Source organism: Alosa alosa, chromosome 13, assembly GCF_017589495.1.
Source record: "Alosa alosa isolate M-15738 ecotype Scorff River chromosome 13, AALO_Geno_1.1, whole genome shotgun sequence".
Lineage (NCBI taxonomy): Eukaryota > Metazoa > Chordata > Actinopteri > Clupeiformes > Clupeidae > Alosa > Alosa alosa.
Genome location: NC_063201.1, coordinates 5,748,476 through 5,819,490, shown reverse-complemented (window position 1 = coordinate 5,819,490; position 71,015 = coordinate 5,748,476). Strand labels below are relative to the sequence as shown.

Genomic DNA, 71,015 nt, shown 5'->3' with positions numbered 1-71,015 from the left:
GTTTAAAATGCTGCACTTTTTCCCTTCATAGCCTATTTCTGGCAATTCATTTTTGGATGACTGTACATTACATTACATTTGGCTGACGCTTTTTAGCCAAAGCGACTAACAACATAGTAAACAGTTTAAGTTTTAGAGCAGTTCTCAACAATTTTAGGACAATTTAAAAACATTAGAGTACAGTAAGAATAAGTGCATCAGTGAGTGCTGTTTTTAACAGTTAGTTGTCAGTTTGAGACGGCTGGTGAGTGCTAGGATCAGTAAGACTTGTTGTAAGTGTTGCTATGAGAGGAGATGTTCTCTAAAGAGCTGGGTCTTCAGGAGTTTTCTGAAAATGGAGAAGGATGTCTCTGCCCTTGTAGGAGCTGGCAGTGTGTTCCACCAGGTTCCAACCTGTAGAGTTGTACTTTAGCCTACGTCTTCGTAGACTGTAGCCTAGGCCAGTGGTTTTCAAAGTGGTGGCCGGGGCCACCAGGGGGTGCCAGGGGGGCCTCAGCAAGTTGGAATAAAAGCAACAAATAAATACATTTGAAAAATGTAAAATATACCTATTGGGTTGTTATACAATGCCATTATAATAATTTGCTGCATATCTGAACATTATATTCTCCATGATAATGACTGGGAATAATAGTAGAGTGATAGCTCTCATATAGCAGAAAGTCCCAAATGCAATTTTTACACACTGTATGCTCCATCGCGAAGTGCTTGTGGCTAAAATAATTATTAGGATTAACTTAACGTATTTTTACATTTGCCGTAGTATTGTTGAAGGGTTGAATAACACATCAAGGGGGTCCTTGGCCAGAACCTAGTGGTATTTGGGGGGCCTTGTCGTGGAAAAGTTTGAGAAACCCCTGGCCTAGGCTACACCAGAGCCCGTTTACGGATCACTCCCTATTAACTCCATTGTACCTGCAATATGTTGCAGTTCTGCTAGGGGCGATCACGAATAAGTGCAAAAACAATGGGGGTCTATGGAGCTAGACGGCTAAATTTGTCTCTTTCACCTGGTTGTCGTTGATAAATTGAAAATTTGATTGTGGTTTCTGCAAACTCAATATGGATTATAGGTCAAAAGTTGAATGAACGAGTAGTCACGTCCTTTCGATTTCTTACAGGTTGGGTTGTTGTTGCCCACAACACACTAGCTTTCTGCTAATGAATGACGCCACTGACACATTTGAAAGGCTTTTTAGAACAAATAAGTGACTCAAAAAATATAATACTCAGCGGTTTGTATTTTCTCTGCCCCCTCTTTTGACTGCAACATTCGAATTTCTGGGCAAAAAATTATATCCCGAGAAAAGTGGATTTGAGGGGTACAGCTCCATAGGCCTCCATTCATTCTGCACTTATTCGTGAGCGCCCTCATGTGGAACCAGAAAAGGAACTGCAACTAGTTCAGAAACCGGAAGTTTCCCGAGAGTGGCGGTTCTCCCCTTATTAGACATTCTCTGGCTACACCATTAGGCCATCTTGAGAATAAAAGACTTAACTGCTAACGATCATCCTCCACAACCATGAGGATAGGTAGGCTAAACGGTCGTTCGTCGCCTTTTTGCTTCTTATTGTAAAAACAAACTGTTAGGGCATAGCCTACACAAGTGGTCGGAATCCCAGTCAATATTTGATATTACAATTTCAATTTTGAAGCTATTTGTAACTATGTGGAGCCTATGCAACCCGACTGTTGTAGGCTTGCCTACCACTCTGCAGTGCCTTGCCTACCAATCTTGCCTACCACTTTAGTTGTAAACAAAAGGTGACATAACATTAGAATGGAGGTGCAAAACCTTAACCAGGCAACGTTTTCGTGTTAATTAATCATCTTCGTAAGTCGGTATATGGTTAAATGACTCATTACGGGGCGAATGAAGGCTCTCTTGCCCGCCCCTACTGCCTGTAGGAAGAATATCCCACTTGCAAGTTCGGTGTATCCTACCCGCCGACCGAAGCAGGATCAGTTTACAGCACAGAGGCAGGCTAACGAAACGCTAGACGCGATGCAAACGTGTGTATAATGGCAGAGCCGGCGAAGAAGCAGCAAAAACCCTTGACGGAAGACGCAAAGAAAAGGAAAAGAGCTTCAGCTTGCCTGGTGTCCCTTTAATACGTGTCTGTGATTCTCAAACTTTTTTGCCCCTAATATTCCATGTGTTTAAATGAATATTTCAGGGCCACTCAAAGGAGACATGATAACCTGTCTACCTGCCATCAATATGACTCCAAATATAGACACTTCACAGCCCCCCAACTCCCCCAACAGGCACAGGCCCCCAACTCCCAATAAAAAAGAAAAATGTGCGCGCAATATGAAATAAATGGCTAGCCTAGGGGTAGGCTACAAGCTTCAAAATCATTATTGTCACTGTCATACTGTAAAAGTTACTACTGTAATACTGTAGGACCAGCACTGTCTCCCTCAATTGTTGTAGCAGCCACTATCCAGCAACATTCAAACACATAGGCATGTGTTCTACTTACACAAGGGAAGCTTATTTTTAGTCAAAATTGAGATATACAGTACTTCCCTCCCAGGCAAGGGTCCTATAGTCATCCTGGCAATACTGCAGTTCTTTGTAGCTTAAATAGCCTACTAAAGCCTTCATACTGACTTTTGGTGATAATTTCCAAATGTAGCCTATAATAATCTACACTCTGATTCTGTGTAGATTATTATAGGCTACATTTGCAAATGCAGCAAACTTATTTAAGTTTGCCATTAAACCATAGATCAAATCACAGCACTGGCTACCAACATGAATGTTAATGTTACCATTAATGTGGGCAATTATCATTCCTCCCTCGTCCTCCTCATCTCTCCTCACTGTTCCTCTCCCTCTGTTCAGGAAGAATTTTCTGATGTCCATCTCTGAATAGTTTATCAGAAGGCTATGTTTAGTTTTACAGTAGGACAGCTTCACAAACAGTATAGGCTACTTTTACAGGACTCTCTCTAAAGTATACATAAATCATTATTAATTCTCTGCATGTGTGCATGCAGCCTACGCATGTGAGTGTGTGTGAGGGAGAGAGCACAAGCTGGTAAACTGTTGTTAAGTTTAGGCTACAATGACGCTAAGCATTGAAAAACAGATGCTAATTATGTGGGCAAAATTCTCTAACAGCGATCAACTTGTCATTTTTTCTGTCAAACAAGTTGTGAATTTGTTGTAACATTAAAGGCATACTATGCAGTTTTTTTAGCTTAATATGCAATTGTTTAGCTTAATGTACCTTCATTTAACAGCTTCAGAGTCATTGGAATGGTTATATGACTTCCCAACGATTTCTGAATATCAAAAGCAGAATCCACAATGTCCATTTACCCACTCCCTTACATCCACAGATACAGAAAGCTGCTGTTGTTTGATGTTAACTTCCTGTAGCAAAAAGTATGCATGCCAAAACTTCTTGACACATTCTGAAATAATTAAAAATAGAAATGCAAGTGCATATTCAAAATGCTCTCCTTACAATTGTATGTGTATTTCAATTGATAAATTAGCCTCAATATTTGAAATAAATATCCTGTCACCTCAAAGCCCCCCTTGCAGCTTCCAGATGGCCCCTTGGGGGTCCCACCCCCATCCCAACACACATACAGTCTTATCATCACCCAGATTATAGATAGTTATAATCATGGTGGGGTCGTGGGCAAAGTGCAAAGGTCACCCCTTATGTTTTATCACTGGGTAGTAAACGCATTTAATCAAAAGCACCCGACTCTGTCCCTCTCTTCCCACCCTGTCTCTTGGGCCTCGGGAGGGGTCCTCCAATCATGACCCATAGGATGATCAAATAGCAGCTGTGTAATCATGGTGGAGTCAAACGAGAGAAAGAAACCTGCAGAGAGACATACGACACAGCCAACAGTCTGTGTATGGGGGTGGACGGGAGTATGTGTGTGTGTGTGTGTTTATATGTGTGTGTGTGTGTGTGTATGTGTGTGTTACAAAATTACAAGTGACAAAGCATGTATGTCCATGTCTAATTGTGTGTGCAGAATTTACTAATCCATGATAGAGACACTGCAAGTTCATCTGGGCAGGTCAAAAAACAGCTGTGACACACACACACACGCACTGACTCGTATAACAAGCTTGATATTGCACACAGCTGTCAGGTGTGTGGTAAATGTAACTGGTTTTCTGACCTGTGGACCTTGTCCCTTCTGTTTCCCAAATCCCAATTCATGGGATGTGGTATCTAGGCCATTGGCTCCACCATTATTAAGGATTAGCATTCATGTCATTGGGTGCAATTTTCTTATCTTTACATAAGATGTTTTACTTCATTTGGACTTCAACTCTGATGTGAATGACCCAAATGTGCCACAGTGGACTTTATTTTCACTTTTGAACACTTGGAGTGGCATTGCCAGGTGTAACATGCAGGTTGATTTGTGGGCAAAAGAGCAGACATTTTTTTTAAAGCTACATTGTGTAATTTTTTATTTTGAGTTGATTCTTAGCAAAAACCCATTTTTCTTTCAAAAATATGTGCTCATTCATGTGTAATTACTTCCACCAACAAATCAAAGTATTCTCGTAAGCGTAGAATCTGCCATTCAGGATATATACGACCGAGTCGCCCATATGGCCGCGGCCATGTTTCGGCCTCCATCTTTAGAATACATTAGCCAAAGAGGGAGAGGGCAAATGATGATCTCTGACTCTTCGTATGGTGATAGAAGACCACCACGTTAGCGTTATCTTAAACTACATCTTTTACAATATCATCGAATATCGTTAGCACTGATAAGTTGCTCCCTGAATATAAGCCAAAATAATAAATCCATAACGACATTATTCCTCTTGCATGAAGTATATGAACTATAGTTTCACAGACTAAATTACTAAATGCAATATACAATTATTTTTCTAAAATAACCTCATTACGAGAAGGAATACTCAATAAAGTAGTGTATGACATCTTTATTTTACTCAGGACAAACACACACACACACAGACTCCTGATGATATCCTTCTCATCCATTCCTGGTTAACAAATCCACAGTTATATACATGCACACAGTTTGTAATACTATATTGGTTTGCAATGCTAGAAAGAAATCGCTTGCATTTAGCACATTTTGTTTACATCTGTAATTATTGCGCTGCAGAGTGAGAATGGCGGTGTATTTTTTTCTCTCTATGTAACTCATACATCAGGTGAAATCAGCATGTCTACAGGCTTGCAGAGAGTTGGGGTTCGAAGTAATGGGAGAGCAGCTTTACTCGTCGGCAGGCAGCACAGCGTCCAGCACGGGCTTGAGGCCGTTGATGGCGTGGTCCAGGTAGGTGCCGATGTATGGGCGCAGGTACTCTCCGTACACTCCCAGGGCACCAGAGCGGGCTCTGTCAACAGCTGGGCCGAGCTCACCTGCCATGCCACTGGAGGAGAGAGAGAAAGATCGAGCCAACATTAGGTGAGGTCACACACACACACCATGGTTCTATTGGAAACGTGTAGGTCTGCTGTGTGTATATGACTGTTGTTTTTTTCTATGGAAGTGACAAAAATAGACAATAGACAAAAAAATATTATAGAGATGAATAAACCTAAATGAAATTCAAACTGAGCTGAACAATTGTGAGTAAGGGTGTGGTCACAATAGGCAAGTCGGTGAAGGTATTTCTTAGTGGCTTGCAATAAAATAAACAAGTGACAAACAGTACATTTACCAGACACTGTTGTCCAAAGTGACTTACATATGTCAACTATATTACAAGGGATTAAATTGTCTCCGGAGCAACTTCGGGTTAAGTGTATTGCTGTAAGGTACAACGGTGAAATCCAGAAATTTAACCCATAACTACTGCACACTAGCCCATCTCCTAAACCACTACACTCCCCACCCATGGTGGTAGCTTATTTAGTGATGACTGGACACATATTCCATTAGGCTTATCTACAGTTTGAGTGGGAATCCCTTTATCTCAATTCTAGGCTCTATGAGTGCAGGAGAGTTATGTAAAAAAGCGGGACATTGTGTTGATGTCACAAGACTCACGTAATGACTTTGACGGCGTTCTGCATTTTGGGATCGGCCTGCAGGGACTCAATGTACTCCTTGATCATGGAGGCCTGGGGGTTGCCCTCGGCGATGGGGCCCGCGGCACCCTGGGCTTTCTTGTAGGCGTTCAGCAGGCGTTTGTAGAAGGTGGCCTTCAGCTCCTCATACTTGTCTACCAGCTCCTTGTCAGGCTCAGGGGCACACAGGCACATGGACACTGGGGGGGAGGAAGGAGTGAGAGAGAGAAAGATGGATGAAGAGGGGAAAGAGAAGAGAGAGAGAAGAGAAAAAATACTTTTAATAAGCAACTAGTTCACCAATAAAGAGTTAATTCACAAATCTTTCAACAAAGAATAAACTCTCATATGCACAAATGTAATTTGCTGCACTAGTATTGATAATAACTAGCAGGGAAGTGAGTAGAGGATTCACAAATGTGTTGGTAATGGTGTCGGAATGCGCTAATCTGAGTTTGTGATGCTGCCTAAATGTAGATGAAAGCTCATGGATGGGTGGTTGAGAGTTTGTTGAACTTTGAGGCCAGATAACCTTAGCTAAGTAGAGGTCAGACTCTGTGTGCTTCTGTATCTGAGTCTACCAGGACAAAGTTTTGTTAGTGATGCAAAGAAAGCTTTACCCAGGAGTATCAAATATAGTGCAACCACACTGATCAGACTTGGTTCACAGGACACAGCAAAAGGATCATAGAACTATAATTACAGAATGCCTAAGTATTACCATTTTGAAATATCCCTGCAAAAACTAGTCAATGCATGAGATGCATTCAAAAATTGCAGGTCAAATAGTGGGCATGATTTAAGCATTAATTTGCCATCTGCCATCTTTGTACTCATTTAGTAATGAGGGATAACTATGCATGTCATGCAGGCTTACCTTGGAGTGCCACAATAAGGGCCAACACCAGTTTCGCAGACATGTCTAAAAGAAGAAAAAACAGACACCAAACAAAACAAATTTCTGGTTCATGCATAAAATATAACACAGGATTTGGCATAACAAAATCATGAACAGAATGCGTCTACTGCAGACTACATATATACTGCAAGGAATCTAAGTAAATGTGCAAACAGCATTTCCCATTTTAAAATAATATGGGTAAGTCATGTTTTAAAGACCCCATGAAGCCTTAGAAAGTCGACAGGCACTGAAGACCATTTCGAATTAACAGAAAGTGATGCACGTAAAGCTAAAGATCTATGCAGAGTCTAAATGTATAACCGAGCAGTACAGCTGTGCAGTAAGTGTACAGTACCTCCTTCTCTTTGGCTCTGAAGGTCCTGGAAGTGAACGTTTGAGGGCAGGGAGTGAACTGACAGCTTCTGAGTCCTGCTGAAGCCACAGTTATACTGTCGGCTAACGGCCCTGTCTGCTTGTCCAATCCAATGTCATCTGAGGACCTCTCACACACACACACACACACACACACACACTCATACACACAAACACACACACACACACACACACACACACACTCTGAGAATTGATGACCTCTGTATTCCTATAAGTGAAACTCTCTGGCAGTCTCACCCCCCACCACCCCTCTCTCTCTCCCCTTTCCATTTTTTATCTCTTACACACACACACACACATTCACACAAAGGTGCACGTGTGCGTGCACACACACACACCCACACATACACACACACACACACCAGATGCACAAGCAGCTGATGAACCCACTGTTCCTATGGGACAAACACTAACAGGCCGGTTTACTTTCACAAAGTCCATTTCGCCCACGGCATGAACTTACACCAGTCAAGCTAACAGCCCTGTGCAAATATACAGCTGTTACAGCTATCATGAACATGGTAATCACAGGGTGACAGAATTTTATCAATCACTCATTAGCTCTGTAGCCAAGTACTAGTTAGCTAGTACTGCTAGTATTGCACAGCTGTACTATATATCCAATCACTCAATTCAGATTAATTTGAAAAAATGACTAATTTCTGTTGTGTGTTTATTTGAATTGCTTAAAGGACAATGCCACCGCAAAATGAACCTAGGGGTTAATAACACATGTGTACCGAGTTTGACTGTTCTCTGGGATATGTTTTCATGCTAATCGAATGTGACCAGTTTTATAGCAACCCGCTAATTAGCTTATAACGCTAGTCTTAGGGGCACAGAGTAAATTAAAAGCATCCAGTCATAGAACCTGCATATATTTGGTCACATGTCACATGACTCAATCCATTTCTTTATAACCAGTGTTGCTCAAATCTCATCTTTTACATACATTTGATCCTTGTTTTCATCCACATACTTCTCCAGTTTTGCCTCTTCCTCTCTATATCCATCTTCCTCTCTCATCCTCCTCTTCACCCTCCTCTTCCGCTCCCAATCCCTCTTCCTCTCTCATCCCTCACTTCATCCTCCTCTTCCTCTCTATATCCATCTTCCTCTCTCATCCTCCTCCTCCTCCTCTCCCTATCCCTCTTCCTCTCTCATCCTCCTCTTCATCCTCCTCTTTCTCTCTCCCTTCCCCTCTACAGGATTCCCCTCTTATCCTCCTCTTATCCTCCTCCAAGTGCTTCGTCTTATTTGGCTGTTTTTTGGAGTTTTGACATAATGAGCCAAATTCTGCAAAAAGTGTGTGAGCAATAGACATAAACGTTAAGTGTCTTCACACCTGACAGTGTGTTTAATCAGTTGGTTCATGGGTAGCCTGGGTTTTCCCATGCTGCCTTACGCGCGCGATTTAATTCACGCTGCTAGGCAGCCTGGATTCTATGGATGAGCTATGTACAGACGCATTTGATAGACATTCGTAGCGCCCAATAAACGGCTCTGGTCATTCGTAAACCACGTTTCAAATACGAGAAAATTAATGTCTAGTTCCCAGACCCCATCTCAATGAGATGACGTCTGACGTTAGCCAGGCTAATTCATGGGTGTGGTATTTTGGAAAATTGAAATTGCAAAGTTGTGACATTTTTGTGTCTAAAGTAGAGAAATGTGCTTAGTGGTTTGCTAACTGTGGAATACTTTTGATTTTAGTGTTAAAGCAATAAAAAACACCTGTGTATGGGAAGCATACAGTAAGCATAGTATTTATAATATTGTATAGGAGAATTGCATTTGCTGCATGTTGCATTTAAGCACCCAGTTGTCAGCTTGCTCTGAATTTTAGCCAGACAATGGCTGTTTCATTCATGCACAGAGACAGGCTATTGAATGGTATGATGTTTGTACAAAGGTTCATGGATCTAGGCCGATGAACAGACTGATAGACTCACTGAACCTTTGCCTCTGGAGCATGGAACATGCCTGTTCAGCAATCTTTGGAGTCAGGCCATTTTTATTTGAGTTCACCCTCTCTCTCCTCTCTCTTTTCTCCCCCTCTCTCTTTCACTCTCTTCCTTTTCTATGTCATGTTCATTACTTGCTGACTTATCATTCCCTCATTGGTTCCCTATCCCCCTCTATTGTGTATCATACACCATAGATTGCATTCATTCAGGGAAGAACCATAAAAATGTTGTCCAATTTTTACTTGCATGTGGTCAAACATTGGTCATTTACTGTAATACTTATGATTCATTTCTACTCAACTCTACTAAATGTTTGAATCCACATCAAAGGCAAACACATACATATAGTACGACAGAGTAAGAGCAGGCTGCACTGGGTGCACATCTGAAGCATTCCATTCACGCAGTAAATGCTGCACCAATAAGCTTCCACAACAATCAATGGAGCTGGCTACACTAGACCTGAGAGCGCCGCAGACATTCAAAACATTAGACTAATCTTCTTAAACTATTTTTTATGCCTCGTGAATGGAAGGCTTCAGTTGCGTCCGACCTATCGGGTGTCTCTTGTGTGTCTCCTTCTGGTTCAACTTAGTGTTGTAGCTTCTCACAAACTACAAGCTCTGAAATGAGTTGTGTTCCACTGATATCCCAATCCCAAAAATATTGTTATGTGTCCTGCATTGCAGTTGTGGGGAGTAACTGCTTTATGAAAAAGTGTGTTGTATTGATGAGGTAAAATGAATACAATGCATTGTCACACACTGAATACCATTTATTTAATGTTATTATGCTGTTGGACTAAGGGCAAAAAGATAAGTTGAATTGATAATCTGTCATTTGGCAACCTAGTCACGCATACAGTGAGGCCTATCCCCAGAATATCAGCAGCAAACTCAGTCTCTGTCTCGCAAAACAGTCTCCAAATAAAACGCACATCGGCCTGTTGCCTATTCTGCCAGCTTGTGACAATATATCGTCCAAAATGCTTGATTGCATTGCATTCTCCACATTTTTAGCTAATTTTTCATGTACCACATCAGCATTTTTGTTCAGTGAATCTTTTGTAAATTGCTTTGATATTTTGGGGATAGGCTACAACATAGCCAATGTACGACTTTAGCCTTTTAATATATTTGCTGCATTAGATCAGTCTTTCTAGAACAGGCAAGGGCTTTCTAGCCTCACGTCAGCAGCGCTGCATCACCCATATAGCCTACATTAAAACAACTAGCGGATGGTGGGCGGGTGCGGTTTTGAAAATTGGTCAAAAAACTTTGGTGCTGATGGATGGCTGATGGATGATAAGTTTTGCTATGCAGTTATGGTTGAAATAATAGCCCATCAGCGCCATAGCTGTCAACATTGAGCTTTGAAAATAAGGGAGATTTCCCGGTTTTCTCAAGAGGAATACGGGAAAATGTCAACATTCGTCCCCCAACATTGGAAGGGTTGCAGCATTAGTCCGTTCCGCAATTGCAAGCTCGTGCATTGACCAGCTAAACAATACAACAAAATAGCCAACTTTATTTACGCCTAACAACAGCCTATGTTAATTTGGTCAACTTTATACAGCCCTAACAAGGCTAAAGTTCTGTAATCGATGTCCCTGTGCAATGTCATTCTCTCTTCTGCGCAAACAAAATGTGTGCGTTCCAAGTAGCCATTGCGTAATTCTTCATAAAGTTGAACAAATGCATTTTGTTATTTTAGAGAAAAATATAAACAGCCTGTCATGCAGTTTATGGGCTACAGTGCACAGTTGGGAAGTTATGGTAGGCCAACTTGGAGTGAATATACAAACGGAGAATTCTTTTTCTACTCGTATACTGTAGCTGAGTAGTCTGGTAGGCCGATACACACAGTGCGTGCAGCCGTACACTATGCAGGTGCCACTGAATCGTGCTCTCACGACAACCACGCTGTCATCTCACTGTCGCCTTCAAGCAAGCAAAACGATGCTTTGAAAACATCTGATTCGCTGGAAGGGCAAGGGGGTAGCAACAGGACAACAGTACAGAGACTGACAAGTCCGATGGTAGAGCTAATGTTATGAGATTGTTAAAATACGGGATATTTACGGGAAAATATTAAAACGGGAAGACAGCGGGAAAAAAGTTAAAATACGTGAGAAACCCGGAAAAAACGGGAGGGTTGACAGCTAGGATCAGCGCATCTCTAGTGTGTGTGCCTCTCTCTCGCTCAGAGGGGAGGGAGAGGCTGAGGGTCGATCCAGCATGGATTCTAAACTCTGTGGTGGATAGGATCTACAATTAGGTGTTAACAATACTACTACGCTAGGGCGAAGTACTCCCAAGTGCTATTGCGCCACACATTGTAGTTCTCCGGTTTATTCGCTTGGAAAATCGCCACGTTTCATGTTGCGTGGCCGTAGCATTTCTATCAACTACTCGTGCAACTGTATTTAAGTCGGGAAAACGTGGATGTTTTTGATTACTTCTACGCTTAGTTACCGTCAAAGCCCGCTAGCATAGCAACATGCTAACACAGTCCAGCCGCGCACCAGAGCGTTTGAGTGCACATACCAACACGGGAGAGGTATGACTCAACTCGTGAAAGTTAAGGTAAGAACATATATTACTACTGACATTGGGTGGCGTGTTCCTTTAAGCTAAAAAACTTGCATAGTGTACCTTTAAGTACAGCCACAGATTTTCTATACATTCTTAAAACGAATATGTTGAAAACAACACAAGCTGCGTTGTTTCGAACACATCTCTGTGTCCAGATAGGGACAACACAGTTTGTGTTATTTCCAACACATTCGTTTTAACAGTGTAGGATTGAGGTCTGGGCTTTGACTTGGTCATTCCAAAACATTGACCTTGTTGTCTTTAAACCATTTCTGTGTTTTTACTGTAGCTTCTCTTGCAGACTGAATCAGATTGTCCTCCAGGATTTCCATATATTTTGCTGAATTCATTTTTACTTTTACCTTTACAAGCCTTCCAGGGCCTGCTGTCGAGAAGTATCCCCACAATATGATTCTACCACCACCACGCTTTAATCCCTAAGATGGTGCATTTTTAGTGATGATGGCCAAAAATGATGGCCAAAAAGCTCAATTTTGGTCTCATCAGACCAACGAACCTTCTTCCATTTGACTTTGGAGTCTCCCACATGTCTATGGGTGACTTTTAGATTTTAGCTTTCCCACTCACCCATAGCCGTGGCCTACTGGTTAGTGCTTTGGACTTGTGACCAGAAGGTTGCCGGTTCGAACCCCGACCTGTAGGCACGCTGAAGTGCCCTTGAGCAAGGCACCTAACCCCTCACTGCTCCCCGAGCGCCGCTGTTGTTGCAGGCAGCTCACTGCACCGGGATTAGTGTGTGCTTCACCTCACTGTGTGTTTACTGTGTGCTGAGTGTGTTTCACTAATTCAAGGATTCGGATAAATGCAGAGACCAAATTTCCCTCTCAGGATCAAAAGAGTATATATACTTATATACTAGAGCTTTGACTGGTGAAGTATTCGGGCAAAAACTGCTGTATGCATAGTTTCAACCATCTCAGCTGCTGAAGCTTTTAACTTATTTAAGGTTGTCACATGCAGGTGCCTCGGTGACCTCCCCCACCATTATTCTTCTGGAATAGTCGATCACTTTGTGACAGCCTGTTCTGTTCTAGGCAGATTTGCACATTAGCCATATTCCTTACATTCCTTAATGATGTATTTCACTGCACTCCAGGGGATGTTCAGTGACATGAGAATTTTTTGTGTCCATGCCCTCACTTATGCTTGTCAATAACCTTTTCTTTGAGTTGTTTGGAGTGTTCTTTTGTCTTCATGGTGGAATTATAGCCAGGAATACTGATTGACCAGTGACTGGACCTACTAGACGGTGGTGTCTTTATTTTTCTAGGCCTATACTATACACATTCCCTGAACTCAGGTGATCTCCATTTCACTAACTGTGAGACTATTAGCACCAATTGGCTGGACCGCTGTTAATTTAGGTCAGTCGCTTATTAAAGCAGTCACTTATATTGCATTATATATTTTTAATTAATTAACATTACTTTGTAGAAATGTGCTTTCACTTTCATTAAAGAGGGGATTTGTGTTCATTATTGTTCATTATTGTTATGGCCAAATTCATCTGACATCTTACGAACATGTCACAAAGTTAAAAACTTGATTTTCACCGGAGGTGGTCCTTAACCATGACTCTCTCTGGTAGGTGGATCAAGAGTGATGGCCATCTCGCTGCCCCTCTCATCCTGCCTTCCAACTCATCGTCCCCCTTTGGCCCCTTGCACCCACCCTAGATAGCAGATTCCACACAGACTGTGCGGGATGTCCCTGGAAGCTGTCCTCTCAGGGGAAAAATATAAACACTTCTGCCTTTACAGCAAGTGACCAGGTGCTTGACCAGGTCTTGAGTAAACACTCTGCTTGTTATATCTGCTTGTATGTTATATTGCATGCACGCACACACACACAAACACAGACACACACACACAAAAACAAATACAGATTTATGTGTGTTTGTGTGTGTATGTGTAGGTGTGTGTGTATGTTTGTGCAATGTTGTGATCTAAACAGCACTGGCAAATCATTCACACACACACACACACACACACAGTCTTGTTTTTAATCAACATATTTATTATTCCCATTGCAGTCCCACTTCGCCACATCAAATCACAAGCTTAATATTAAGTGAAGGCACAGAGTAATTTATATGCAAGATGATGGATAACAACAGATACAACAAAAATGTGTAGCAGAAGAGCTGATGACTTTGGGCCTGTGGGCATGAGACCTAGCTAGCCTGTCCATGGCACTCTGGCCTTGACTCTGCTCCAGACGGAGGTGTAGTTGAACGAGGGCCAGGTGAGGTAAGGGTCCACTCGCTCCTTCACATGGTCATCATAGTACATTGTAGCTATGCCCCACACCAGCTCGCCAACGTTCTTCACATTCTCTACGGCTGACCTGCAGGAAATGAAGAATGCACAGAAATATCACCATGTATGTGAATGAACAGACATAATCAACATGTATGATAGACACAAACTACATACTGTCTTCATCCGATATTCTATATATATATATATATATATATATATATAAATACATATATCAACATATTTATTATTATATTGCAGTCCCACTATATATATATACACATACAAGCAATATGGATTTTTTCAGTTCACATGCACACACACGATCACTCACTCACTCACTCACACACACATACAAACACACACACACACAGAGACAGCGTACCGGTATGCCTCTTTAGTGCGTTGTATAACTCCTGGAGTTGGGGGACCAGGAGGGGTCGATTCCATCAGTGTACATGCTGTGACCCGCAGGAGGAAGGACACATGCAAAAGTATAGATAACAAAGAAAAACAAAGAAAAGTGCACCGAACTGGACAACTTTGTGTCACAAACTCCAGGCTGCCTTCAATACATTTCTGTTAGAGATATAAGGTGAATTTATGAAAATGTGACCAACAGAATTCCACAGAACAAGCACTTACCTGGCAACATGCAGATGAGGGCAAGCAATGCCAAATTCTTTAACATGATTCCTAAAAAAAATCTACTTTTTTCTTTAAATATATTTGATCCTAATCGCCGATGTAGACAATTTGATTTATCAGCTGAGAAGAATTCAGAGCTTCATATCTCCATGTGCACTTTTTCACGCCAGTCTGCCAGGATGATTTTGCGATGACTGGTAGGACAGGATAAAGTTTGATTTGGCTCAACGATTGGGTCGTGAACCAAGTGGGTGAAAGGTTTTGATTCTGTTGATGGTCAATCAGAAACTCAGAGAAGGAAAATATCAGTCTGCAGAATTTCAAGAAAGAATTTAATTCAGAGAGAGATATGTGTTCATGAGTGTGTTGGGTCATTTCTTATTCAAAATATGTTGTGTACAAATATCCGAAACACAAAATGTCATTTTTTGTTCCTGACAAGAATTGAACAGGTTATGCTTATAATTTTAGCGCATCGTTTTTCTTTGATACAAGACAACCAGTCTGCGCATCTCTGATAAGAATCTTTGACAGCAAAATATAAAGCTATGTTAAAATGCCAAGACAGCGCAGCTGTCACCACATGTGTGGAGTAATGTCCTTGCTTCTTTTTGTTATTTTTGGCACACATCCTGCTATCATCCTCCATATTGTCTGGAAAGGGGGAGAAGTCTTTACCACAGGGCACAGACTCAGCTGATTCCAACTAAACAGATTTGCACAGAACATTCAAAGAGAATAAAATCTCATTATTCATTTATTTTTCTCTTTCTGTCATAAATTACCTATTTGTGCATGTTAACAGATTACAACTTCTATACTCTCCAAGGTCAGCCAAAAAAGCATATTTTTATGTCAATTGTTTTTCCTCAGTGGAGACCTCAAATATGGTAGGATAGCAAAACACATATTTTATGAGTTTCCATACAGTGGTAATGTTCTCTAATGTTCTCTCCCACTAATGGACTTGCAAGAACAACAAATAAAGTTTTGTGTGCCTTTATCACACCACACATCCAGGAGAGGGGTGGGAGAAAATCTACCCAATCACACCCCTGAATGAAACTATTCTGCATTTCAATCTATAGTTCCAAGTAGAACAGTGCAGTGATCATTAATAGAAGATAAACAATCACTGCAGCCAGCTGTTGTGAAAGACAAAAACTGTGTCACGTTGACAGTTTGTTATTGACGTTCACCATTCAATTAAATGATGCAACCATGAATAAATCACATAAAATCCTATCAAATCCATTTACCAACACAAATTTATAAAGGATTTAATCCCATAAAATATGTGCTTGACATCAGTCTTTTTTATTCTCAATATCTTAATCAGAGAACGTTTAATAAAAGGTTACTGCATTTGCCCTTATCTGCAGGTATTATACAACCTTACAGCATTTACTGCTAACTAAATTACTACTTCATCACAACAGTATATTTGTCCTTGTGTTTTACATGGCCCTATATGCCTCACCACATATTTAAGGATTGTTATTTTGGATATCACAGTATGACAATGTATTAATTCACAGTGTGACAATATATTGATTCAAACATTCATATTTTCAATATTTCAAATGGACAAGAAAGGGACAGACATCAATGTCACATTATATTCACATTTTATTGTTTTCAACAGCTTTAAAAAACATTTGCATAATTAGACATTGTACTTTAAAAGTGATTGTGTGCATTCAATCCATTGAGTAAAAAACACTATGGATTAGCACAGAAACGCTACATTTTGTAACAAGATTGTTTTATGTTTGGCATGGTGGCAAATGGTTAAAGATGTCCATCTTGCACAGGGGGTCAGATAATCTTGCGGTCCAAAGCAGAGCAGCTGAGAAACGTTTTTTTTTATGGGGTAGGCCCTTAGTTCTGATTGGGGAAGGTCTCTTCCATCTTCGCCTTGATCTTCTCAAACTGCTCAGTGAAGAAGTTCCTATTGGCAAACACACAAAAAGCAGTGTTGAGGCTTGTTCTTTTTTTGTGATTTACACGTTCTATGTTGACTATGAATTGTACACATTATGCAGTATGTTTCTTATATAAACAGGAAAGATATTAAAGTCCTGTAGGGAGGTCCCAGGCTATTTACTAAGACAACGAAAGCTACAGATAAAAACGTTCAAAATGCTACAGTACCTACAGAAGCCTGCACCACTGTATACAAGGCTGTCAGGCTACGCATACGGGTTGAGACCAGGTGGTTGGCTTACTTGGTCTTGGTGGCAAATTCGCTGGTGTGGAACTGCTCCAGGGCGGTCTTGGTCTTCTCAGTAATGTCGTCAGTCAGAGTCTGCATCTGCTGCTGGAACTGGGTAAAGCGCTGCTCGATCGTTGCTTCAGCCTCCTCGGCATCTGTGTGTGCGATAACATAATGTTGATCAGAGAGAAAGACTTGATGTGAAATCATGAGCTGTGTCTATAGAATTATAGACGTATGCGCAAATGTTTACTCAAATAATGATGCATAAGATTTATTTTTATTTCATTAAGTTATTATTCATTTATTTTTGGAATAGGCTAAGAAGGTGAAAACGAACACAGTTATGGGCAGAAACAGTTAGCTTACCAGAGTGTGCAGCCAGCACAAGGACCAGCACGGAAATGGCGACAAGCAGTCTCATTTTTAGATTTGGCTGCAAACAGAGAACAAATGAAACATGTCTTTTATTTACGATTCAGTTGACTCCATGCCTGATGTCTTTAGAGGAATGTCAAACCACATTTTGACTTGTTGCTTAATAATGTATTTTGTCAAGTCTTCACTGCAATTAAACACATAGCTACACTGCCTCCATCAGCACCTGCTCAGTTGGCAGCTCCCCCAATTGAGACACGGCATTTACAATATCCTAATTAGTTAAGACGGAGAGGAATTCAGAAAAAAAGTAATGACAGGCCAACGACTAGAGACCAGAATAAGCCTAAAATATTAATAATTATGTCGCAATATGTCAACAACAACAGACTAGAAACATTCAAAAGTGTTTTTATAATAACAGACTTCCATGAAAAACACGGCAGACTGATGCAACACTAATCGCAATTTATTTTTCTGGAGAATAATATACTGTAACAAGCAAAAGCCTACCCATTATTCTGATGACGCCTTAACTTGCCACACATTGTCATAATTGTTGACAATTGTTGAAATATGTAATATTTAAACTATGCCTTATTTCGTCACGATAGTCACTATAAATAAAAAATATAGCCCTATTTTGTAGCTAGATCTGCATCAAATATTTGTCATAACAGGCTGTAACCAATCGAAAATCGCAGCTAAGTAACGGGTAAATCCTTGTCTCACCTGTTGTTCCTCAGAGCGCTGACCGGAGAGACTGAATTCTGGGAGTGAAGACTGCCTGTTTGGCCTGTCCCTAAATACTTCTCTGACACGCTGACGCAACCATTGACAACACCTCTGACCTATAGATACATCGACTTGCTATCAAAACGATTCATGTACATGTTTAATTCACTTTGAAAAATGCGTGACTCGACCAGAGTCTGTCAGGTCTTGTTTTAACCTCAGGGAAATTACTCTCTGTTTTCATTTTCAACGGCAAGCGGCTCAAGAGTTTCCATTTCAGTATTTCCTTTTAATAAACCCGATTTCATTTTAAATACACACAAGCTAAGCTAAGTAGGTCATGATAACACGGTTCCTTCAGACAGCAATCACAGATAACCCCATGGGTCAGTTTTTCGATTTTGTAGCCTACTTGAGCATTGATGCAGTTTATATTCTAAAGTCCAACTTTGGTCACTGCTCAGATAAGACTCTAAACTTGCTTGTCAGACAAACTTCAGCAGACTACTTCTGCCAATAGCCTACACTTAATGTAGACAACGTGACAGTGCTGCTTTTTCCATTATGAGATTGCTATCTTTACAGCATAATAAGTGTCATACATAATGCTTTCTTTACTTTTGTTCCTATAAGGGACAGTGTGGGACAAGGCTTATAGAGCCGAGCAAAAAGTTGTAGGTTAGGTCACTAAGATGCTGTCAGTAACTGATGTTTTCTTTATCGGCCCATATGAAAAAATATTAGACTAACTTAGGCTAGATTTATTTGACCTCAAGAAATGTTCTGATGTGATGTGTTTACAAAAGACAGTGTGCAAATGTTGCTGCATTCTTCTACCATTCTTCTACTTTTTTTTATTATTTTAAACAAATGGGTACAAACAAGATCTGCCCCACCTATGTTAAAGGGGCATTGCCACCCTTATATCTGCAGTCTGAATTAGAATAGAATTGAATTGGGGCTTAGCCGCTTGGGTTGTAGGTCATTTGTGTGCATAGAGACAGATTCTCATCACACCTTAAAAGGGCTTCAATGAATTGATATTAACAGGGACAGTTTTCAGTTATTAACAGTTTTCACTCTCACAATATTGCTGATTATACTGCTAATTATAGCATCAGTCTGCGGGGACTGATATTGTAGTCCTTTAAGGCTATAGGCTATTTTCAGTGTGATTGTACTATTAAGGTCTTTGGTTTATTGTAAGGGCCCTCTATTATGCTAGGCTATAGTTTTGAAGACAGTATGGCTACCCATATCTATTATGCTAGGCTATAGTTTTGAAGACAGTATGGCTACCCATATCTGGAAAAGTATGATGTGCTCGTACTTGCATAACTTATGTCAGCCTTTAGGTCAAGGAAAAATATTTTATGTCGCATGATTGTTGCATTCATGTCACCTGAAACATGATGGTTGAAATATATATTCAAAAGCACAATTGATCTGTGCATGCCATGATCACCTTTTGATCCTTTGATATGGAAACCAAGTTTATTATTTTGGGCTGCTATTTCATTAGAATTTCAGCCCAAAGCTGGATTCCATGTAGAAATTTGCTGAAATTTCAAAACGGGAACGGCTAAGGCTACTGTACAGAAGAATGCTTCATATCGTTGTGTCCAGTAAGGTCTGCTGTTTATTCTGATAGCCTATATGGTTTAACATGTGTTGATTTCGTGAGATATACCACCGAGAGTAACGGGGGGAGATGGACGAAGCGCTGTGGTGTGATTGGAAATATAATGACATTTCATGTATGTCAAACGTTAATTTTCATGTGAACCATTTATCACAGCGCTTTATCAAGCGCCACTCTCTTGTGTGACATCTGTGTGATTTATGTGAGATAAGTACTCCGTGAGCAATTCAAATCAGAATAATGGATGTGAATTTGGACACATATATTATTACTATATATTTTTAGGGGGGCTTTTCTATATTAAAATAAAGACATATCAAATAAATATATTTTGTTTGGCTTATTACTTTAAACTGTGCCTTTTGTATTTGACCTTGACTCTGAACACCACCTTCTTCTTATTAGGGTTGCCACATTTGATTTGTGAAAATCCGGGACACAATATATATTATAAATGATAAAGGTAGAAATATTAAGAAATACCGCTAATTGTATGCTGTTGAACTTAGGCTGTATGGTGCATTGTCACTTTAAGGTCGCTCAGTCTAAGCTTTCTCATAAAGCCCTTTCATCAGCTCTTGTAAAATAAGGCTAATCCATAAACTCTAGCCTTGTTTGTTTGTGCCACATTGATAACACAATATTAAGTTGTTACATGCAGTTATAAGTTTCATATATTAAGGTGGTGTTTAGATGACAACGAAAACGAAATATTATTAATTATCCGGGACAGTCACTCAAAAAAGAGAACCTCTTATAGATGGGCCAGCATGGATCTCCTCCGACCACAGTTTGAACCTGAGTAACCCCCCATTGTGTTCTGGGAATCGGGCCCAGCACTGTGCGGGTTCAGGCATGCATGATTGCTGCTATCTGCACAGGCAAAGCACCCTGCTCCTGTCCTCATATCAACGAGACGCAGTACAGCAGGTCCTGAGGGCCTGTCTATCTATCTATTGTTATGCAAGTCTGACACAGGTGAAGACGAGCTGCGCTGTCTCTGAATGGCACCGAGGAGATGCGGGGATTGGGGGGTAAACGACCAGCCATCTCACTGTACAGCAGTGTGCTGACAGCACATACAGACAGATGACCAGGCCACTCAAGGTCCAGCAGTGTCGGGAAGGGTGGCATGGCCTCCTTCCTCTTTCGTGTGTTTATTATTGGCCTTTGCAAGTCAGTCAACTTCAGCACAGACTAATGGTGTGCAGAGGCTTTGCGTTGACTTTGTGTCATTTGCCTGATTAAACAGGTCTCTGCATTTGTCTACATTTGTTTTACTTCCCCTTTCTTGAGAATGCTGAGTGTGGCTACTTTGTCTAGACAGGACTGAAGGAAAACCAGGCCCTGCTGAGGCTGTGTGCCCTGCACGCTAGGAGGCTTTGAACTCTAGTTACCTCTTTTGTGTCTTCAAAGGGCTCTCGAGTGGGCAGCAGATTAATGCTTTGGGGTCGTAGGGGGATGGGTGACCAATTTGAAAACAGCATCCCACTCTACACCTAATCAACTAGAGCCGCAATCAGCAGACATTTCAAACGATGATGCCTGTGTCTTTGTGCCAGAGGGGGGCAATCGTTCCTGACAGAGACAGCTCAAGACCAATTGTTAGTTCTCACAAACCTGTGAATGAGCTCTGCCCATACATGGGTTCATATGGCTCATAGCACATTTTGCTTTGTTTTAACCAACTATCTGCACTTTTCAAAAGGTTAGAATTATATTTTTGTGTATCCAAATATACAATAAAGTAGAGGCAAAGCATTTAGATATCAACATATCAATTCAGGCTTTCACACCCTTGTGTGTCTTATATTTTCTGTATGTGCATTTTGTTGGCAACCCCCCCCACACACACACACACACACACACAACACACACACACACACACACAAACACACACACACACACATACACACACCACACACACACACACAAACACAAACACACTGAAGTTGTGCTTAGTTACTCATACCAAGTCTTTATATGTGTAACTTTTAGAGTCCACATATTGTGTTCTGGGCGTTTTTGTGTATGTCGTCTCATGTCTCTGTTGTGTTTCTGGTGCTGGTAATGAAGATGTTGTGCGCTGAAACGAAACTCCAAAGGAGCCTAAGGGCCTTTGCTTGATACCATGGGCATGAAGATGCATGTCAGGCTGTGTGGTGAGCAGCAACAACACACCTGATAGACGAAAACAAGTTGCGAGGGAAAACAAATCGATACTCTCCAGGGCAAAACAAGTATGGACGATGAGAAGGAGAGGAGGAAGAAAGAGGGGGGGGGGGGGTTGACTGCAGGGTTATTGTAGGTCATTTTGCTTCCAGCACCTGCATGAGAGAGCCCCTTGTGCTCAGACAGAAAGATCAGGCTCTGGGGACATTGATGTGCTGACTGGTAGAATGTTTGTGGTTTTCCTGTTTGTGCCCTGGACAGAACTCCTGGTCCAAAAGGAGTCTCTGTACGGGACAAAAAAAGGAATTTCACTGATTGCAAGATTGGCTTCCAGTAAGGGAACTGTGTGTGTGTGTGTGTGTGTGTGTGTGTGTGTGTGTGTGTGTGTGTGTGTGTGTGTGTGAGTGAGTGGGTGGGTGTTTGTGTGTGTGTGTGTGTGTGTGTTCATTTCTGTTTCTGTTCATCATCCAGTTGTCAACTGAGTCACAGGCAAACTCCAATGAACTTTATCAACACTCTGCTGCAATGGCAATGTCTGTAATCATGCAACCACTGAGAGCAAAACACGCTCTTTGAGGTACAGCACTTTGACATGGAGTTTATTATCAGTGTGTAAACAACTCCTCTTACCATAACTATAAACCTGCTGCTTGAATTGTCTATATACTGTATATACGCACACTTTTTATAGTGTTTGTGAAAGTTTCTTATTAAGCAGAAAACAATGGCCACCAGATGTCTTATTTATCACTTTTATTACAAGTAAATAACCAGAAATTTCCAGAAAATACTGAAAAATATGCTCTTTGGGAAACTAGGAAGCATACTGTCGTTTCCTTCTGTATTGTTTCTTGAATTATTTTGCCTTGAAGCTACGTACAATAAACAGTACAAAGTACAAGCAGTCTTTACCAAATCTAATGCCAGAGACAAATGTTTGAATCCTTAGGCAGGCATACGAACATGCATTTTACTTCCCTTTGGATCAACGCTGACAAAAATAAATATGAAAAACATATTGAAAAGGCTTAGCTGTAGAGAGTAATGTTGTCATCTGCTGGATGGCAGTATGTACCGCATCTGTGGGGAGATGAGACTTATATGTGACTGATACAAAAAAGAATGTTAACTTTATTGCATCTTGCATGAAAAGAAATGTGTAAATATGGAAACCATAGACCAAATTTCCCTCACAGGATCAAAAGAGTATTTATACTTATACTTATTTGCAGGGCTTCTGTGTGATTACCTGACAGTGTGTGCTGTCAGGGACCAGAGGGGGAAATAATCTGTAGGGACAGGATCAGAACACAAAAACCAGGGGTGCAGCGTGTTCCTACATCCCGCAGGGGATAAAGGGAATGGAATGTGGATGCAGCTCTGGACATGTTTCCGGAAGATGGAGGGTGGAGAGGAGGGGGTGGGGGGCGGGGTGGTGAGGAGGGGGTGGAGAGGAGGGGGTGGGGGGCGGGGTGGTGGGATTGGGATTGTTTGGGCCATCAAACACAGGGCTGACAGGAAAGTTTCAGGGATAGTGTGTGTGTGTGTGTATGTATGTATGTATGTATGTATGTGTGTGTGTGTGTGTGTGTGTGTGTGTGTGTGTGTGGATGTTGTGTGTTTGTGTATGTCCATTTATGTGTGCGTGCGTGTGTGTGTGCACATGCATGTGTGTGTGTGTGTGTGTGTGTGTGTGTGTGTGTGTGTGTGTGTGTGTGTGTACAGTGGGACCACCAATGGGTGGTTGAATAGAGTTGTTTTCAGTTGTGGAAGAGCATAGTAGAGAAAGGTATGGAGTAGACTGAAAGCCCATCTTTTCTAAATCACAGATGCAACGATTAAATCAGTGGGTTGGGACACTTGGAAAAACACTGCCATGGGAAAACATCACCCACCTTATGCAAGCACAGGGACTGGGAAAAGTGGCGTGATAATCATGTGATCATAGCCAGCAGCCAGAGAGGTAAAATCACTATAGAAACATGCAGGTACACCTCTGCACTAAGTCTGATAGAGCGACTCATCAAAAGGAAGCTTATCGTATGTTTACAAAAACCTAGTCCCAGAATCACATGATGGGGGCAGTGAATTGGGTTAAATTGCACAAAAGACCTACAGACAATAGACAGAAAACTTCTAAGGAGACCTCCAAAAAAGTATATAACTAACTCAATGTTGTGATTATATAGTATAATTTGTTGTGCTTGGAAATGCAGTCCAGTTCTGCAGGACAGATATGAAGGTGTTTCATACTTTGAAATAAGAACAGACAGATTTAATGTGACATGTTTAAAAAGCTTTTATTAGTTAAGCTCGGGCTTGCATGGTGTAACCCTGCATCATCACAGGAAATGCACTAAAAAGGCAGCATGTGGGGCCACAAAGGGTGTTAACGTTACATCTTACAAAAAATACACACAGCACAGACATACACTGGGTGGTGCATTTGCAGAAGACAAAAGCAGTTCCAGCCTACTCTACCATTTTGGTTAAACAAATTTGTGCAAATACATGGATGAAATACATAATGCATCTGAGCCCACTCAAAACGAAACGAGACCACAAATTGGTGTCTCTCCTGGAGGTATAGGTTGACGTTGAAATGTGGGATTTTCATCTAATTGACATGTCCTCTTATTGCCCTATAAGGGCAAACCTGGTGGAAAAAAAACTAGTGAAATACCCCAATCCAGGGTGAACATGGTGAACAAGCACACCGGTTTACACCAATGGCCTTTTCCTTGGGGGGGTCAAACAGAGACACTCTTGTGCACTTACAGAGTTTGTATGCTGACAGACAAGGTTAATACTGAGATAGCTGGGGCAACAGTCGTTAAACAGATAGACAAAAGTGAAGGCTTATGCCCTGTAAAAAAAAATGGTACCAAGCACAGAAGAGTTCCTCAGCCTCTCCCCACCTTCCCCACATCAGGAGAGCTGAGGCAATACTAAAAGCGCTCCCCCTGCCCCCCTCTTGTCATGGTTGTTGCTGAGATGTTTGGTTAAGTTCATTGGGGGGAGACCTCCTTGATCTTGTCCATGACGGCCTGGACCTGCTCGCGGAGCTTGGCGGTGAGGGGCTCCACCAGAGTGGACAGCTCATCGATCTTGCCCTCCAGGGTGGTGCGGAGGTCAGCGGCAGTCTTCTCCAGCTCCTCCTTGATGGTCCCGGCCTGGGACTCGAGCTGGGAGCTCAGCTGCTGGGTCTGGGACTGCAGCATCTCGGACAGGGAACCGAGCCTCTGGGAGGCCCCGTCACGCACCTGGGTGAGGTAGGGCTCCAGGCGCTCACGCACGCTGTCGGCGTTCTGGGTGGCGCGGGACTGGAGTTCCTCCAGGTAGGTGGCGACGGTGCTGCGGGGACAAACCTGGGGTAAACAATCTTGCAGAACTAATTTTTTTTGTTTGTGTGTGTGTGACTGAGTTTGTGCTTGTGGTTGAATATCAGTGTCATTGATTGTGTCTTTGAGTGTGTGTGCGTGAGAGTGCGTGTGTTGAGTTTGTGTTTGAGTGTGTGTGCGTGAGAGTGCGTGTGTTGAGTTTGTGTTTGAGTGTGTGTGCGTGAGAGTGCGTGTGTTGAGTTTGTGTTTGAGTGTGTGTGCGTGAGAGTGCGTGTGTTGAGTTTGTGTTTGAGTGTGTGTGTGTTGAGTGTGTGTGTGAGTGTGTGTGTTGAGTGTTTGTGTTTGAGTGTGCGTGTGTTGAGTTTGTGTTTGTGTTTGAGTGTCGATGTGTGTGTGCGTGAGTGTTTGTGTTGCAGTGTGGTGTTGAGTTTGTGTTTGAGTGTGTGTGCGTGAGAGTGCGTGTGTTGAGTTTGTGTGTTGAGTGTGTGTGCGTGTGAGTGCGTGTGTTGAGTTTGTGTTTGAGTGTGTGTGTGTTGTGTGTGTGTTGAGTGTGTGTGTTGAGTGTTTGTGTTTGAGTGTGTGTGCGTGAGAGTGTGTGTGTTGAGTGTGTGTTGTGTTTGAGTGTGTGTGCGTGAGAGTGCGTGTGTTGAGTTTGTGTGTGTTGAGTGTGTGTGTTGAGTGTGTGTGCGTGAGAGTGCGTGTGTTGAGTGTGTGTGTGCGTGAGAGTGCGTGTGTTGAGTTTGTGTTTGAGTGTGTGTGTGTTGAGTTTGTGTTTGAGTGTGTGTGTGTTGAGTGTGTGTGTTGAGTTTGTCCACTTACTTGCGGATCATCTCGGTGTCCTTGTCCAGGCGCTTCTTCAGCTTGCGGGTATAGATGTTGACGCGGCTCTGGACGTCACTGGCATTCTGCTCCATCATGGTCTTGAGCTCCTCCAGGTAGTTGAGGGAGCGCTCCTTGGCCTCGTTCATGTCGCCCTGGAGACGGCTGGAGAGCAGCTGCAGGTCCTGGGTCAGCTGGCTGGTGGCGTCCGTGGCATAGGGGCCCAGCTTGTTCTTCAGGTCTTCCCTGTAGACGGTCAGCTCAGCCATGGTGTCAGAGATCAGCGTGCTGGACGAGAGAGAGGAAGGGGAGAGAGAGCCAATCAGTCAGGGTGAGATGAAAGAATCAGACTGTGTAGAGGGATAGGCCAGAAGAATGAAAAAAAGAAAACAATGACTATCGTTCTCTCAGCTTCAAGCTCGTCTTCAAGCTTTTATACTCAACATATGTACATTATATATTCTTTGGTGTGCTTATTTCAATGAGTGTTCAGTAGAAAAGAGGCAGTTAAGATGGGGATATTATAATGAATTACCATAATGAATAATTAAAGTTGTTATTTATATTTTAAAAATGGGCACTTTGTATGCTTTATATGCTTATGACAACCAATGAAAATGGCTAGAATTATTTTCCCTGACCACAGGGGGACACAGCAGGGGTTAGCTAAGGACACTCACTCAAGCTCTCTTCCCAGCTGGGAGGTCTTGATGTTCTCCACCATGAAGTCAGCCTTGGTGTTCAGCTCGGACACCTGCTGCCAGAAACGGTCCACAGTTTCTTCCCATTTGGCCTGGATTTCCTCCTGGGGCAAGACACGAGCATGGCAGCCTGCAAGGAGAACACGCCAGGGGGGACAATGTGAGTTTTCAGACTCAGCATGATCATGGATCAAACGGTCTCTACTGAGTGCCTGGACGAGTTGTGTAACAAAAGTTTTTTTTTTTAAATGTGAAATACATGGTTGAAAAAAGAAAGGGAATTTACCAGTAATGACCGCAAGAGCAAGGATCACTGCAATAGCCCTCATGTTGATTGACAGACAGTACACCTACAAAGCAGAGAAGCAAAGGAACTCTGTGAATACATATAAAAGAGTCTAAACAAACATAACATAAATCAACCATATGATAATAAACAAACATTCATCTTACACTAAATTACGATAACAATCCAAAGATTTTGCAATACGTTAAAGAAGGACATTTGGAATGTAGGCTAGCCTACTAAAATAATGTGTTTCTTTTTTTTTAATTCTTAGAAACGTATAAGCTACACATCGCAAACATAGTTTCAGTTCTTTCCTTTTAAAGCTATTTCCATGCCACATTTTACTTTTGCAGTCAATAACGTCAACGTGGGGGAACCCCTTAATTAAAACATGTAAGATCTGTCTTTTTGACAACAACACTATTTCCAACAAAACACAAGTAGCCTACTAAAGCGGAATGGATAGCCTACTCCATAAACTAAAGTGAGACGTCTGCTAACTACACAAACTTCTTAAGCTCACCTGAGAAGTCCGGGTTCCTCCGTGATCTGAGAGCGAATCTCCAAGGTATTTTATACCATACTGGGACGGCCCCCGCGTGTGTCACAGCCGGTGAGCACGTGACTTTGCCCATCATATCTCTTGCGAGACCCTATGATAGAGGACCCAACGTGCAAACTGTTGTGAAATACTTCACAAAAGGAACAACAATCCTGTGATTACTCTCTTGGGTATGATTCATGTTGAATCAGGTACCATGTTGTTTTGCTTGATGAAAAAAAAAAACTCCTTAGTTTTGGTGGTAGGGTGTTTGGCTGTAGTTACCCTTTCAAACCAGTTTTGACCTTAGTTCCAGTTTTTAGTTGAATTTGTGGGCAACGCCCTGGATGAAAAAAAAAGAACGCCAGAAAAGGTTAAATAAAAATGAGACATGGATTATGGCTTGTGAATGTATTCTACAGTATTCTCAGGCTAGGCAAATTAAACACCTCAGTCTCTTTTTAACTTTGTCTACGGATGTTAGCCACTTCATGCTCCAATAAAACATACTGTACAATAAAGTGGGAGAAAGGAGTGCGATGCTCACAACAAAAGAGGTGAGAGGACGACAGCTGTTATGCAGACATATGCCTGGCGCCAAGACTGGCCATCAAAGGAATAGTATTAGCAGTAAGTGGTCCGGAGGTAGCCAGCCAACACATCACAGCGCCATCAGACTAGGCGCCCTCCCCCGTTTGACACTTATAATGTTTATAGCCTACGTTGTATTATGTACGTTGCATTATAACATTGCAATCCTAAATGCCCATGCACTCCAAACTGCAGGTCAGTCACTCCAAACTTCAGTCACAGTTATAGAAGAAAGAGTCATTCACACAAACATGAAGGTTGAAGGCATGAGTGTCAGGGCAAATACTGATAGTTACAGTGCATGAAAATGCACTGTTCTGTTATCTTCTTCTTCTTCTTCTTCTTCTTCTTCTTCTTCTTCTTCCCACCAAATTTCTGCATCTAATTCAGCTTTAACCGTTTAACGTAGAAACTTCGTTCAAACTTCGTAACTTAGGTCTTGAAAAGGACACGTGGGGAATGTATTTTTCACTTTTGTAAACTTTATACTTTTTGAGATATTAATAAAAAACAAGCTTTTTTCCCCCCATAGACTTAACATGGGCTGATGACATCACAATGGGCTAATTAACTTGATTTGCACCTGTATCAACTTCTAGCTGCTTGCTACTAGGACCCATCAAAGGGCCAGTTAAACTGATTGCACCTGTATCAACTGCTTTCTGCTTAACTAGGCCAACTCTCTCTGTGTCTCTCCATTCTACAAGGATATAAGGCACATTCCATCCAACTTTCTATCCATTCATCCTCTTCAAACCATTCACTCATCCACCCATTAAACTATCCACCAACATCCATTAAACAATCTGCCTATCAACATCCATTCAACTTTCTGTCTATCAACATCCATTACACTATCTTCATTTTTAAAACTATATACTCTGTCTCAGGCTTTAAGCATACAATATGGCTCTATTAAGACTAACCGTTAAGCAATTAGAATCCTAGGCCAGGTGGCCAGGCTATATTAAACCTCATCTACCTAGTTCAGTCATTCCAACTATTAAACCTCATCTACCTAGTAAATAATTTAACCTTTTAAACTATCCACCTATTTAACTGTTCAGTCATTCCAACTATATTAAACCTTATCTACCTAGTTCAGTCATTCCAACTATATTAAACCTCATCTACCTAGCAAATAATTTAACCTTTTACACTATCCACCTATTTAACTGTTCAGTCATTCCAACTACTTTATATTAAACCTCATCTACCTAGTTCAGTCATTCCAACTATATTAAATAATCTCATCTACCTAGCAAATAATTTAACCATTTAAACTATCCACCTATTTAACTGTCCAGTCATTCCAACTATATTAAACCTCGTCTACCTAGCAAATAATTTAACCTTTTAAACTATCCACCTATCTGTTCAGTCATTCCAACTATATTAAACCTCATCATGTTGGTTGCCAATTAGCACATCATCTGTTTTAACAATATATTTCACACCATATGTTTTACATTTTCATGCACTGGTAATTCCCTGGAATTGCGTTTTCTAGTTATCATTTTTCTTTATTTATTTCTTTAGGCAATGGTTGTAGTTTTCCTATTCCTACTGCAGTTATGCTCTGCTAATTTTAGGAGAATATATATATATGTAATAGTAGGTACAGTAATGGATAGTAAGTAACATGACAGTTATTGCTCTGTCTCCGTGGTAAGGAACCTGATAAGAAAAAATATCACTGCCACATAATACTCAAAGTCTTGTTTTGATTGCCAACTAGGCAGAAAAGGGTGGCTTCTGGGGACAAGTGTACATAAGGACATGTGTTTTATGACTTTATCAGCATTTGATGATCTTAAAGACCCAACTCTCCATGTTTCGTTAACACAATGCTTATCCACATTAAATAAGCGTATCCTGCATGATATATTAATGTAAATGTACATTTTGATGTAAATGAATGGATATTATTTAGGTCATAGAACATATCTGAAAGGTCAAACACCTTGAAGCCACTCAGTCCACTACCTTCTTCTTGAGGAATGTCAGTGATGACAAGCCATCAATGTTATCACCAGCCAACTCTATCCTTCCTCTGATGATCTTTAACCTGTTGTCCAACATGGACCTCTGCTCTCTCTCTCTCCTCTCTTCTTCCCACTGCATTCTCCACTCTTTACCTTCTGAGTGGTCCCTTCAGGTGAAAACTGAGAATGCTTCACGGCTCATGTAATCTTGTGTATTAGTGTCAAGATTTATGTGACTGATATACTATCATGTCCATTTACTGGTAGAGGAATGTGCCTGTAACACTGTAAGTGTATGCCATTTTGAAGCATAAAAGCACAAAAGACCTACAAAAATACTATATAATTACTCATTAAGTTACATGGATTTAGACATTGTATACACTGTAGTAAGCTTAAACAGCAGCAATTAGTTACAGAGACATGACAAGTTAATGCATGTTGAGGTGAACTCTGCTTTACCTCCATAATTAAATGTTAAGCGCATTAGAGTCAGGTCTCATGTGATCAAAATGCCAGTGCACTCTGATTTCAGGCAAGCCAACATGCTGAGGCACAGTGTCCAGCACTGCACTTCACAACCACTTTACCATTACAACACCATCTTACGCTTCCTACCCTTTGTCTTATCTTTGATAATAATAATGCACCTTTTTAAGCACATAAATAAGATAATTAAGCCTTGTCTCCATAGATATAACACCACCACCCCCCCACACACACACTTATATTGGAAATATTTTGTTAACTTTTGTTTTGTTGATTTTGTGAAACATTGTGTTGAATTATAATTAAGCATTCTAATGCATTGCACAATCGCAAAGCATTTATTCAGGACTACAGGACAAAGATGTTTTAAAAAGTAATGATAGATAAATGATGGCCTCTCTATATGTTTTACTCAAATGTGCTCCTTGACTGTGCCTTACTGCAGAAAACTCTTCAACGCTCCGGGCAATAGATAGATAGATAGATAGATAGATAGATACTTTATTGATCCCCAGGGGAAATTCAAGGTGATTCAATAGGTGAAAGGTCTGTGGTATCTCTTGACCAGAAGTAATCCCAGGCCTTTCATCAAGCCTGTATGCATTAGCATACACTCTGAGGTTTGTGGTTTGGCCTCTGATAGCGTCAGATATCAGGGGACTAGCTTTTACCCTACTTTACTCACTGACTTCATCTCCACCAAAGATGGTAGGTCAGAGGTCACTCAGCTGTTCAACTGGCTGATGAATAAGTCATCTGTGAAGTAGTCATCTGTGTCTGACTCAACTGTTTTCAAGTTGGCTAACTTCTCTGAAAGGGCAGTTGAGACAACTTTCGTTTGTTTGTGCTGGGAAAAAATGAGAACTGCGGTTAGCTTTGTTGCTGGCTCAGCAGATTGTATTTTATGCTCTTCACTTATGAATTCTGAAGTCAAGGCTTGGATTAATTTATTTGATATGTGGTTGTATCTGTGTAGTAATTTAACCTGTGTCAAATATATATATAAAAAAACTTGAGACACTTTGAGTAGAAATACATTCAGAAGAGAATTTCCATTCAGAAATGTATTACATCTGACTGGATAAATGTTCAGGGTACGAGGTGCTCAACCAGCCAAGTACCCCCAGAGCAGCAGTCAGAAATGACTGCATGGTGTGTGTGTGTGTGTGTGTGTGTGTGTGTGTGTGTGTGTGTGTAAGTGTTGTGTGTGTGTGTGTATGTGTGTGTGTGTGTGTGTGTGTGTGTGTGTGTTCGAAGAGGTCTTAACATCATTTGTTGTTGTTGTTATTAGGTTGTGTGTGTGTGTGTGTGTGTGTGTGTGTGTGTGTGTGTCATTTTTGTGTGTCAGTGTGTTTCAAGAGGTCTTCATCAGATAGGTTGGTGCCAATTTATAACTCTTTACAGTGACAGACGCAAAGAAACAGGTCCTCACAGGAAACTTGGATATGTGTGAGCCTGTGAGAGCTGGCACAAAGGATCCTCTGGCCCTCCACCCCAAGGGATGGTGTTAGTGGCACGCGAGAGTGGTGGAGTTTGTCCTTGAATGAGAATGCGTGGGAGAACACAGATGGGGTTGGATGGTGGTGGGGGAAGGATGAAGGGATTCGAATGCTTTTTAAGTTTGGTACACCACGGGAGCAACTCCAGACATGTTCCTGCCGGAGACTGTATGGCGTGATTAGTGTGTGAGCTGAGGTGTGAGATCGCATTTGTAAAGAGAAGACAAATGGAAGATGACAGGTCACCCATTGTGTATGGTTGAGGGGTGGGCGGAGGACCAAACACACACACACACACACACACACACACACACACAGGGGGAGGGATAGGCACAATGCATACAAACAAACAAACATGCCCAGATATGCATATATACACACAATCACACATACTCACACAAACACACTCAGTTTGCAAGTACACACACATATGCAAGCACAATCACAGATATGCAGGAAAAAACACAGTGATATGTGCACACATATAGCTGTTAGTATGTAATGTTTACATTTTACTATGTAAACTTTTTCCTCTCAGACAAATACACCACATAAATTGTAATGCATTTGTTTATTTTTAAAGGTTAAAAGTTGAGGTTAAAGTTGACTCAAAAGTTAAAGTGAAGGTTAAACTTTTCACTTATTTTGCCAATTACTGGATGTCCTTTGACATGCTAACGGTAGTATGGAAAATCACCAGTAGATGGCAGAACCTCCATCCTGAAAAGTCACTCCCCTCACCATCTTCCAAACCAGGGGATTTCCAACTCATCATTAGACTGTTTCTTTTTTTCCAGGAAGGACAATAGATTCTTTAAACTAAGTTCATGCACTTTACTTGAACGTTCTAATAGGTTTTCTCAACATAATAATACTTAATAATACTTGGTTCACTCATTTAAAAACAACCTGGACTGAAAATTGGTAAAATGCTGCTGCATGAATGGTCTCAGTTAACTGAAAGTGAATACAAATATTTCTTCAGATTGTGTGAGCACTGAATATAATAAACACTGATTTAGTTTGTGTGACCAGCGTTCAATTTCAAAAAGCAGTCAGTTGGTGAGGGACTATGTGACATACCACACATGTCAGAAAATGGTAATTTGAAGCATCTGGTGCCCTGCTGTAAATGAGGAAAAAGAAAAGAGCTTTTCAAACTGTGAGCCAATGTTTCATTAAGTCACTGTTGCAGTTGTAGTGTCTTTAGAGTTATGTGGAGTGAAGAGTGGCTGTTTAGCCTAGACTGGTTGGTCACCCCTGATATAGCGTATGCATGTTTTAGTAAAAAATATTGATATTTGGTGCTATCACATTGATACTGTATCAACCATCTGCTGATATGGTATTTCAATTTTCAATATTTTGTACCATCCTTATTCGGCAGTGACTGGGAATCTTGTTGTGGTTGTTCGACTCCCGACAAGGCAAAAAAGACAGAATAAAAGGACTTGGTCAACATTCGCTGGCATTCTCTAAGACTTCCAACATGGCAACCAGGCATGATGCCAATTTCTAAAGGAACAAATTTCTACTGCCTCTGCCAGCAAATGTTGACCAAGTCCTTTTATTCTGTCTATTTTACACAGACTGCTTAGCCTGGCGAGCCAGACCCACATTAAAATGTAGGGTCTGGGCACTCACTGTTCGCAGTGCTCAGTCCGAGGGGCGGGATAATCAGTTGCCTTTCAAATTCCCTCTGCAATATGGGACTTAATAGGATATTTGTTTTCAAGTAGCAGGGAATTCAAGCCAAACCGTTGCAACTCTGCCATCAATCATTATGTTAAGCCCACCAAACGACTCTATACACGATTTCAATGACCTGATTAAGTTTCGATTTCTGGAGCTCACAAGCCAACGGAGAGTTGCTAGACTAGCCCTGGCAGCAAATGTAATTTGCTGCCGCTAGGGGCGCGTCTAGATTTCTAGGCTACAGACTGCTTGTACTGAGCTAGATCTTTTGGGGTCAACGTTCTTGACCAGTGCTACTGTTGGAGTTCACCTCTGTTACACATCTGCCAACAGACTTCAGGTCACTGGAGCAGACATGGGGAGAAGTCAACTGAGAAGACCAAGGCTCATGACATCTTTGAGCTATATATTAATCCCTTACCATAATAACCTGCCTGGTGATATGATGGCTTGTCAGATATTTGGACAGATATTTTCTGTGACCTAAATAGTATCTATTCATTTACATCAAAATGTATATTTATGTAAATATATCTAATGGATAAACATATAGTGTTAAAATACATGTGGAGTCTTTAAGATCATCAAATGCTGATAGAGAGAGACGGAGAGAGAGTACAACAGAGTACGTAAGAAGGTGGCATGGTTTACATTTGGTCACTGTTGACTCTCTGACAACAGCATTGATGAAGGCACTTTATTTTTAAACATTAGTGCTACACTCTTTAAGGGATTTAAAGATGCCCTCTAAGTTTTTAATCAATTGACATAGATTTAAAGCTAAATGGGTGGTGGAAGATACGTTCAAAATGATAGATAGATAGATAGATAGATAGATAGATACTTTATTGATCCCCAGGGGAAATTCAAGGTCTCAGCAGCAGCATACATACAACACAAACACATTCTTTCTTTAACAGCAGAAAGAGTAATTAAAGTATATCATATAAAAACACAACTAAGCAGTAAGGACAGTAGAAGATAAATAATATGCTAAATATACTAAAATACAAATTATACTAACACTTAATACAATATATAAAAATATACTAAAATACAAATGACAAAAATACAAATTATACTAACACTTAATCTAAATCAATTCTAAAAACAGTATCCACATAGTGGTGATTAATAAATCAGAGGCGCTTGCAATGACTGAGGCAGGGACTGAGCCTGTGATTCTCTGGGCATAGTAAGGTATGGTAAGGTGCTCTGAGGTGCTCTGTGTGAATGAATGAATGAGTGTCATGGTGGTAGTGCAATGGTGATAGTGGTCATGGTGATATTGCAAATGAGTAAGTCAACAATGAGCAGAATGAGCAGAATATCCATCCTGTTACATAATAAAATCTTACAGACAACAATATGTGTCCTACCAAAGTATAGACTTTGAATTGATGGATCAAAATCAAGCATACAAATTGATCTAGTCACATATTTGCAGCAGAGAGATACATTTGAAATTCCTTCACAGACAGTACAAAGAAACTGTTGATTGTTAAAAAGGATAAAGTTCCTGTGCACAGCCTTCCAGATGCTGGTGAGGTGCAGTCATCAATAGATTAAAAAAGTGAAGGATCACCGCACACTGGTGGGATTTCTTTGCTGGTTTATTATTTTAGTGAACAACACCAATGCTTCATCAGGTTCACTCTTCAAGACTGTTGATTGTGTTCTGTTTTTATTGTAGTCGATAGATAGCAGTTTCTTAGTACATATGAATGTCTACTACACTTGACATTTCAATGGGAATTTCAATATCATATCAACACAGGGCCGTAGCAAGGAGTGGGGTCAGGGTGGGCCTGTGCCTGGTGTTGTTTATAATTCTACACATGCCTCAACTGATTTGACAACCTATTGTAAGCGTTTATCAATTGATCATGTCATCCTGCTGATCCCGCTAGATTCACACCTCCCAGCCAAAATTTCAAAAGGCTTGCTATGGCCCTGCAACAAACATCAGCACATAAACATTAAGAATTGTAAAGCTAGCACATCCAGTCAGCATGCAGAAAACAATATAATTAAGATCTTACTGTAAATCTTAAGATTTTCAGCAAGAACCTTCACAATATGAACTCGTATATAACGATGATGAACACATTAAGGAAGTAATCACAAAAAGTACACTTAAAATTACAACCCTTTGTGAACCTAGGAGATTCTGACACATGCAAAAAAATAAATGATAAAAAGACCTACCTTATTCCTTACCTATTTTCTCGCTACCTTATTATTCTATACATTAAATCATCTGCTGTTTCCTTTTGTAGCTTTTGTAAATCAATTGTCAAAACCATTGCTAGTTGTGAAAAGCATTAGCTTAATGTCAAATGTAGCCTACATCAACAACTGTTCAAATATCCCAAAAAGTAATCTTTAACAGTTTAGCCTACCTAAGGAATAATACAGTAAACCTACTAATCACTAGCCTGACGAGCCAGACCCACATTAAAATGTAGGGTCACAGGCACTCACCGCTCAGAAAGTGCTCAGTCCGAGGGGCGGGATAATCGGTTGTCTTTCAAATTCCCTCTGCACGCAATAGGACAGAGGCAGCGCTATGAGTCCCATGCGTTTCCCACCAGCGGAGCTAGTTGGCTAGTTCAAATGTTTGCCAACTTAATAAAAGCTTAACTCGTGTCACATTGTTCGCCAACAGCAACATCCATCTTATTTGTTTTCAAGTAGCAGGGAATTCAAGTCAAACCTTTGGAACTCTGCCATCAATCATTATGTTAAGCCCACCTAACAACTCTATACACGATTTGATTGGCCTGATTGAGTTTCGATTTCTGGAGCTCACAAGCCAACGTAGAGTTATGCTAGACTAGCCCTGGCAGCAAATTTAATTTGCTGCCGCTAGGGTGCGTCTAGATTTCTAGGCTAACTAATCACTTCATTATCCAGAATATATACCCAGAGAGAGTTAATCATTCAACCAGTACACAGTATAAAAGGCTTTGAGTTTACTTCTGTGGCTATGGCCGAGCTGTACAGGGGCGTCACTAGACCTTATTCACTGGGGCACGTGCCTTAGTAAAAGTCTCCAGTGCCCCAGTAAAATTCTAGCGCGGCTCTAGCTGGAAACGGCATTCATGAGCGCATCTCCGTACCTGCTTTAATCATGGCTCGAGCCGGTCACTTACCAGCCAATAAAACAAAAAACAAGGAATAAAGAAAGGGGCCATAATAGCCAATCAGGAAATAGCACCTATGTAGCTGGCTAAGATTGAACGCAACAACCAATGAAAATCGTTCACATGATTCTTCCGAGTGTTTCGTTGTTCTGCACACACATACACTGTGGAATCCGCTGGAGCTCGTTACATCACTTTGAGCATAGAGTAAGTCGTCCCCTGTTTAACTTGTTTGACAGAAAAAATGACAAGTTGATCGCTGTTAGAGAGTGTTACCCACCTAACTAGCATCTGTTTTTCAATGCTTAGCGTCATTGTAGCCTAGATTTAGCAACAGTTTACCAGCTTGTGCTCTCTCCCTCACACACACACTCACACCATGCGTAGGTTGCATGCACACATGCGGACAATTAATAAGGATTTATACGTATACTGTAGAGAGAGTCCTTTAAAAGTAGCCTATACGGTTTGTGAAGCTGTCCTACTGTAAAACTAAACATAGCCTTCTGATAAACTATTCAGAGATGGACATCAGAAAATTCTTCCTGAAGAGAGGCAGAGGGAGAGGAACAGTGAGGAGGATGAGGGAGGTATGATAATTTTGCCCACATTAATGGTAACATTAAGATTTATGCTGGTAATAGCCAGTGCTGTGATTTGATCAATGGTTTGGCAAACTTAAATAAGTTTGCTGCATTTGCAAATGTAGCCTATAATAATATACACAGAATCAGAGTAGCCATCTGTGTAGATTATTATAGGCTACATTTGCAAATTATCACCAAAGGTCAGTACGAAGGCTTTAGTAGGCTATTTAAGATACAAAGAACTGCAGTATTGCCAGGATGTCTATAGGAGGGAAGTATATCTTGGGATGGGAGGGAAGTATATCTCAATTTTGACTAAAAATAAGCTTCCCTTGTGTTAGTAGGAAAGCCTATTAAATTCATGCAGTGAGTATAGGCCTACTCATGCCTATGTGTTTGGATGTTGCTGGATAGTGGCTGCTACAACAATTGAGGGAGAGAGTGCTGGAGGAGGAGGAGAAGGTCGAAGAGAGGGAGAAGAGAGGGGAGAAAGCGCACAGGCTGGGCAGTCCAATACCAGGCAGGAGGAGGAGGAGGAGAGAGATGCAAGAAACGGATGAGGACATACTGGGGGCTAGACGTAAAACTATTCAGAGTATGGAGGAGGATGTCTGTGACCTAGGGGAGATATGTGATGGTCCAAATCAGGCTAGCCATTTATTTCATATTGCGCGCACAGTTATTATTTTTTTAATGTATTGGGAGTTGGGGGCCTGTGCCCCAGCAAAGCTCTAGGTCTAGAATCACCCCTGGTGCTGTATATAAGATCATTGTTTGTTACTTCAGATATGTCTCTTGGCAGCACGAGTCATGTCATCAAAACACAGTATTTCTGCATTGAGTATCTATAGCAAAACATTTTAATATTATGTTTTAATTCACAGAAGCAGGAATTAAAATGACTTCCCATACATGAACATCCCATAAATGTAATCCCAGGGGAGATAGGTAAATAGATTATGTTTGTTTATGCCTTGACCTGTACCAGTGCTTGAAAACATGTCAGGCATAGTCAATGCAAAATTATGTATGGACACAAAACGTTGGTGCAGCACGACTGGCAGTTCGGCCAGTGCTGGTGACAAAATGTAGATACTGTTGTATGCAGACCATGTCCACCAAAGTAAACTCAGGCCATAACATTATCAATCAACTGTTGAGATTTGATGACAGTGGTCCGATGATCACACACTTAAAAACAAGATCAATGTCACCACCAGCACTACCGGAGAGAAGGACATCTTGGAACAGGCACTAAAAAAAAAAAATATGAAACCATTGAAAGTTTACCACCACAAATAAACTAATCAAGGACGTAAAGAAGAGATGGTCCCAAAGATTTTTGATGATAAATGATGTCTACTGCAATCTTATTTTTCATTCAGTGCAGATTTCATTGTGGGTATATTATGTATTACAACTCATTTGAATTACCTGTCGCCTCCTGTGGTGGCAGCTGGAGTTGTGGAACTATAAGGCAAAATGATTGAAGTGAGAAGTGATGAAAATGGACATTAAATAACTAGATGTACTGCATAGCGGTACATAATATGACTGCCGCATGGTGTGACCACGTACAATGCAAACAAAACACACCAGATGGATAAATATCTAGACATACTAACAAAGCTGTATGTAAAATGACTGCCGCATAATGGAAAAAACGTACTAGAGTTATGCTGATACAGACGTGCATTTGGGTGTCACCAAAGAATACTGTATGTTGTTGCAGACTTGTCTTTGTAGGTAGTGCACACAAGTTTGTGACCTTGCAGAGAATATGAGGATGAATGTGGCTACAGAACACATATCTTAAGTGGTTTACCAGAGTAGAGGATGGAGAGTAGGTGAGAAGTATGCTTTATTTTCTTGGAATAATATGGCATCACCAAGCGTTGGTCACATGATCTACCTTAATGCGGTACATGTAGTTTGTCCACATTATAGTTACAGATTGGACACATTATTACTAAGAAAATGTACTGTATGTGGTATGACATAGGGGTAGATGTACATATGCAGCATAAACATTGACTTTGTTAGTCTGCAGAAAGTGCCCACTGTACTGTGCTTTGCCATATTATGTGGAATTTACTGAGCATTAGTTTCATCAGGTAAATGGCCCTAAACCCGTAATTTACAGTTGAATGAAAATAGTTTCTCTACCTTGTGTTAACTTCGCATGGAGATGACTGATTTCGAAGGAGATTTGAAATGTCTAAAGGAAGAAATGTAAATATTAAACACTATCTCATGATGTTAATAATAAAACTGTGTAGATTTTCTATAAAATGCTTGTTACCTTGTATGTCATAGAGAAGAAACAAGTCCCCTCCCTTTAAGAAGGATCTTCTTCTAAGGCTCTCTATGTTCATCCAGTTAGACCAGCCGTAGCCCAAATTAACATACAGAGGTTCACCACTCTCATTTGTTTCTACATATGTTCCATTTAAACGAGGGTTGTACCAACACTTTGGTGCTGCAAATGGGGAAAAACACTTCACGTCATTTAATATGTTTCGTGTTACATCCAACCATTCAATAAGGCCTTCCAGTGAAGTACATGTGAAAATCGTCCATTTCTATCAGAAGTAGAAAGAAGAAAAAGTATAAATACTTGCCCATGCCTATAATAAATAGGCATTTCAAAGGGCTTGTAGCCTTTGCACAGCAAATAAGTTAAATAACTTATGATGGTTAACTGTGCAACATTATCCATCATTTTCAATGTTATGATTTGTATTGAGGGTTGTGCCTCTTTTACCATGTTCATTCGCTGAATCCGTGGTGAAGCTGAATTGCTTGGACATGCGTTGCCTAATGTCAGGGGTCTGGTCCAGGGCAAGTAAAGTCATCTGCCTCCACTGCAGAGGCCACTGAAGCTGGTTATCAAAATCCCCAGACACCAGGCGAATAAATGCAGACATTATTGGATTGTCAAGTTTCAGAAACATCTGGTACCTATAGCCATCACTGGTATAATATGTTGGACTGTATATATGTGTGTTAGGTGCACTGGTGTTCAGAAGTTGTTTGAAGTTCCTGATCTGCCATGTCTGATGAGGGCATTCGGTCTCTGACAGGTTGATGTCATCCACAGAGAACCCGCCGCTGGACTCGTCTGTTCCTTTGCGGGCCTCAAACTCCACCTGAAACGTCTTAGTGGCGTTCAGAGGAACATAATGGAGTTGCCAATAATCAGCTGGAGAACCTAAGAGAGGAAGAGGTCTCTGATTTGGTTCAGACTAATCTACAATGATATATGTAACCAGCATTCTTACCTCCACCTAGGAGGATATGTTTATCTGTAATCAGGATTACTGTATGCAAAAACTACTGGCCTGATTGTCAAGATACTTGAAAAAAAAAAAGTACAAAAATGTAGCATGTCCCAAGAACCAAATTTATTGTGGACTGGATTCAAATCCATATGTAGTTTAAAGTGCTTGTTCCCTTTTAACTTATTCTTGCATTTGTTTTGCATTTATAATTCAATAAGAAATTACAGAGCCCTCACCTGTAACCTGGCCCATGAGTCTGCGAGTTCTCATGGTGTCATTTTCACTATCAAACTCAGTCATCCAGATGTTGAGCTGATCTGTTTCATTCCCACTATTATAATAGAAGAACTCAAGGCACTGGATATTGCCATTTCTTTTAGGAATCAACCTCCTGGTCTGCAGTGTGGAGAATTCCCCTTGTCCTACTATTGTGTTGGCATGCATGAAAAAGCTGGAATCTATTTTTTAAACAAACAAAAAATCTTGTTTTTAAACATGCGAATCAAACAACAGAAGAATGATATGGTAATATGAAATGCTGCAGTTTATACAACAGTTAGATCCAGTCAAACTATTTATTGATTCTGATTATTAGTTTACTTTTTTTTAAAGCAACGTCCGTCTCTCGAGAGGTGTGTCGTTGCTTGGGAAAAGTAAACACCAAGGCTAAGATTAGAACTATCAAAAATCAAAATATGAACTAACGGACAAAGGATGAACTAACAAAATAAACAATATAATACACAATCTTGTTTCTTCTATAACTTTCTAACCGGTTACCATTTAGAGGAGAGGCCTTGGAACACTGGAACAGGAATGAAAAAATAATGTTTTTGCTAAGAACGAACCAAAATTAAATTAATTCTGTTTTCAGTCCCTGATTCTAGGCGAGTAGTACTTGCTGCACTGACTTGCCCTATACTGCAACATTTTTAACACATGTGGCGTGTGTGTACAGGGACAACACACGTGTCAAATTTAACAAAATAGATGTGACTAAATAGATAAAGCTTGACTGAAATATGCTATTGTAAAACCATTTACTTGTTTTAGAAATGAGATCAGAGGATTCACGTCCCTGTTATGTAGGCTAGGCTAGCAACACACACTGGACAGCAACACACCCTGGAGAGTTGTGCTTGCTTAAGCAAAACAGACCTTCTTCCCAATTTTTGTCTAGACTATTATTCTTGTCCCAATTTTTTATCATTAGTGCGCTAGCTTAAGCAATGCACACTAGTGTTGTTCTTGAGTTCTCTATGTTCTTGTTCTTCTTCTTGCTAATGTACTTGCTTAAAGGTTGTATCAGCGATTTCAGGCCCAAAAGTAAATGATCACATTCATCTAATATTTCCTAACGATCCACTAGCTGCCTGCCCCATAAGCAGCACGGTAAAAAAAAATGCGTCTCTGTAGACAGCCTAGGCTCTGAGATCTGTACACAAAAACAATTGCTACCAAGGGTTGGCAACCCACTCAAAGGCAAAATAAAGTGTTTCAACCAATAACCGACGAGATGCGCGTTTAGGAGAGTTTTAATTGCACGGGAGGGAGGGGGAGGGAGTAGCGAGCTAGCTCTCTGTTTTGTTTGAACATCAACAGAAGTGACGTATCCCCGCTATCGCTGATACAACCTTTAAGCAAGGCACACTATTGTTCTTCTTCAGTTCACTATCTTATTAGTGTGCATGATTAAGCACACAACATTGCAAAGCAATCAAACTTGCCATATGGACTCGGAACTCCATTGTGAAGACACACAAGACATTTAGTGCCATTTAGCCTCTAGGAGGCACTACAAAAACCAAGCAACACAAAAGTTAGAGGAAGGAAGTGAAGTGTTTGCCTGTCACAACCAAATAAAATCGGCGGCATAGCCACCAAACAGGAAGTATGTAATATCTCAGGAATGCTTTCGTGTATCAAAACCAAACTTGGTACATGTACAAGGACTTGCGAAAAATTATGTGACGGCATGGTCTCATACAAATCAGATGACCCCCAGTTCATGGCGAGTTCTGACGTCAAAGAAGTTACGTCATTTCACAAGTTATGGGTTGTCACAACGTACAACAGGAAGACACGATTAGCCTTCGACCGGACCTCACTGTTGTATAATGTACAATATTCAGAAGACGAGACCTTATCTTACACATTATGCCACTCAACCTCTTGTGCAGGCCAAGGTTCTTTCCAAACTGGACTATTGCAGTGCATTGTTAGCTGGCCTACCTGCTTCTATAGCTAGACCACTGCAGATGATGACATGCAGTGACAACATACATTGATTTTGCAAAATTACTTCAGCCATTAGGTTATACACAGGGGTGGGCTATACATGGGAATGCATTTGTTTTCTTATTTCTGATTAAAGCACAATCTAATTCAGTCATGTAGACTTCTCTATGGCTGAATCACAAAGTGAGCCCTGAGGACTAAGGACTGAACACTCACAGACTTAATTGATCTCAGATGCTAAGTGAGTGATTGTGTGATGCCACATGGGCTCAGATAGGTATAAATGGGATTGAGACAGCACTTCACGAGATCACGTTACCTTGGCAAAGTTTAATAACAAAGATACACGTTCCGTGGTTGTGTGTCGTGCAGTTGTTTACCTTTGTAATTTATGGATTTCCCTATGGTCTCCGTGGTAAACATCACAATGCTTTGAACTGTGGGTAATTCCCTTTGGTGAGTCTGCACTGATGCAGACCGATGCAAACTCACCGAAAGGGCTCGGTAAGTGTGTACTCACGCCCTTTGAAAATGCAACATTGGGACAGCGCTAAGCCCTTACGAATTTCGCAAGAACACGCATCAAAGTCTGTGAGTCAAAGTGTATTTAGGACATTTGCAAGGTAAAAGTAATTGTGAGACTTTTTTATTGTGAGAAAGAAAATTATGTACTGTAGTTAAAAAAAAGTGTGAAGATAAAAGTGTGTGAGCATGTGTGAGCTTTTCATATATATGTGTGTGTATGTGTGTGTGTGTGTGTGTGTTTGTGTGTGAAAAAATAGCGTATGCAAGCTTCTGCAGGAAAAAGTATAGTATCAGGGTATCTGCACATTTTCCAAGTGCAAATTTAAAGACTTTTAAGACCTTTTCAAGACATCTAAATGAAAAAAAATAAGTATACCACGGCAAAAAGATACATACGACAACTTAAAACTGTTTTATGCAATTTTTTTTCCTACTAATTTTAACCCCCACCCAATTTTGGATGTCTACAGAAGTTACCAAATATATTTTGACGAAAGAAAAATAATTGTGTGTGAATTACCTTCACAGCTATAAATGCCCAATTTTAGGGTCTGGGCTGCTTGCTTTTGAAGCTGGCAGTACATATTTGGTTGTGCTTACTGGCTGAGGCTGACTGTTCTTCACCTGCGTCTGTAGTAGCCTAGGCTACTTGCCAAAGACATGTGCACTGGACTGGATTCCCTTCAATATTTTAGAAAAGTTAGACTAAGCTATTTAAATAGGCCTACTTTATATAATTTACTATCTGCATCTATTGTCCCATATGCAGCAAATTAAAGTTACAGTTGTATACCTGTTGTATCTAAACCAACCAAAGCTTGACTGAAACATCGTAAAACCATTGACTTTAATTTAAATGAATTAAGAGACAGGTCCTACTCGCATGATCCTGCTGAAAACTGCTGGTTTCATCTCAAGCACGCACGTATTATGAACGCATGTTTTTTTTTATGTAGCCAGTCGCCGACATTAAAAAAATATGGAGTTATATTTCACAACTTTTGCGAAGTAGGCCTACTGGGAAACGCTGGCAAGCAAGCTGCTGACAGATATTACAGGTATTATAACTTAGACAGATATTTTCTTCCCTAGGCTAGGCCAGCAACACACGCAGGAAAGATGCAAACAGATCAACTTAACATGTACAGTATTTCCTCCTGAGTGCGAAAACGTTTGTTTTCTTTTTCTGTCAGTCCGGGGTTCCTTCATAAATTGTGCAGCAAATTATCAGACGAGTGACAGAAGCACTGCACATAATTTGACCAGCAGTCTTCGCGTCCATAGTTTGTGAAACGATTCTGCGTCCGAGCAAAGATTCTAGATGCCCAACGCAACTCCAAAAAGGAGGACAAATGCGCGTCCAGCTTGAGACTGCGCCGGACGCCGGACAGGGCTTTTCAAATCCATATGTCTGGCCTAAATTCGAACGTATGGCCAACCTATTGTTAACTGGCTTACCAACCTACACCACTAAAACGTCAGGCATATTTGTACATACTGTATTATTACCGTTTTCACATCTTTAACCACACCCGTGAAAACCGTGCGTTTTAAATACACAAAACGGGATGGAGACATTTTACTCGCTCTCTTGCACTCGCTGGCGGTCCCATACGCAAATTTAATACCTCCCTTTCGAAAATTCAAGACATCCCAGACAATTTAAGACTTTTTTAGGCCTTAAAACCTGAAAGTTGTATTTAAGACTTTTTAAGACTTTTTAAGGATCTGCGGGAACCCTGTAGTATATGTGCAAGCTTTTCAGGTCTATGGGCAAGCTCTCTTGATATAAGGCCTATCAGCTGCCCCACAAGAGTGGCATATTTGTATGTATTATTGGCAAGTTTTGTTCATTTAAGCAATATGACACTAGTGGGAGTCACAGCTGTAATTCGGCTGTAGGTACAAGGCCTAAGGCAATAACAGCCATGGGGATATCCTTACCAACCCCACTCCCACTCGTGTCATTTTTCTTTTATACAACAGTTCCATTGGCAACTAATTACAGTGCATGAAAATGCACTGTTCTGTTATCCGAAGTCTTCTTATTCTTTCCACCCAATTTTTGCGTCTAATTCAGCTTCAACCGTTTAACATAGAAACTCCATTCAAACTTTGTAACGTAGGTCTTGAAAAGGATACTTGAGGAATGTATTTTTCGTTTTTGTAAACTTTATGCTTTTTGAGATATTAATATAAATCAAGCTTATTTTCCCCCATAGACTTTGCATTGGCACTATGACATCACAATGGGCTAATCAAACTGATTTGCACCTGTATCAACTGACAGCTGCTAGGCAACTAGGCCCTCTCACAAAGCCAATTAATGACTTAGAATGCAATCAGCTGCACCTGTGCTCTCTCAATGACTGCAGCAACTTCATTGCAACCTCGGCTGTGTCTCTCTCCATTGAACTGAATTGCTCACTTTTCTCTTCCCCACTTTCTTTCACTTCTTTTTATTCACTTCATCCATTAAACTATCTGTCTATCAACATTCATTAAACTATCTACCTATGCACATCTATTAATTCACTATTAAATGATTTAGCTAATTAAACTACTCAACTATTGAACTATTTAGCAATTGCAACTGACAGTTGTCATCAACTGTGACTCCCGCCAACTGTTTCCTCTTCCCACAACTTTTTCAAAATAAAAGTCCTCACTACAATAATTCCCTATTAAATAATTTAGCCATTTAAACTTCTCAACTATTGAACTATTCAGCCATTGCAACTGTCATCTCAGCTGTCATCAACTATGACTTCTGCCAACTGTTTCCTCTGCCCACAACTGTTTCAAAATAAAAGACCTCACTACAATAATTCCCTATTAAATAATTTAACAATTTAAACTATTCAACTATTTAACTGTTCAGCCATTTCAACTGTCAGTTGTCATCAACTATGACTCCCACCAACTGTTTCCTCTGCCCACAACTGTTTCCAAATAAACGAATGGTTTAGGCAAGTAGGCCTATATAATATTAGATCTTAAAAAATGTCCGATAGCCTAACTTCAGTGAAAGAAAATGTCCTTGCTTTAAGGCTTATAGGTAGTAGTAACTGCATGTATATATTTTTCAAGTGTCTCTGGTAGCCTATATTATTTCACACCAAGGCCGTAGTCATGATGTCAACATTGGGGGGGACCAAATCTGTGGTGGGGTCTGAGAGACCCCCAAACAGAATTTCAATACATTACCTACCATGAAAAAAATATTATTCAAAATCACAACAGTCAATTAGGGTATTAGGCATAGGCATGGCATGGATGGATTATGAACCCCTGGGCACAGATGTCCCCGTCCCCCCCCTCCTCCAGATAGACGGGTCCTGAGGCATTCTCCCACGGAAGATTTTTATTTTTTAAAAAATGACCATTTAAATGATGACTTCTAGTGAGTTTTGTGAAAAGAGAAGGGTGGAGAAGGCCCAGTAAGCCCATTCAGTAATCCATCCCTGGACCTGTATTATGACTCCATTTGTCTTAAAAATGTATACTTACTAATTACAAATTACAATTACAAACTAGAGTATCTTTGTTAAACGCTATATTACACAGAATGTGGTTCTTTGACTTACTTACACTTTTTTTAACTAAGGCTTAGACTCATAGGTTTGGACCTATAGCCTAATAAGATTTTGTCTTTTAATTTAGATTTTATTATGCTGGCGGCTAATCACACAATTTTAACGTAGTTTGAAAGGGACAGGATTCAGGAATAGGCTACTAAGACAGGCCCCTCTTCTGTCTGACTCACCTCATGTTACCCCCCCTGCATTATTGACTGGCTTCTGACAGAAATTATGTTTTGTGCCAACATGTAGAAACACTAGGCCTGCTACAGCCTTTAATTGATGAATGGAGGTGCAAATTCCTTTCTTTGGCGATTCACATTAACTGTAGGCTATAACCGCCAGTGCATTGTAAAAGATTTTTCCAACTTGTGTGCCGTCGCCACATTTAATTCCTACGTTTTGCATGCATGGATGCGCTTGTGACTGAGTCGCGATCTAAATAATATGCAAGATGCAACAACCATTTCTAAGAGGCCTATAAACGGCAATTTCTGGCATTACTAGCATGTGAATGCATTATTTATGTTGAAAGACATGTGAAAGAAATGAATGACTCAGGCTTGCGCAAATTCATCATTTAAAATCAAATGTTTCACTTTCGCTATCATAGCGAGAATAGGCTACAATATGGAAAATGTTTCAAAGTTCCCTTTGAGTCTGATCGGCCCCAAAAATGTATGGGATTTCCTTAGCCTGTGCTATACCTTTCCAACACCGCAGTAGGGTGCAGTAAATGGTATAAATAGCTTTTGATAGCGCACGTCACTAACGAAAAACCACCAGGACAAACCACTCAGGGTGTAGGCTACTCTGGAACCATCACTAGGTCAACTAAGGAACACACTAGGTCACTGCATTATTTACGTTTGATTACATTTCAGATGTGGTGCGTGTTGGTTTCCTGTAGGCCTAGTATAACGTTTTTTTCTGTCTTTATTTTTCTATGTCCATAAATTGGGGACATTTTGGTCATATTTGAATATTGGGGGGGGGCACGTCCCCCTCAATGTCTATGGTGACTATGGCCCTGTTTCACACAATGTTTCAGTAATTTAGACTATATACTTGGAAAAGGCAGTTAGATAGTGTTGGGTATGAAAATCCCTTTTATCAACTAGTATTTCTAGCCTATTATACAGGGGAGACACTGATTCATACATCTGACTAATGTCTGACTAAATTCATCCTATAAGGCAGTGGTCCCCAAACTACGGCCCGCGGGCCGAATATGGCCCGCCAACTCATTTTAGGTGGCCCCCCAAAACATGTCCGTGGTATACAGCATCTGGCCCGCACGGGAGTACGACATCGTCAAACTATAACCTCCGTAATTTCCCCATTAATTCTCTATGGCGAGTCTTAACAGTACACATGTAATACTCTTTTTGTCCACTGGTGGTTGTTTTGGCGCTGTTTCGCTTTTGCCATCGAAAACGGAATGAAATGTAGGCCTACCTGCAAACAATGTAAGAGGCCTATGCTGACTGAATCAGTGCTCAAAGTATTCTAAACGTTTATTATTCGTTAATAACTATTAACTAACGTTAATATCTATTCAAGTCATATTTCTGGGACTTTCTGGGATAATTATTTCTATTTTTTATTCACACGTTCAAATGTTCATACAGAGTTCAAAGTTCTCATCAGGTGAGTGAAAGTTAGAATGGTGGTCATTTCAGATGTGTTTGCCAGCACTTCATAAAACTCTCATAGTTTAATAACTTTAAATTATTTGTAGGATATTGCTTGTTCACAACTTTTTACTTTTACTTTTTATTAGTATTATTTCATTTGAGCTACATTTTACACTGATATGGCATGGTGGCAACATAAACACAGCTAGCAATGGTATTAAATTGCAGTAGCCTATGATTAAATGTATTGGAATATTCAACTAAGGTAGACTGCTGTTGTTCACAGCACTAAGCTATTTATGGTTGATATACTCCGAGTCTCTGGCCCTCTCTTAGAGCCAGGCATAGTGAGCTGGCCCTCGGAAGAAAATGTTTGGGGACCACTGCTATAAGGGGTCTGGGGAACACTGTGTGGGCAGGTGACTTTGCAAGCCTTTTGAATAATATTCAAACGAAGGTTAATCTGAACGATATTAACCGGTTATCTAAAATTGAAAATAACGTTTTCACTACGGAACAAGGGGTGACATGATAAAAGTGAAGGTGAATCTTGTTTTCAGTACTAGACTGCATCGGTAAATCAGCCAAAACATTCCCATTGATGGAATACATTGATACTACAGGGGATCCAATTTGTAGATGTGTTTGAGCATTACTTTGAGAGTCCATGCCCAGGTAGGTGTGGTCAGATTGGGGCCCTCTATCAGCTCGGCTCACTCTCTCCCATCCAGCTGAACTCATCTCACACACGCCCTCATCAAAGCTGCAGTGGTCCAGGAAGGAGATGGAGTCATCTGGGAAAGGAATTCATCAGTGTTAGAGTAATGGAATACATGTAATGGGAATATGTATTTAGAATACATTATACAATATGAGTAACTGTATTTAAATACCGCAGCTCTGTTTATATGGACACTTTTAATCCGATTAGAATCAGAATAATAGTCCGGTTGACAGCCCATAGAGCCCCATTGTGGACCCGGAAATGTTGAGTACACCAAAGTGTTACAGTATGATGGAAATATATAGTATGGGTTCCCAGCATGCAGAAACTGTAATTGAACTAATTAGCATAATTTAGCATAATCACCTATATTGATCAATGTTAGTATGTTTTTAGGGGTTACTGGAGATGCTGAGTCCATATCTGACATTTTCAAGATTCAAAATCACTATTTAAGAGTTTTTAAGGAGTTTTTGGGGGCGATCTAGACGGATTTTTGGAGGATAAAAATGTTCAGTGCTCAGTAGGGCTGTAACGATACACCAACCTCACGATTCGGTTTGTATCACGATTTTTGACCCACGGTTCGATACGAATCTCGATTTTTCTTTTTTATTGGGGGGGTCTAGACATTTTATGGTGTGAATGGAGGTGCGTCTTTTCGTGTATACGACGGTGTCCACTAAGCATACCATGCTTATTTCGACCCTCTGCCCAACATAGCTTGGAGGTTGCAGTGGTAATCGTGATGATAGTGTCCGTACTGGACGTGGTACAGACAGCAGGGGTTGTAGAAATAGGGCTCTGAAGAACTACAAAGTCACCCGCGATAAAGGAACTGATTTGACCAGGATACTTTATTGTAGGCCTTGTGGTTATAGGCTAGTAATAGTTTACTATTGTTGGTATACATCTTAGGTGTTTTCCTGTTAATTTGTTATGTGGGTAATATGACAAAAAAGAAAGTAGCCTAAATCTGCTCAAATATGTTCATCCAGTATTTACTGAAAGGTGCATAATTTGCTTGCCATCCAGTGGCAAATTAGATGGGTAAATGTACCCCCTTCATAAACTTTTGTTTATACTCAAAGATTTTAACATTTACAGTAGGATTTTATCTCTGACCACTTTCAAGCCATGGCCTTTTGAAATTTTGATATAAAAATCCAATGGTTGCTTTCTTAACCCGGACGCCATGTTAAGGACAAAATGTTGCGCCGGGAGCTAAAGCAATTTATTCGACTTTATCCGGATTCTACTTTTTTGGACGTGCATAAAGAAGCGATTCGGTGGGCTGAAGAGGGGGACGGCCCCCGTCCGGTACGGGCGAGAGCATTTTCTTGTGATGTTAGTTCAGGAGAAACAGGTGAGTGGGGTGCCACAACCCAGGCAGTGGTAGCCAAACCAAACGATGAGTTAGCCGAGGTAAAGGATTGTCTGCGTAAACAACAACAATTGGACCACATTCTGAAGCACTTATCCTCTGGACCTGGGCCCTCAGCCCAAAACAGAGCAAGTTTCCAATCAAGGTGGTATCAGTTCACACCCACTGGGCAGCCTATTTGCCTCGGGTGTGAGCAGGCTGGACACATGGTAAGGGAGTGCCCAGTGGGCGGCGGGGGTCGGCAACAGGCACAGGGGGCACGCAGAGACTCGGGTCAAGTGGCACGTAATAACACCAACGTTCCTCCAAGTGGGCATCAGGGAAACTAGCGCCCTCTAGTGCATGGAGCCTAGCATTAGATGGGGGTTTGCCAGGCTCAGACTCTCCTTTGAACACACCTACCTCTCACCGTGGCCTGATTGGGCAATGTCCTGTGGCAGATGTTAAAATGGGAGGAGTGGTGGTGAAATGTTTGGTTGACACAGGTTCAATGGTCTCTACTGTCACTGAGGCCTTCTTTAAAGAACATTTTCAGGTTCTGGGGCAAGAACAGCTACGCTCCTGAGGATGGCTGCAATTAAAGGCAGCCAACGGTCTTGATATTCCGTATCGAGGTTATCTGGAACTGGACGTGGAGGTCTTGGGGAAGGTGCTTCCCTCAATGGGCATTCTTGTGGTGCAAGACACCCTGGACACAGCAACCAGAGAGAAGAACACCGTTCCCGGGTTGGTTGGGATGAATATCCTCCGGTGTTGCCTTCAAGAAATGTTCTGCCAGGAGGGCCCTAGTTTGTTTACTTCTTCATCTATGTCTTCAGTCCCAGCTCTTTGGAAGCATGCTTTATTAGCATGTCAGAGTTTTGAATACCTCTCCGGCTCAGGTCATTTAGGTAGCGTATCCATTCCTCCGGGGCCATCAGTTCATGTTCTGGCCGGGTCCTTGAAATTTGTGTCTGCGACATGCCGACAGGGGCTGGGCCCCCTTGTGGTGTCGGGATTTCTTGAACCTGGAGAGAAAGAGTGGCAGTTGCCGCCGGACTTGATCATTCCAACCTCTTTACTTCCCCTCGGTAACGGCACCGCGCAAGTTCCAGTGGTCAATGTGGGGAACCAAGACCGCTGGCTAAGACCACGCACCACTCTAGGGCAACTGCATATGGTTGGTGTACACCCAGTAACCACTTTGGTTTGCTTCCAGGAGGAAGAGGATACACAGGGCACCTCTGTGCTGATTCAAGCAATGGAAGCCACCACCTCTCCGCTACCTGGTCTTGCTGATCTTGCCTGGCCCAACTTAACTGACTTCCAACAGCAACAGGCTAGGTCCTTGCTTCAAAAATACAGCACCGCATTTAGTTCTGGGGAAGGAGAATTGGGCTGTACATCCTTAATTGAACATGAGATCCATTTATTGGACAAGGCCCCAGTACGGCAGCGCTATCGCCGGCTTCCGCCCTCTCAATACGAGGCCGTTAAAGCACACATTCAAGGGCTGTTGGATCAAGGTGTAGTCAGACAGAGTAGTAGCCCCTATTCTTCACCCATTGTAGTTGTGCAGAAGAAGGATGGGTCTATACGTCCTTGCGTTGACTATAGGCAGTTAAACGCGAAGACCCGTAAAGATGCCTTTCCCTTACCTCGAATAGAGGAGTCCTTGGATGCCCTTACCGGTGCCGGTTTATTTTCCACTCTTGACCTGGCAAGCGGGTACAACCAGGTGTCCGTGATGGAGAGGGACCGGGCAAAGACAGCGTTTTGCACCCCATTTGGTCTCTTTGAATTCCAACGCATGGCATTTGGGTTGTGCAATGCCCCAGGAACCTTCCAACGACTTATGGAGAGGATCTTCGGTGACCAGCGTTTTCACTCTCTTTATTTATTTATTTATTTGGATGATGTGGTGGTGTTTTCCTGTACTTTTGAGCAACATCTGGAACGCCTCGAGTTAGTGTTGGGCAGGTTGGTCCAACAGGGTCTAAAATTAAAACTGGAGAAATGTCACTTCTTTCAGCCAGAGGTCAAATTCTTGGGGCATGTCATCTCTGCCTCCGGTGTGGCGACTGACCCTGATAAGATTAGTGCTGTCAGGGATTGGAAGACACCTTCTACAGTGACAGAGCTCCGCTCGTTTCTTGGGTTCGCATCATACTATCGACGCTTTGTAGAGGGATTCGCTAGGTATGCAGCTCCTCTGCATAAGATGGTGTCAAAGCTGCAGCCAGGCCCAAAGAAGAAAAGAGTAGGTCCGGGTATTTCCCTACGAGATCATTGGGACTGGGGCTGTGAGCAGGCTTTCAACACCTTGAAGCAAATGCTGATTGGTGCACCGGTCCTTGGTTATGCTGATTTCAGCAAACCCTTTGTGCTCGAGATTGATGCCAGTGGGTTGGGACTCGGAGCAGTCTTATCCCAGGAGCAGGAAGGGGGGCTTCGGCGACCTATTGCATATGCGAGTAGGGGGCTCAGAGAAGTACAGAGATTACCTCATTTAGGCAAAATTTACCATCTTGACTTGCCTTGTCTCGCTTACCTCCACCTCCGGTTCTGGATCAGGAGTCAGCGGTAGCTCCAGGGATCACCGTTCCGGCTGAGGTTAGGGCCATCACTTCAGACATCTGGCCTGTAAGTTTGGCCAATCTTCATGCCATCGACGCTTCTCCAGTGCGCACTAGGGCAGATCTTGAGGTCCTTCAGTCCAGTGACCCGGTATTTTGGCCTTTTCTGAGGTATTGGAGGCGGGGGAAGCCCCCCTAATGCAGAAGAGAGGGCCAATAATTCACCTGCTGTCACTGAAATGGTACGTCAGTGGTCCAATGTACAAGAGCAAGAGGGTGTTCTGTATTGGAAGAGTCATGTGCCAGGTAGTACGGAAGTGATCTTGCAGGTGTTGTTGCCTCAGCAGCTCCAAACAGAGGTGTTGACTGCCTTACACAACCATGGCCACCGGGGGGTGGAACACACAACAGCACTAGTCCGCCAGCACTGTTACTGGCCATTCATGCGTAGGGACATTGAGCGGTGGTGCCATGAATGCCAACGTTGTTTGGCTGCGAAGGCTGCGCAACCCAAGCTCTGGACATTTATGGGTAGTCTGTTGGCATCTAGGCCCCTTGAAATCCTTGCCATTGACTTTACCCTGCTGGAAAAGTCCAGTGATGGAAAGGAAAATCTTCTAGTCGTAACAGACGTGTTTTCTAAATTCTCGCAGGCGTACCCCACAGTGGACCAAAAAGCATCAACTGTGGCTATAGTCTTGACAGAACAATGGTTTTACATCTATGGCGTCCCACAACGCATTCACACTGACCAAGGCCGAAACTTTGAAGGAGAGCTGTTCCATCATCTATGCCAACTTTATGGTATACAGAAGTCTCGCACAAGCCCATATCATCCAGAGGGGAATGGGCAGTGCGAGAGGTTTAATCGAACATTACACGATCTGCTTCGCACTCTGCCTCCCGAGAAGAAGAGAAGGTGGCCGATTCATCTGCCCCAAGTGTTGTTCGCCTACAACACCACAGTACATCAGTCCACAGGGCTTTCACCATACGAACTGATGTTCGGTCGCAAGCCCACCCTTCCCGTGGACTTACTTCTGGGTAACATAGACCCATCGCATGAGCTGACGACTGAGCAATGGGTTGCTGAACATCTTGAACACCTTTCCGAAGTCTATCACCAGGCACGGGCTTGCCTTGAGGCATCGGCAGCAGATAGAGCCAGACACAGGACAACTCCCTTGCCCCTCTTGCCACCAGGTACATTAGTGTATCGACGCTCACACTTACCTGGGCATCATAAGATCCAAGACCACTGGGACAGTACACTCTATGAGGTGGTACGGTGCTTAGACGAGGTTGGCACGTTGTATAAGATCAGGCCGAGGGGTCAACAGGGGCCAGAACAGAACATACACCGCCAGGAGCTGCGCCCTCTTCCGATTGAACCATCTTCAAAGCCTGCTATAGCAGGGGACTCACCCTCTACATCTGGGGTGCGTGACCTCAGAGTAGAGGATCCACAGGCCACTGATTCACAGGGCAGTGTGGAGGAGGAAGGCAACCTTGTACAGCTAGTTGCAGTTGATCCGCTCCATGTAGACACGCCGCCTGTACCCGCTTCGTCTCTTGCTGCTGAGCCCCAGTCTCCTGCTTCAGGACAACCTGACGTGATTGATTCTGCCAGTGAGGAGGGCGCTGAAAGTGTTCAGGGGGACGATGAGGTCGCAACGGCGCCTGGCGATATGCCAGCACTGAGGAGGACCACTAGGACGACTGCAGGCCACCACCCTAATCCCCATAACCTCCCCTGTAGTACCATCAGGCAGGTTGATCGCGATGAAGGGCCAGTGGCACACTCCATAGCAAGTACCATCACCACTGTGTTCAGGCCATGGACATAGTGGGTTGCTTTGTCACCGGGACGGTGACCATTAAGGGGGGGGTGAATGTAGCGGGTAGAGTATGGTGTTGAGTAGGAAGTGCCACTTGGTGTCCGGCGACGCAAGACAATTGCGTGCCGAGTGTAATTAGGTGGCACAGGTGGCATGTCATTTCAAATGGTGGCGGGAGCCTGCCAAAGATTGCTTTGTTGGTGGTGCAGTGGAGCTGAGAGGTGTTGTTTGTTGTGCGGGCCGTGAAGTCGGAAGGTGCGTCGGTAGTGTGAAAACGTTAGGGTAAGTTAATTTCTTCTAAGCGCTCATCTTTCCCGTGTTGTAATTTCACATGGATGATTTCACGTTGTTTGTTTTGTAGTGATTTGGGGCTTATCGATCATTAAGCCGTATGCAACGTGCCTACATTGTCTTTTGGGAGTTTGCTTGGTGAACTCTGAGTAACACGGGAAGTGTCTGGATCGCAGTTGAGGTAAGTTGTGACTTATCTCTCGCCATGGCTAACCATTGGATGTTTGTTGTATCGTTGACCCTTACCGCTGCCCTTGTTTGTTGGCAGATACTGCACTGAGCCGCCGACACTCGCATTTAATCCTTCCTACAGAAGCACGGGCGCTCACGTTAAACCCTCCTGCGCTGCATTGTTACAACTTCATGGGAAAGTTTCACCAACCTTTAACTACACCGGTCTCAATGTAAGTTCCCTGACTCAGTCTTGTCCTTGCTGCCGCCTTATAATTTTTCTAGATGACTGCCTGACTTGGCTGGCTATTGTGTTTGCATTGTAGCCCAAGAACAAAGCGTCAGCCACTGACTGATAGGCAGCCGGTGAACGCGCGTCTCTCCAGTCCTGAGGAGGACCATTTTAGGAGTCACAGCCACTGTTTTTCTTTCATTAATTTGTTTATGTTTTGTTTATGTTTTGTACTTTTTGAGTTTGGTGGGGCAAATTTCAGCATTCAGCATTTTAATCGGATCGACTGTGCGCAGCTTTGGGCCTACAGACCATAGGTGAGCCACTACGTGGCCCAGCGCAGTAACTCCTGTTGCTCGTCTGTTTGCTAGTTCTGTGTGTGTGTATGCGTGTGTGAGAGAGTGTGTTGGTTTGTGTGTCCATGTTTGTCTGTGTTTGTCTATTTAACCGCTTAGGGCTATGTGGAATATATTTGTCTGAGGACAGTCCTTGTTTGCAGTGCTGAATGTGTGCGGTGCAGAATCAAATAACCATCAGTGTGTACAAATATTTATCTAAACTTGTGTGCAGTGAATATTGTGTGCAATATACGGTATAAAACCTATTAGTATTATTATTTCCTTTATGCACATTTATTTTGGTTTGAAGTGATCACCTGTGAATATTGTACCACGCTTGTTTGATACTTATTTATTGACTGCCCAACTACAGATTGTTGTTTCATGCCTGAGCGGCTACTATTTATTGTATGTATTGCCTCAATTATTTGTTGTTAATAAATTTTCTACTTTTGATTACATCAGCCCCAATTGTTCCTTCACATGAACAGCCTGCAGTAAGGCATTTAAGAGGTCAAAAGGTGTTTTGCGCTCAGTAGCGCCCCCTTCTGGTTACACAAATATGTGCAGCAATGATAGCTAATGATGGTAAGCGGATTTAATAGTAATTTAGCTAGTCGTCTTCTATGCGTCCTTGCTTTCACGATTGTGAATGTTTCATGTAAGTCGCGCGTGTTCATTGAGCAGGAGAGTGAGAGGGAGGGAGCGCGAGAGAGAGCGGGGCAAGGAGAGGGGGTTTACTTCTATACTGTTTGGTAAAGTTGCACACATAGTCTACAATGAAAGCAAGGAGAGGTATGAAATTATTATTTATTTATTTGTTTTTGCACGTAGGCTGAACGTAGGCAACTGATAAGTAAAGCGGGAGATGTGGGTTGCTTTTGCAGCCGCGTAAGCTGCAAAGCAGTGCGTGAAATACTAGAAAGGGTGTGTCGCGATTCTGCCTTTTCACACCGCGACACAGTATCGTGGATATGAATGTCGCGATTTCGGATCGTATATCATTACAGCCCTAGTGTTCAGGAATAATTATTTCTGAATTCCACAATAATTTTGGAAACAGCTATTCACTGGCCCTCTGCTGTGACTCACAATTGAGTAACAAAGGGAAGAACTAGCCTCTACTACTCCTCACTGTCCTCATCCGTTGTCCTGTCGTCATCTTCTTCTGACTCTTCATCCCTGTCCTTCTGCTCTTTTTGCTGTGTAAATATATTGCAACATGTAACATCCGAAGTTACATGAGACCCATACTATATATTTATCATTATATATACTATATATACTCCGAAGACCCATACTATATTTCTATCATTATAGTCAAAAGCACAGCGCAAAGCATATAATCATTACGACGCAAATCATATTCCTATTCCTTATTTACACAAAAAAACTGACATGCAGGCACACAAACTCACACAGAAGCACACATATACACAAAACAACCACACACTCAATTACAAACACAAAAAAGGAACAAAGTAGGAAATGAACACAATTTGACAAACGTGACTTATTTTTATGGAAAAAATGTACTGGACTGGGCGGCGGTCATGTTTTGTACCGCTCTGCGGTACATCTAGTTTAATGCAGTTTAACAGGGTTGTTAAAGGATATCGCCACGGCTATAATTCGGTCGTAAGTACGAGGCCGAAGGCAATTACAGCCGTAGCGATATCCTTTACCAATCCCACGACCATGAGTGTCATATTGCTTAATTATTAGTTTTAAGATACAAAATTGTGTTTTCTATCGTTTATTTACATTGTTGTTCGTTCATCCTCCGCCCACACAAATAGTTCTAATCTTTAGCCTTTTTGTTTACCGTTGCCAAGCAACGTGACACCACTCGAAAGACTTGAAAGTGAACTCGAAAAAAATGATTAAACATGGCGGAGCTAACTCAGTAGCTAACAGCAGTAGTTCTGTATGAACAAATAAGTTCAGGGTTTGTAACAATCGCTACTAAATCTAAAAACGCAGGTTTTGTGACCAAAAAATATGTCTGAGCTCATTTACTGCCAGCCACCTACTTTGCCTTTTCCTCACTTAGTATAGTATAGCATAGTATAGTATAGTATAGTATAGTATATATACTCTATTTGATCCTGTGAGGCTTCAAGGTGACGTTATGAAATTGTTGCTCTCTCGCTATGAATGAATAGAATGTTTGTGTTGGTAATTCAATACAGTATGTGGATGATTAGGCTTACTAGCAGTAAAAAAGTCTTGACTGGCGTTGTGCTGATATTGCTACTTATGATGACTCATAGAATGACCTCTTGTCCAATCAAATATGAATAAATAGCTCAACCGGACCTAACTGTTGTATAACACACACACCACATTACATTACAAAATGTCATGGGTCGCGGACAGAGCCGGACGGTAACGGAGTACATTTACTTGAGTACAGTACTTGAGTACAGTTTTGAGGGATCTGTACTTTACTTGAGTATCATTTTTGAGGAGTACTCATGACTTTACTCAAGTACATTTGAGAGGCAAATATTGTACTCTTTACTCCACTACATTTCTATCCATAACCGTGACTACCCGTTACTACTAAAAAGAAAAATCTCGGAAACCCTCAATTTGTTGTTTCCCTCTCAAACGTGATTGGATTGTGCAGGTGCCACTGATTGGGACAGCCTATCAGCAATCACCTTCAGCTTTCAGTCAACTTCACGGTCAGATTTAGATAAGAGACGAAACCATGGACGAAACAATGGGTGAAGACGCAGCAGGTCCATCCCGGGAATGGCTGTGCCCCCACCTCGCCAGACTATTTTCAGTTTAAGTTAATGATAGTTTTCGCTTCTAGTGTTTCAATTACAAAATAGTATTTTGTATTTGAAATACGTATTTTAAATACATGTATTAGAAATACTGCCCATCCCTGGCAACATGGTAAAAAGATGAAAATGACTTGATTTTACTTCCAATTCATTTTACATTCTCCACGGTATTAACATTAACATTTTTCATAACTCCATGTAGGACATTTCTGTACATAAATGTAAGCACTGTGGCAGTAGCAATGCAATATTTAAAAAATGTAGGCTACTCTTGTACTCTTGATACTCAAGTACTTAAAAACAAGTACTTCAGTACTTTTACTTAAGTAGACATCTGACTGTTGTACTTTTACTTGTACTTCTGGTAACTTTTTATCTGTACTTTTACTCAAGTAATGAAACTCTGTACTCTGTCCGCCTCTGGTCGCGGATGCATCGGTGCTTGGGCCTGTCATTGCTGCTTGCGACTATATTTACTGGTACTTCTTTTATATATTTACTTCTCTTGTGATCAAATGGGTACTTACTACATCTATAGAGTCTATTGAGCTCCAGAACATCAAGGGAGCTCATGTCCTGTCGCTGACCAATCACATCTTGAAAATCTGCATCCCTTGTGATGATAGTTGGTTCTAATCCATTACTAAAGGCATATTGTCCATAGTGCATCACAGACCAGTAGTCATATGTTGTGCCTTGGGTGCTGGTGGTGTTGCGGAAATATTTTTTAAAATTGTGTTCCTCCTCTGTTGAGTCACAAAAATGGAAAGTTAGTTTTTATTTCAAGTGAAGGAAGAATTCACATACACAGAGACACAGCACTGCTGAGGCCCAATTTCAAACATTTAGAATACTATTTACTATTATTATTATTTACTACTATATTATTTACTATTTACAATTCTGTAGTCGGAGTACTTGGGTACTCAGGGTCTTGTTCTTCACATGTTCACTGTGATTTTTTGATTTGCTTGAGACGTTTTTTTTTCTACCTGACAACCACCGCTCCAATAACACACTTTAGTTTAGCATTACCCATAGTCTGTCAATGACAACCCCATCAAATATATTCTGGACCAACATCAAATGAATGTCACTTTGATGAATAGGCTTAATATCTCTGGTTATGGTTTGAATTTGAACTATGTAATCATTAACTTTTAAGGTATGTCAAACTCAAATACAAATAAACGAATAATGGCAATAAATAAAATATTGTAGGCCACCTCTCGTGGCCCACCTGTAATACCTTGATGGCACACCAGTGGGCCATGGCCCACACTTTGGGAAACACTGCAGTATACTATGTATGCATGTACTGTCTACTGTATCTAGAAATGATAGCCAGTTTACTGTGTGTAAACTACTGAGCCAAACCTGATTCAATGTTCTCCCACTTGATTGTGACATGATCATCTCTATCATATCTGGATTGCTCATGCCAGAATCCCAGAGCATGAAGAAGCTCATGCTCAACTGTACTGATCAAATCACAGCCAATGCCAATGGAAAGTGTTTGCTGTTTTAACTCTCTTCCAACATATGACCAACATCTGAAAGAAAGATGGGTTGTTTGATTCAGATGACTCGAAAGGCAAAGACTTGTATCATTGAAAACACCTGAAGGTTATTACCCGCTTTGTTGTTCAATTGAGATGTGAAATGCTTCACATTCATCCCAGAGCTTGAAATCAATGCAGGTTTTTAGTCTGAATTGTTCAAAAGCTTTGAGAATGACCCCTTTGGCGTTTATGTCTGTGTATAGTAAACAGGTACAACCAGCAATTACATTTCATTTACAATTAGTGGGGCAGTTAAGCACCAAAAATGTATCACATTGTGATAAAAGCATCACATTATGTATAAAAATTCACAAAGGGGGTCTCGAATTTAGTCCCAGGGGGCCACAGCAGCAATTTTTAAAAATGACCAAAATGGGTTTTGTTAGGTGAAAATTGATTGAAAGTAGAAACTAACTTATACAGTTACATATTTTACCATACATCTTTGTCATACTTCACACAAAATCGTATACGTGTTATTTACAATATCTGTGCCCGAGGTTCCTAATTCAAGTCCAGTGCAGAACTGAACAAGAGAATCATCAGGGGATGTAAGTTCCAGTAAGCTTTGTGGAAAACTTGATGTGTCTAAATATCTTGCAGCTACTATACTACCAAAAATATTGGGTCACCTGCCTTGACTTACATATGAACTTAAGTGACATCTTCTGGGAAGACTTTCCACAAGGTTTAGTGGGAATGTTTTTTTTTTTGTGGGAATTTTTCGCCATTCTTCCAGAAGCGCATTTGTGAGGTCACACACTGATGAACTTGACTGGCCTGCACAGAATCCTGACCTCAACCCTACAGAGCACCTTTGGGATGAATTAAAGCTGAGACTGAGAGCCAGGCCTTCTCGTCCAACATCAATGTGTGACCTCACAAATGTGCTTCTGGAAGAATGGTCAAAGATTCCACAAACACACTCCTAAACCTTGTGGAAAGCCTTCCCAGAAGAGTTGAAGCTGCTATAGCTGCAAAGGGTGGACCGACGTCATATTAAACCCTATGGATTAAGAATGGGATGCCACTTAAGTTCATATGCAAGTCAAGGCAGGTGACCCAATACATTTGGCAATAAAGTATATGTAAGCTATTAGCTATGCAGCTAATAAGGAAATATAATTGTTATACAAGGTGTCAGATAAGGTGAACCTCTCCCCATTGTGGAATGTAGAAGGTATGCTATAAGGAAGGGAATTCAAACACACCAAACACCTTACCATCTATTGATGTCATTTCGGTTCATTTGAGATTGTTATACATTTTTTTCTTTAAGGATTGGCATAGAGGCAATAGGACATTGCCCTTTGCTATGTGGATTTGCACAGGTAAACGTGAAGAGTGCAAAATCCTCTAAATCCATCTGACCACTTTTCTTTTAAATTAGCATTTTTTTTTACCAGCTTCCTATTTTTTGCCTACACACATATCAGCTTCCTATTTTTTGCCTACACATTCAGACCAGGAAGAGAGTGGTATTTAATGGGTTAGTATAATATAATATGGTATACTATGTATGGAGAGCATTCACTCACCATCGTTATCTCATTTTTGATGGAGGTAGCGTTTAGGCTTTTGCATCTGAACTCTTCACTTGCTCGTCTTTAGTTGTGTACGTCTTCAGACAAGGAGGACTTCACCCCAGGGCTGATGCTTCAGCAGTAGCCGTCAATGAAATACTGTGCGCTTCATTTGAACACGGCTGTTCTCAATTTGGTTGATTGTGATTAGTAAACCGTTAAAAAACGTAAACCGTTTTTGCCTATTTACCAATTATTCATTATACTACACTTGTGTGTAGCTATTTTATTCAGTGTCCCCACACTCCACTCACATTTACATTATCCTTTTCCTGCCCTTTTTTCCGCCTAATAAAATCCATATTTGTGAAATATATATTTGCCAAATCAAAGGCAACTACTATTCTAAATATGATCAGATACCCTTTGTGAGCTTCTTTACCAATTTTGATGCTTTTATCATAAAATTATCAATTGTTATGAACATTTCAGCTTAACCGCTAAATGTAATGATCAACATTAATAATATTGAATGTGAACAATGTTTGTAAAGTGGAACATGTATCACCATCCTACAAAAATGTCTCACCAAGACCAGCATCTAACACAAAGGGCACTGGCAAATCCCAACGATATTGCTGTCCCAAGAGAGAGCTCCTCCCTCTGACCTGGAGACAGCATGAGATAGGTTATTCTGATGTCCAATAATGACTCTTATTAAAGCTGAACATTGAGGTGAATGTTCACAATGTACACATAATTCCACATAATTCATGTTTCCACACACTTCTGCAATGTCTTTATATTTGGGATATTCAGGATATCTGGACCTTAAGTCCTTAAAAAACGAACTGTGTTTTAGTAGGTAACACGTCATCTCAGGTATATGCACATTGCATACTGGATCATTTCACTGCAATAGAACATTATTTACCTCCTTGATGTCACCTTCACGCATATTCAAATCTGTAAATAGATCATTTAAAAATATTTACATTTTTCATAATTTGCAAATTAGATTAAAAATAAGTATTATAAAGTGAATAAGCCCTTCCTTTGTTAATCTGTGTGATGTCCAGCTTCTCAATGCCTTCAAAGAGAGGAGTTAAAGAAAAACATTAGTTAGAAGTATGATCTTCATATGGATGATGCTTCCAGAGGAAATGGTAAGAGCTGCAGGTATTGCATATGCTTTTCTTGTGAAAAAGGATCATCTGATGATAAAGACAATGACCATCTTAAATCAAAAAAATTATGACGCCATCATTTTTTTCTTTAGATCTTAAACCTACCTATTTCTTCTGGTTGTGGCTGCATGAAAGTAAAAAAAAATGTGGTTAATTAATTTTACCATGCTAGATAAAAATAACAATTGTCAACGATTTACCATGCTAGATGAAAATTGTCTTAGGATTTTATACTTACCAGTGACAAAGTTGCTATACCAGCTATAGTCATCACAAGCCAAATATAAACATACATATTCCTAGAGAACAGATTACAAAATAAATCAATTACATTTTATTACACTCTGCATGGAATTAATTGATGTTGAACTGATCTTTTTTTTTCTACTTACCTTTTTAGTAGAGTTTTCAATTTTGACTCAGTTAAGTGTTAATCACAGAGGCAAAAAGTAATGCACAGGCAAGATGACCGTGTGGCAGAGTACAAAGCTATTTATATTCACGATGCCGGAGACAGGTTACAAACACACAAGCATCCTAGCGAGCATGAGAGCAACAGGTCTGTCATAGACAAAGTCTTACCATTATTTATAGGACTAAAACAGGACAAACAGGATATTCTTGATGGATTACATAAAATGGAAATAAAAGCTGTCATGATAAAGAAAAGTGTTTATTATTCCAGACTGCAAGGGAAGTTGACCTCAGAGGTTATGAACAGGAGAAACCCAAAATAACTGAGATCATCCTTGTAATACATTTCTTTAAAGTGTAGCCAGTTGGACAATAACAACCTGAGTAGCCAAGATTGAGTTAAAGTTAAAAGAGCATGATCAAAAATGTTGCTCTTTAACATTCTTTTGATGCATAATCTGAGGCCTCTTATTAGTGATGACATGATGTACTTGGGTGGCACTATCTGCTGAAACAGTGCACTACTACTTCCAGATGTACAAAAACATTATCAGATCATGCTGGAAACACACACACACGCATGCACACACATTTTATTTTAAAATAAAATATTGAATACCCTAAATTTTAGTAATAATAAACTACAAAATACAGTAGCCTTGCCATGTATCAAAATAAAATACTTTATTTTTGTATTGTCAAAATACTAAAAACTCTTTAAAGCATGAAATCACTTTGCAAATCTTCCATAAATCTTCCAACCTGTCCCGTGGCATCAAGGAAGCAAAAAAGGAATACACTCGCAAGATAACCACCCACTTCAAAGACAGCAGGAACGCACAAAGCCTATGGCAGGGCATTCAGGCCATCCCGGACTACAAGCCCGTGCCACAGAGCTGTGAGAGCAACATCCCTCTGCTCAACAATCTGAACCGTTTCTTTGCTCGCTTTGAAGCACAAAACAGCACTTGCCCACAGAAGACCCCTCCCCCTCCACACAAGCAGCCCCTGTGCCTCTCTGCCGACAGCGTGAAGAGGACACTCTTCCCAGGTCAGGCGCTGAAGGACTGCGCTGAGGAGCTTAAGGATGTCTTCACAGACATCTTTAACACTTCCCTGAAGCAAGCCATCGTCCCATCATGTTTCAAAGCTGCCACCATCAAACCTGTGCCGAAGAAAACTGCTCCATCCTGCTTCAATGACTACCGCCCCGTGGCACTGACACCCATCATCATGAAGTGCTTTGAGCGGCTTGTCATGTCACACATCAAATCCATTCTCCCCCCCACCCTGGACCCCTTCCAGTTTGCATACCGACGGTCCACAGAGGATGCAATCTGCTCTGCCCTCCACCCAGCCCTCACCCACCTGGAAAAAAGAGACTCATAGTCAACAACCACATAGTGAAATTTGCTGACAACACAACTCTGGTGGGTCTCATCACCAAGGGCGACGAGACTCAATACAGGTTGGAGGTCGACCTTCTGACCACGTGGTGCAGGGACAACAACCTCCTGCTGAACGTAAGCAAGACCAAGGAGATTGTTGTTGACTTCCGTGAGAGGTCACACCCAACACCTGCCACTGACCATCGACGGTGCTGTGGTGGGAGAGAGTGAGCAGCACCAAATTCCTGGGGGTGCACATCAGTGAAGACCCTCCTGGACCACCAACACTGCATCACTGGCTTAAGAAAGCTCAGCCGCCTGTACTTCCTTCCTGGAAACTCAGGCGAAGCAGTGCTCCACCAGCCATCATGACCACATGATGGCTGGTGCCGCCCCGAGCCACCATTGAGAGCATCCTCTCCAGCTGTATCGCTGTGTGGGGGCGGAAGCTGCACTGAATACAACAGGAAAGCCCTGCAACGATAGTGAACACAGCTGGAAGGATTATTGGTGCTTCACCCCTCCCTGAAGGACATTTACACCTCCCACCTCACCAAGAAGGGGGACCACAATTGTGAGTGATGCAAGTCACCCCGCCACAATTTGTTTGATCTACTGCCCTCTGGGAAGAGGTACAGAAGCCTGCGCCCCCAAGACCACCAGACTCACCAACAGCTTCATACACCAGGCTGTTAGGATCCTGAACTCTCTCCCCCCTCTACCCTCAGCTACATAACATCCTGGACTTTTAGACCCACAATAGCTGCCTTGCACTACTCCACTTGCACTACTCCACTTGTACACTTGCACACTTGCAACTTGTTGTTGTTGTCCTGTTGTCCTGAACACTTCTGAACACACTTCTGCTGCTCTTACATAACTTGCACCACTATGCCACTTGCATACTTAGGTCAAACAAAACTACCTCAGCCATTTATTGGCCTGACTTTTGCACTATTATATTGACTGTCTACTGTATGCACAATTGCACAATTTCTACCAAATTTTGCTGCTCTTATTTCTTCATTGTATGTGCCTTCTTATTTTTACTTTTTATATTGTTTACTTGAATGTTATGTTTGTCTTTGGACCTAATTGGAAAAATATGTCTTGTCTCCACCGTGGGATAGTAGGAAACGCAATTTCGATCTCTTTGTATGTCTTGACATGTGAAGAAATTGACAATAAAGCAGACTTTGACTTTGATATCTGTCTATTTAATCCATTCCTTCATCAGTACGCTGACTCTGTTGATTAAGGACACATTCACACAAGAACCTTTGGTCCGTTCTCTTTGACCCAAAGTTTGTTTGGACCATTCTTTCGGTTATTTTTGATCATGTGAACACAGTCTACCGAACTTGTGTGCGGACCCGACTCCAGACCGGACCAGAGTCCACCAGAAAACAGTGGTCTGGGGTACGGATTGATAGAACTCCGGTGCAGTTTGCTTTGGTGTTAACGCTATCAGTTCCAAAGCCAGGAAATACATGTTCCTTTTTTTGCGGTGTCGCCAGGCGATATTGGTAGTGTTTGAGAGCAACAGCTTTTCTCTGCCTATGAGACCATAAATCTGCAAACAGTCAGCAGATCCACTATGCTGACCTGTCTGTTAGCCTATCTCATAGCCTAAACACTGTATCAGAAATGTACTCAAAAATTCACAACTGAAATGTCAAGTGGTACAAACTAACCACCGAACCTTAACCCAATGCAGTTCTATTACCTTAAAATAACGACTTCATGAACGACTAAGCTCATGGTACACTGACATATAATACGGAGAGTGAAGTCTCTGACATTGTCAGTGCATGCCCAGAATGCTTGATATTGCTACAAGGTGATACAAGTGGCAACTTTTTGAGCAGTGTTGCAGGGCAAACATAATCAGTTTCATGTGTTCCGATTTGATGATCATGTTAATTTGCCTATTGATGAAGTTGGCCAATATCAAAGGGAACGTGCCAGTTTCCACATATTTTAGATACTGTACATGTATCATAAATACTGCCCTTCCCTGCCTGTACTTGAGACCTGTCTATAGAAGTCTGGTTGAGAGTTTAATATGCACACCTGGGGGCTAAGTAAAGAAACAGACTGGCCAGAATTGTAAATATGGCCAGTAAAATTATTGGGAAAGAGCAGAGACAACTGGGAGACCTACAAAAAGCAGATAATACAAGCCCATTTGTGTCTGACTCGGTACATCCCATTTTTTAATGAATTTATAAAACTGCCTTTAGGGAGATGCTATAGAGCTGCTATACAGCAACCAAGAATATATAGACAGCCTAACAGAGCAACCACCGGCTCCTCCGCCAATGTTAAAGTTCCGCTGCAACTTCCGCGACCCACTTCGCCTCTGTTGTCGCCTCCAGTCTACCTCCACTCAACACATTCTCCTCTCAGGAGGTTAATGATGCCACAGACTCGCTCTACTCCACACTGAACTCATGTCTGGATGAACTATGCCCTCTAACTACGAGGCCAGCTCGATCCAAACAATCTCATCCATGGCTAAATGATACCCTCCGATCGCTGCGCACTGTCGTGGGAAAAAAAATAGACTCTTAACTCTAATTTAGCACTCCGAACAGAAACCAGCAGAGAACACTAGGAAACTTTTCTCAACCTTCAAATCAGCCTTCTCCTCCGTTCAGCCTTACTGCTGATACCTTTGCCACATTTCTTTACAAACAGAGTGGTGGCAATCAGCAGCCAATTCTCTACATGTCCCTCCTTGTCTCCGCAGGGCGCGACCAAATCAGATATTGCACTTCCACAACCTCTGAGGGTTGTTGGCACTTCATTTTCTGCATTTGCTTCTCTCTTCAAGAGTGAGGTATCTATACTCCTGACATGTAGCTGTCCTACTATCTTATGGCTCTATCCATTTGTATCATACCGCCGGAGTTGTACACGCAAACGTGACATAATTGCCTACAGCTATGGAAGAGGAAGGTTTGGGGTGAAAGACAGGAAAGCCAAGAAAGAACATACACCGCCTGACAAATCAAGACAACAACAGGAAATTGAGAGGTTGGTGAAAGAACGCAGGCAACTAAAGAAACAATGGAAGAAGGCCAATGAACTAGAGAGGGTTGGACTTGAAGCCCTTCAGAGCGACATCAAGCAGCGTCTGGCAATGCTGAGGAGGGCAGAACATCTGAGGAGACAACACAGAAAAAAGGAGTGAGCAAGAGTTTCCTTCTACAAGAACCCATTCAAGTTCACCAAAAGCCTTTTTGTACAAGAGAAATCTGGTACCTTGAAGGCTCCCTTGAAGGACATAGAAGAGTTCCTGAAGAACACCTGCTCTGAGGTCGACACACCAGCTAACCAAAGGCATGGACCTGTAACCATTCCAGCAGCCACCACTTCATCCACCCATGCATAAAATGGACACAGGCACCCAAAGATGGGATGAGGTTGTCAACATAGTAAAGCGGGCAAGGACGGCTTCAGCTCCAGGGCCCAATGGCATCCCATAAAGATTGTATAAGAACACGCCTGGTGTCTTGAAGTATCTCTGGCACCAAATGAAGCTGGCATGGAAAAAGGTGATCATACCAAGGGTGTGGAGAAGAGCTGGAGGAAAAACTCATCAACCATCAACCAGTTTAGACAGATAAGTCTGCTGAATGTTGAAGGGAAAAGCGTTGTGGCCCAAAGACTGTCTGCATTCCTGCTGAAAAATGAGTTTGTTGACACCTCAATACAAAAGGCTGGAGTTGGTGGTTTCTCTGGATGTCTTGAACATGCAAGCATCATCTGGCACCAACTACAGTCCTCCAAGAGGGAAAAGAAGGATTTGCATGTGGTGTTCCTGGACTTAGCCAATGCCTTTGGATCAGTGCCTCATAGGATTCTGTGGACTGCCTTTGCCTTCTTTCAGGTCCCTGACAACATCACAAACCTCCAGGTCCAGGCATACTTCCGCGACATCCAATTCTGTGTGACAATGCATGAGAGCACTACAGCCTGGCAGCGGCTGAAACTCGGAATAATGGCAGGATGCACCATATCTCCTCTGGCATTCACCTTGGCTATGGAGTTGATCATTAGGGCTTCAGCATGGGTCGTTGGAGGGGAGCGTGTGGATGGAGGCCTACGTCTGCCTCCAATCAGGGCATACATGGAAGACATGACCACCATAACATCTACGAAACCATGCACAAGACGGCTGCTGGAAAAGCTTCAAAGTAACATATCCTGGGCAGGAATGAAGATCAAACCCTGCAAGTCAAGGAGCATCTCAGTCGTCAAAGGCCAAATCACCAATGACACTTTCACCATCAATGAGGAGCTAATCCCAACAATCCTACAGAAACCAATTAAAAGTCTCGGACGCAGGTACAATGCCACTCTCAATGACACAGAGCAAATAGAACAGCTCAGACAGGACACCATCAGCGGCCTGAAACAAATCAACAACACTGGCCTCCCAGGGAAACTAAAGCTGTGGTGCTTTCAATTTGGATTGTTGCCCCGCCTCATGTGGCCGATCACCATCTATGAGGTCACCTTATCACATATCGGCCGACTGGAAAGACTGGTGAATGCTCAAGTAAGGAGGTGGCTTGGGCTGCCAAGATGCATGAGCAGTGTAGGGCTGTATGTTGATGGCCCAATCTCAAGCTTGACTGAAGAGTACAAGTGTGCAAAGTCGCGACTGGAGATGACCCTGTCTGAGTCTCGGGACCCTTTGGTACGCTGTGCTGCCCCAGCCTTGAGAACTGGCTAAAAAGTGGACACCAAAAGCAGCTGTAGCAGATGCAAGGGCTGCTCTCAGACATCGAGACATAGTTGGCCATGTGCAACAGGGACTGGCAATTGCGGGTAGACCTTAACAAGAGCCTAGTGTTTCCATCTAACATTGCTCTGTCAAGCTTGCGCCCAGACCTGGTTTTGTGGTCCAACTCCTGTCGCCGTGTTTACATCATCGAGCTCACGGTGCCCTGGGAGGAAGCCATTGATGAGGCCTATAAAAGGAAAAGGTTGCGGTACTCTGACCTTGCAGCCCAGGCAGAAGAGCGGGAATGGACATTGCTGGTACGTCCAGTGGAGGTGGGCTGTAGGTTGTTTGTGGCTAACTCCACCATAAGGCTCCTGAAAGAGGTGGGCGTCAGAGGGCAAGCTCAAAGGAGAACCATCAAAGAGCTTACCACCACAGCTGAGAGAAGTAGTCACTGGCTGTGGCTTCGAAGAAAGGAAATGGCATGGGGGGCAAAGTGACCACTCAGTTCCTATGCGACACACACCCAGGTCTGATCAGCCTGTGGTGGGCCTGCCACAGAGGAGGGTGTCTTGTGTTAAATGGCCGAAACACCCAAAGATACTGGGGTACACAACTGACGATGTGTCGCGTAGAGTAACATCATTGAGTGGTCCAAACAGGGTCTCAACTGGAAACAGAACTACTGGGATTGAAACATCGAGTCCTTTTGCGTAACTGCCTGGCTTGTAGCACTTTTAGTTGGTTTACTTTTAGTTCCAGTTTGTCTTTGTGGGAAAGGACATGGACGACACCAGGGCAGCTGCAGCAGCTGTCTCGGGAGTGCTGGGCACTTGCCTAAACACGAGAGCAAGCTTGTGGCTCATCTAAACAAGCTATGGAATGATTTACACTTGCATTCATATTTTAGCTTCATCACACTTACAATTTTAATTTCAACAAGTGCTGTGCGTTTTTCTCAAGCTAT

General features: G+C 41.7%; 5 protein-coding genes across 6 annotated transcripts; all 5 read right to left on the bottom strand.

The window, feature by feature from the left end:
• Positions 1–4,925: 4,925 nt before the first annotated feature.
• On the bottom strand, positions 4,926–7,408 carry apoa2 (apolipoprotein A-II). Its single transcript, XM_048261552.1, has 4 exons — positions 7,296–7,408; positions 6,917–6,961; positions 6,020–6,239; positions 4,926–5,399 (listed from the first exon to the last, which is right to left on the bottom strand). The coding sequence occupies exons 2-4, from the start codon at positions 6,957–6,959 to the stop codon at positions 5,240–5,242; spliced, it is 423 nt and encodes a 140-aa protein (XP_048117509.1). The 5' UTR covers positions 6,960–6,961; positions 7,296–7,408; the 3' UTR covers positions 4,926–5,239.
• Positions 7,409–13,910: 6,502 nt separating this feature from the next.
• On the bottom strand, positions 13,911–15,020 carry apoc4 (apolipoprotein C-IV). The gene is made up of 3 exons (XM_048261543.1): positions 14,819–15,020; positions 14,559–14,634; positions 13,911–14,261 (listed from the first exon to the last, which is right to left on the bottom strand). The coding sequence occupies exons 1-3, from the start codon at positions 14,862–14,864 to the stop codon at positions 14,093–14,095; spliced, it is 291 nt and encodes a 96-aa protein (XP_048117500.1). The 5' UTR covers positions 14,865–15,020; the 3' UTR covers positions 13,911–14,092.
• A 1,412-nt stretch (positions 15,021–16,432) lies between these two features.
• apoc1 (apolipoprotein C-I) lies at positions 16,433–18,251 on the bottom strand. 2 transcript variants are annotated; one of them, XM_048260061.1, is made up of 5 exons: positions 18,147–18,251; positions 17,406–17,472; positions 17,050–17,191; positions 16,682–16,772; positions 16,433–16,601 (listed from the first exon to the last, which is right to left on the bottom strand). In XM_048260061.1, exons 2-4 carry the CDS (start codon positions 17,458–17,460, stop codon positions 16,703–16,705), a joined length of 267 nt encoding a protein of 88 aa, XP_048116018.1. In that variant the 5' UTR covers positions 17,461–17,472; positions 18,147–18,251; the 3' UTR covers positions 16,433–16,601; positions 16,682–16,702. The 2 variants fall into 2 exon arrangements, with proteins under 2 accessions (XP_048116018.1, XP_048116017.1); XM_048260060.1 differs by having other exon boundaries at positions 16,433–16,772.
• A 5,996-nt stretch (positions 18,252–24,247) lies between these two features.
• On the bottom strand, positions 24,248–27,681 carry apoeb (apolipoprotein Eb). Its single transcript, XM_048261890.1, has 5 exons — positions 27,637–27,681; positions 27,111–27,174; positions 26,804–26,954; positions 26,124–26,411; positions 24,248–25,317 (listed from the first exon to the last, which is right to left on the bottom strand). Exons 2-5 carry the CDS (start codon positions 27,151–27,153, stop codon positions 24,972–24,974), a joined length of 828 nt encoding a protein of 275 aa, XP_048117847.1. The 5' UTR covers positions 27,154–27,174; positions 27,637–27,681; the 3' UTR covers positions 24,248–24,971.
• Positions 27,682–38,555: 10,874 nt separating this feature from the next.
• On the bottom strand, positions 38,556–63,286 carry LOC125306065 (meprin A subunit beta-like). The gene is made up of 12 exons (XM_048261212.1): positions 63,259–63,286; positions 62,914–62,992; positions 60,874–60,994; positions 60,617–60,792; positions 59,767–59,985; positions 49,565–49,702; positions 41,164–41,385; positions 40,411–40,857; positions 39,949–40,125; positions 39,813–39,864; positions 39,081–39,116; positions 38,556–38,900 (listed from the first exon to the last, which is right to left on the bottom strand). Exons 1-12 carry the CDS (start codon positions 63,280–63,282, stop codon positions 38,831–38,833), a joined length of 1,761 nt encoding a protein of 586 aa, XP_048117169.1. The 5' UTR covers positions 63,283–63,286; the 3' UTR covers positions 38,556–38,830.
• Between the last annotated feature and the right edge of the window lie 7,729 nt (positions 63,287–71,015).

What these genes read in the sequence shown, in the direction of transcription:
- apoa2 (XM_048261552.1), bottom strand. Translation starts at nt 6,959, where the DNA reads ATGTCTGCGAAACTGGTGTTGGCCCTTATTGTGGCACTCCAAG. An exon ending in CCTTATTGTGGCACTCCAAG is followed by an intron (nt 6,240 to 6,916) that starts GTAAGCCTGCAT and finishes CCTCCCCCCCAG; the next exon opens with TGTCCATGTGCCTGTGTGCC. An exon ending in AACGCCGTCAAAGTCATTAC is followed by an intron (nt 5,400 to 6,019) that starts GTGAGTCTTGTG and finishes TCTCTCCTCCAG; the next exon opens with TGGCATGGCAGGTGAGCTCG.
- apoc4 (XM_048261543.1), bottom strand. Translation starts at nt 14,864, where the DNA reads ATGTTAAAGAATTTGGCATTGCTTGCCCTCATCTGCATGTTGCCAG. An exon ending in CCTCATCTGCATGTTGCCAG is followed by an intron (nt 14,635 to 14,818) that starts GTAAGTGCTTGT and finishes TGCGGGTCACAG; the next exon opens with CATGTACACTGATGGAATCG. An exon ending in CGCACTAAAGAGGCATACCG is followed by an intron (nt 14,262 to 14,558) that starts GTACGCTGTCTC and finishes CATTTCCTGCAG; the next exon opens with GTCAGCCGTAGAGAATGTGA.
- apoc1 (XM_048260060.1), bottom strand. Translation starts at nt 17,460, where the DNA reads ATGAGACTGCTTGTCGCCATTTCCGTGCTGGTCCTTGTGCTGGCTGCA. An exon ending in TGTGCTGGCTGCACACTCTG is followed by an intron (nt 17,192 to 17,405) that starts GTAAGCTAACTG and finishes TCGCACACACAG; the next exon opens with ATGCCGAGGAGGCTGAAGCA. An exon ending in GAATTTGCCACCAAGACCAA is followed by an intron (nt 16,773 to 17,049) that starts GTAAGCCAACCA and finishes GTTTGCCAATAG; the next exon opens with GAACTTCTTCACTGAGCAGT.
- apoeb (XM_048261890.1), bottom strand. Translation starts at nt 27,153, where the DNA reads ATGAGGGCTATTGCAGTGATCCTTGCTCTTGCGGTCATTACTG. An exon ending in TGCTCTTGCGGTCATTACTG is followed by an intron (nt 26,955 to 27,110) that starts GTAAATTCCCTT and finishes TTCTCCTTGCAG; the next exon opens with GCTGCCATGCTCGTGTCTTG. An exon ending in GACACCGAGATGATCCGCAA is followed by an intron (nt 25,318 to 26,123) that starts GTAAGTGGACAA and finishes TTGTCCCCGCAG; the next exon opens with CACCGTCGCCACCTACCTGG.
- LOC125306065 (XM_048261212.1), bottom strand. Translation starts at nt 63,282, where the DNA reads ATGCGTGAAGGTGACATCAAGGAG. An exon ending in GTGAAGGTGACATCAAGGAG is followed by an intron (nt 62,993 to 63,258) that starts GTAAATAATGTT and finishes TGCTGTCTCCAG; the next exon opens with GTCAGAGGGAGGAGCTCTCT. An exon ending in GCCACCACAGGAGGCGACAG is followed by an intron (nt 38,901 to 39,080) that starts GTAATTCAAATG and finishes TTTTTTTTTTAG; the next exon opens with TGCCTGTTCCAAGATGTCCT.